At 35.4% G+C, this 72,089-nt stretch overlaps 2 protein-coding genes across 4 annotated transcripts; both read right to left on the bottom strand.

The window, feature by feature from the left end:
* Window positions 1–11,261: 11,261 nt before the first annotated feature.
* On the bottom strand, window positions 11,262–15,140 carry LOC131157508 (protein NRT1/ PTR FAMILY 1.2-like). 3 transcript variants are annotated; one of them, XM_058111717.1, is made up of 5 exons: window positions 14,501–15,140; window positions 14,162–14,379; window positions 12,767–13,317; window positions 11,957–12,672; window positions 11,262–11,868 (listed from the first exon to the last, which is right to left on the bottom strand). In XM_058111717.1, the coding sequence occupies exons 1-5, from the start codon at window positions 14,622–14,624 to the stop codon at window positions 11,780–11,782; spliced, it is 1,698 nt and encodes a 565-aa protein (XP_057967700.1). In that variant the 5' UTR covers window positions 14,625–15,140; the 3' UTR covers window positions 11,262–11,779. The 3 variants fall into 3 exon arrangements, with proteins under 3 accessions (XP_057967700.1, XP_057967701.1, XP_057967699.1); XM_058111718.1 differs by having other exon boundaries at window positions 11,969–12,672; XM_058111716.1 differs by having other exon boundaries at window positions 11,262–12,672; window positions 14,501–15,135.
* Window positions 15,141–28,059: 12,919 nt separating this feature from the next.
* LOC131157985 (probable inactive nicotinamidase At3g16190) lies at window positions 28,060–66,819 on the bottom strand. Its single transcript, XM_058112493.1, has 5 exons — window positions 66,638–66,819; window positions 66,451–66,564; window positions 64,032–64,266; window positions 63,797–63,913; window positions 28,060–28,327 (listed from the first exon to the last, which is right to left on the bottom strand). Exons 1-5 carry the CDS (start codon window positions 66,809–66,811, stop codon window positions 28,245–28,247), a joined length of 723 nt encoding a protein of 240 aa, XP_057968476.1. The 5' UTR covers window positions 66,812–66,819; the 3' UTR covers window positions 28,060–28,244.
* Between the last annotated feature and the right edge of the window lie 5,270 nt (window positions 66,820–72,089).

Genomic DNA, 72,089 nt, shown 5'->3' with positions numbered 1-72,089 from the left:
GAAGCATGTTTTTTATTGGAATTTCCCCATAAATTCTTGACAATGTAATTTTATATAGAAGTAGAGGAGGCACATATGAGGAGGTTTTGTTTTTTGTGGCTTTTCGGCGATCCTTGCTTTATGGCAGGGAATGAACCTTGAAGCATCAGCGTCCCACACCTCTCATACACTAAAACACATCTGATATGTGTCAAGCGCTTCTATAGCATGCTGTCCCCCCCTCCCCCTCCCCCTCTTTTTTATAAATAATTTCTGGACACATGTTGGACATGGAAAATCTATAAGTAAACGTTAGGGTGGAAACATAAAATCTTGGGGGGCCTATTGTCATTTTTACAATTTGAGAGATTTCTTATTTACTACAGAATTTTTTTTCATTAATTACTTTTTTGTAAGTTGTAACGTGCATTGATTCACCACACCACAAAAACATTGCATCACTAAACGAAGACGTTAAAAAAAACTATGAACTGTATTCATGACATTTGATGCAGATCAAGATGCTTGAATACTGTTTTTAATTTCTTTTTACAATGGTCCCTATTGTATAAAAAAAATGTTCTTATTCCATAAATACCTACATATATTATATTCTCACTCTGATGGGTCCTCGGCTTCATAAGAACTACCAGATCACAAGATTTCTTTTTTCTTTTTCTGTTTTTTCGACTACACTTGGAATCTGATGTGTAATGTGCTCTGTAAATGAATCACTTTTGTATCTCGTTTCAATTCCCATAATATGATATCTTGCCCTTGTTGTGAGCTGGCTTTTCAAGCACTAATAGTTGATCCGGTTCATATTATTGGTGACTATCATGGCGTGAATTCTTCATACAACCAAATTATCATATATATGAGTGATCATATCTGATTGAAGCTTCTTACAGCGTTTGATTCTACGATCGTGGCGGTAACAGTCTGATATTACTGAAGGTTGTTGATACCAGTTTCTGCTTTTAGAAATTGAAGCACAAACTCTTTTAGAGGTATTGTTCAGTTAATTCTTGTTCTACAAAGCCGTGCTTGGGTTCATCATGATAATGTTCTTTTTGTAGCATGAAGAAAATGTTGACAATTAAACCATCCTATTTCCTATAGCTCCTGTGTGCGGAGTGCTGTGGTCTTGGCTTACCGGACAGGACTATGGTGACGCTTGTTTCTGCAATATTGTGCCAGAACTATATGTAAAGGAGAGACAGCACAGAGTTGGAGCCTGCTATAAAGTTTGGTAGAACTTTGCAACTTGGCTAAAGATAACTTGCCCCTAACAAGGTATTGCTTTACATGCTTGTTTATTCCTTTTCCATTTTATGGGAAGAGCTTTCTTTGAATATTCAATATCAAATCATGCTCCTTCTCTTTGATAATTTCCGTATCAATGAAATTCTAAATTAAAACATCTGGTGGAGTTTGTTTTAAAAGTCTGACTAATCAGCCGTAGACACAGGCCTGACATGGTTTCGGACTTCCAAAACAACTTATTGCAGGGCCATATATTGGACCTCAAAACAAACAACTTTGCAAGCAGTTAATGTTTTTCAGGAAGGGCCCAAGCCATTTTGGCTGTGAAACTATTTATTTGGCACCCTCGCCCCCTTTTCATACACAACACAAGCGGGGAAAAAAACATTATTTTTCCCCATTCTCTTTAAATTGAAACTGCCCTGCCCAATATCCTGGACTTCTACAGCTTCTACTTTACTTTTTTCTCTCCTTTCTTTATCAAATTTTTGTTCCATGTGGTTGTAAGCTGCTGGTTTGCATTGATCTAACTAAGCCTTCTGAAGAAGGCCCGTCTTTTATTTTTTTCTCTCTTTCTCTTTCTAACTAGCGTCATAGCCATGTGTGAACAACTGTTCCTTTCTAAAATATTGTTTTAACCACTGCAAATCTGTTTGGTGGCCATTTATCTGACATTAGGTTGATGTTTCCTCTTATATATTGCCCGTTTACATAGGCTTCTAGAATACTCAACTTATTCTAGGTCAATGATTGGATTATCCATACTAAATATGGAAGTGTTTTGGATAATAGTTGTAGTTATATTTGAGCATTCATTTCATTCAGCTAGTATACAAATTGTAACGTTCTTTCTATCTTCCCTTACCTACCAACTCAATTGTTCTCCTGTGGGACCCACTGCCCCTCAATGCTATGGGAAAGTAAGCTATTTAACCTTAACTCTGTGTTTTTGTTCGCCAAAGAGGAGAGTTGTTTTATTATTCTTACCCTGAAATTGTCTATCTCGTGTAGGTTGTCTCATTGGAATGTTATGCGTCATAAGGGTGGTGTCATAATCTAAATTTCAGGTCAAATAAAAAAAAGGAGTTGAAAGAACAAGCTTGCTGCTTGAGGGGGCATTGACCTTTTTTGCTTTTGCAAGAAGGTCCCTACTTTAATAACTTGGAATGTTTCTCTTCTTCTAGCACTCTTCAATTGTGCCAATGTGCCATTTTTTGTTTGTTAAATCTCGTAAGAAGTTCAACTATCTTAAGCGCCAGAATATTAGTTTACTGGAAGGAAATCAAACATTTAAATGTGGGGTACGGATCCTAAAGTTGATTGTATAATATCTTAGATGTGTCGAATATTTAATCCCTTTTCCATTGTGAACATTTGAATAAAACATGGTTTAAGACGTAAATTGTGGTATCCTTGGCAACTTATACGTTCAGATCTTAGATTTAGTTTGAGTGAATGTAAACAGATTTTAATACAAATTTATATTCCATTTTATTCAAATTTGATATAAATCAAAATCCAAAACCCTAATAGCCACGAGTTAGTGTATGTTTCAAGTGACTTTTTCATGTTTGCTTGCCCAATGGATATGGCATGGACTCTGTCCCACTTGTAATACTGCAGTGAAGTTAAAAACTATGAAGTAATATATATATATATATATATATATATATATATATATATATATATATATATATATATATATATATATTTGTTGGCTAGTTAAAACTACTGTTGAAAATTCATGTTGAACACACTACTGTTAGTGACAACCACTTGGTAAAAAAACACAAACTTTTGTGGATAATTAAAGTGCTGTCTCTGATTAATATTAGATGTGTTAATATTGCCTTTTATTCTTAACTGAAAAAAAATCAGTATAATGTTGATAGTTTCTTAAAGTTTAATACGTTTAATGCAGAGGGGGAGGTTGTCGTTTCAAATCAACTCAGAGGGGGATGAATTGGATCTGATTAGATTAAGTGTTTGATTATGAATTTAAAATAAACTTTGGTAATGTTTGGAAGCATAATTGGATTTGAAATAAAATTAAAAAATTTTGGTAATATGTTTTTACTTAAATTCACACAAATTCAACTTCATGACCCTAATTTTATGTTCGGAAGGTCAAAATATTCAAATAAAATAACACAAGTTAAAAAAAATAGAGTGAAGGAAAAGAATTAGAAGTTGCAACTACGTATGAATAGCATTAAAAAAGAATAATGGAATTCTTTAAAAAAAAAAAAAAAATCAAGTTAGTACTACTTTTGCATAACACTCCTTAAAAAAATTTAGTCGTGTCAAAAACATTTTAAATTCATAAAACACTAATAGCCACGAGATAAATATATATTTTTAATTTGTCATCACCGTGTAGTTTTTTAAAAAGTGAGCAGAAGCATTTCCTTCTAAAATAATTCCTAAGTTGTAGAAATAAAATGTATTAGCAATTATGATTTTTAAAAGAAAAAAATTTAAAATTAAAATTAAAATAATTCTTTAAAAAATATGAAAGATTTTAAATATATATATATATATATATATATATATATATATATTTAAAAAAGAGGGCGGCACCTCTTATTTTTATTAGAAAACCCATCACTTATGGCGGATGAATACCGTGGTTCCAATTTTGAGACTTTGGGACATCAAAAACAAACTCCACGATCCTAAAACTAACTTAACCAACATAATCAAAACTAATAAACCAAAGACCAGCAACCAATCAAAAACTAAACAACTATAAAGTGGAAAACAAACAAAACTCCGAAAGATAAACACAAAACATTATGAGCGCAAAGAAGGAAATCCTAACAAATCCAATTGAATCATTCCCCTAACTCGTTGTGGAAGATCATCCTGACAACTATATGATCGAGAAATACCAGATTTACCCTGTTTGGCAAAGAAATTTGCACTTTTATTTGCCTCTTGGTAAACATGATCCACTTTAAATTGTATGCCTCTCAATGCTAGCATAAGCTCTTCCCACAAATCCCATAATTTCCAAACCAAGCACTTGCCAAAATTTATCCACTGAACCAATAAAGCAGAGTCACATGCAATCTCCACTTGATCAAATTCAAGTTCTTTACATAAATTAATGCCTAAAATAATCGGCTTCAATTCAGCCATGTTATTTGTTCCATAACCCAATAATGAGGAAAAAACTGCTTTAACTAAACCTTTTTCATCTCTTATTACGCCTCCACCACCACAATTACCTGAGTTACCTCTTCAGCTCTCATCCACATTCAACTTAACCCAACCTATCCCAAGTTTAGACCATCTGACTACATGAGGAAGATGAACCCCCACATTTTTCACTTGAATATCCAAATCATGAAGGACTGCAATATCCGTGCAAGAAGCAAGTGCACATTTATTTAACTTGTCTAAAATGGATCTCAACTAATATTTAATATCAAGCCACACAGTTCTCACCAAATCATGAATTAATTCTATCCTGGCTCTACATCGACGAGTCCAGAGTCTCCAAATGATGAGACTAAGTATGAGACCTACCAAAATGCCTAACTATGAGGTCCGTTTTGCACAACTAAACCAGACATTAACTCTACCTTTCCAAGTACTCGTTGTGATACAACTAACACCCAACGCCACTGCTGCTTGTTTCCATACCTCTTGGGCAAAAGATCTAGTGCAAAACACATGGTCTAGAGATTCAATCTTGGCATTTGAACAACAATCACATCGAGAGGCCATTTGAACACCTACTTCTTTAATACGAGTATCAACCAGAAGACAAGCGAACCAAGACTTCCACATACAAATTGACACCCTTTTGGGCAACATAGGATGCTAGATCCATTTTGCAACTGAGAATTCCCCTTTACGCTTCCTTATAATTTCCCAAGCACTTGCCGTGGTGAATTTCCAATCTGTTGAAGGTTCCCAAATTACTGTATCTGGACCCTCCTTGCAAGAAATAGCAGAGTTCATTACCGCCTCATCCTAATCTTCACCCAACAAATCCACTAATAAATCAACATTCTACCCATCTCTATCCCAACAATCTTGTGTTCAAAGCTTATGGTTAATGATTTCCTGAACCTTAGCACAAAGAGGACCGGAGGCTAACCATTGATCAAACCAGAAAGAAGTCGACCCTTCTTTAATTTGAGCACGGACATGCTTTAAAACTTTAAGAATCACACGAACAATCGATCTCCAAAATCTGGTTCCTTTATCTAGTTTCATTTCTCTCAAGTGGTGTTTCTTATACAAATACTTGGCTTTAAAGAATTGAGTCCACATATTATCCATAGTTAACAATCTCTACACAAACTTCATATGCAATGATTTTTTTTACCTTCTTCAAATCCCTAATGCCCAAACCACCCTCACCAACAAGCTTACATATATTAGACCAAGAACACCAATTCCTCTTCCTTTTGTCATTTACTCCATTCCAAAAAAAAATTCGATAACATAGAATTTATCTTTGTGAAGATAGTATTTGGAATGTCCAATATCGCCAATTGATGAACCGCCATTGATGACAATACATGCTTAATTAAAATTAGGCGACCCCCTTGAGATAAAAGCTTAAATTTCCAACCCACTATTTTTTCCTCAATTTATCAACTAGAGGCTCTAAAATACAGGCTGTAAGACGACATGATACCAAAGGAATACCCAAATATGTAGCAGGGAAACCTCCTTCCGCAAAGCTAGTCGTCCTTAACAAAGATCTCTTCCGAGCATAATCAATTCTCTTTGACAAAAAAATACTTAACTTTTCTTTATTTATCAATTGACCAGACCAATCCTCATATTTCTTCAGAGTCTTAATAAGCATTCGAATGGAACTTTTCTTACCATTGGCAAAAATAAGAATGTCATCCGCATAGAGAAGGTGAGATACCAATGGTGCCCCACGAGGATGATAGTAAGCCCCTATCTTATTCTCCATGAAATTTTTCTTTAGAAGCCGAGAGAGAACTTCCTATAAAATAATAAATAGATAAGGAGATAGAGGATCTCCTTGGCGAAGCCCTCGAGAAGGTTTAAAGAAACCTTTATAAGTGTCATTCATCATAATGGAGAACCAAGGAGAGGAGACACATTCCGCCACTATATATATTAGTGAAAACAAGGCAAAAGATACTAATCTGCATGAAGTTTCTAGAAAAGATGTAGACCTTATAATGTAGGATAAGAAGTAAGAACTTGGTAAGATCCATATTGGAGAATAATTAAGAAGAGTTGAGTTAAGGGATTGTGGGGTTTAGTTAGTAGTTGTGTGTTTGGTTTAATTAGCATATAATTATGTGTATTAGCAGCATATTTGTAATATTTAACTATTTTAAGATTATTTTTCTAATTTTATGTTTTTTAAGGTTATATTTGTAATTTCATGTATTAGGGACTTTCTTATAAATAGTGTGTGAAAATCATGTTGTGTGTAGGTTTGTTGAATTTGAATTGATTTTTTTTTTTTGAGAAAGAGGGCGGCACCTCCTATCTTTATTAGAAAACCTCTTACTTATGGTGAAGGAATACCGTGATTCCAACCTTGAGACTTGAGGACAACAAAATCATACTCCAAGACTATAAAACTAACTTAACCAACTAATTCAAAACCAATAAACCAATGACCAACAACCAAACAAATAAATAAGAACTAAACAACTATAAATGGAAAACAAACAAAACTCCAGAAGATAGCACAAAGCATCACAAGTGCAAGAAATGAAATCCCAACAAATCCAATCGAATCATTCTCCTGACTTGCTGTAAAAAATCATCTTGACAACTATATGATTGAGATATACCAAATTCACCTTGCTTGGTAAAGAAATCCACACTTTTATTTGCCTCCTTTTAAACATGTTCCACTTTGTACTGTATGCTTCTCAATGCTAGCACAAGCTCTTCCCACAATTCCCATAAGTTCCAAGCCGAACACTTCCTAGAATTTATCCACCGAACCAACAAAACAGAGTCACATGCAATCTCCACTTGATCAAATTTGAGATCTTCGCACAAATTAATCCCTATAATAATCGCTTTCAATTCAACCATATTATTGGTTCCATAACCTAGTAATGAGGAAAAAATTGTTTTAAATAAACTTCTTTCATCTCTTATCATGCCTCCACCACCACAAATACCTGGGTTACCTCTACAACTTCCATCCACATTCAACTTAACCTAAACTATCCCAAGTTTACACCATCTGACTACACGAGGAAGACAAACCCTCAAATTTTTTACTTAAATATCCAAAGCACAAAGGATTGCAATATCCGTACAAGAAGCAGGTGCACATTTAGTTAACTTGCCCGAAATGGATCTCAACCAATATTTAATATCAAGCCACACAATTCTCACCGAATCATGAATTTATTCCATCCTGAATCTACATCGACGAGTCCAAAGTCTCCCAATAATGAAACTAGGTATGAGACCTACCAAAATGCCTAACTGTGAGGCCCGTTTTGCACAACTAAACTAGACATTAACTCTGGCTTTCCATGTATTCGTTGCCATACAACTAACACCCAACACCACTGCTGCTTGTTTCCATACCTCTTGAGAAAAAGATCTCGTACAAAAACACATGGTCTAGAGATTCAATTCTGGCATTTGAACAACAATCACACCGAAAGGCCATCTGAACACCTACTTCTTTAATACAAGTATCAACTGGAAGACAAGTGAACCAAGACTTCCATATACAAATTGTCACCCTTTTTGGCAACATTGGATGCCAGATCCATTTTGCAACTAAGAATTCCTCTTTACTCTCCTTTATAATTTCCCAAGCACTTGCCGTTATAAATTTCCCATCTATTGAAGGTTCCCAAATTACTATATCAGGACCCTCCTTGCAAGAAATAGCAGAATTCATTACTTCCTTAGCATGATCTTCACCCAACAGATCCACTAATAAATCAACATTCCACCCATCTCTATCCCAACAATCTTGTGTTCGTAACTTATGGTTTCTAATTTCCTGAACCTTAGCACAAAGGGGATCGAAGGCTAACCATCGATCAAACCAGAAAGAGGTCAACCCTTCTTTAATTTGAACACGAACATGCTTTAATACTTTAGGTATCACACGAACAATCGATCTCCAAAATCTAGTTCTTTTATCTGGTTTCATTTCTCTCAAGTGGTGTCTATTATACAAATACTTGGCTTTAAAGAATTGAGTCCACAGATTATCCATAGCTAGCAATCTCCACACAAACTTCATATGCAATTATTTTTTTACTTCCTTAAAATCCCTAATACCCAAACCACTCTCACAAATAGGCTTACATTTATTAGACCAGGAACACCAATTCCTCTTCCTTTTATTATTTACTCCACTCCAAAAGAAATTCGATAACATAGAATTTATCTTTGTGAAGACAATATTAGGAATGTCCATTACCACCAATTGATGAACCACCATTGATGATAATACATGCTTAATTAAAATTAAGCGGCCCCCTTGAGATAAAAGTTTAAATTTCCAACCCACTATCCTTTTCCCAATTTAGCAACTTGGGGCTCTAAAATACAGGCCGTAAGATGACCCGATACCAAAGGAACACCCAAGTATGTAGCAGGGAAACCTCCTTCCGCAAAGCCAGTCGTCCTTAACAAGGATCTCTTTCGAACATAAGCAATTCTCTTTGACAAAAAAATACTTGACTTGTCTTTATTTATCATTTGACTAGACCAATCCTCATATTTCTTAAGAGTCTTAATAAGAATTTGAATGGAACTTCTCTTACCATTGGCAAAAATAAGAATGTCATCCGCATAGAGAAGGTGAGATACCAAAGCCACCCCACGAGGATGATAGCAAGCCCCTATGTTATTGTCCATAAAATTTTTCTTTAGAAGCCGAGAAAGAACTTCCTGTAAAATAATAAATAGATAAGGAGATAGAGGGTCTCCTTGGCGAAGCCCTCAAGAAGGTTTAAAGAAGCCTTTATAAGTGTCATTCATCATAATGGAGAACCAAGGAGAGGAAACACATTCCGCCACTAAACCACAAAATTTCCGTGGAATCCAAAGTTTTTCAGAACCAAGTTTAAAAAATCCCAATCGACCCTATCATATGCCTTAGTCATGCCCACTTTGATCATTACATTTCCACCATTAGACTTCTTATCTAGAGAATGAACGATTTGAATTGAATTGAATAAGAGTTTTCCCCCTCCTATCTCCTCTCTCCTCCTCTCCCCTTCCTTCTTCTCTTTAGTTTCTTTTAATTTTTCCCATGATTGTAGATACTTGATGCTGTCTTGCATTGCCTCCCCTGAGATTTTAAAGATGTCACAACTCTAAATTTGGCAAAAGTCACAAGCCTTCTTGAGGTTGCAAATATCTAACAATCACCTTGCTCTGATACCAGGTGTCAAGGATCGAATATTTCATACCTTTGTGAAGGACCGTGTGGCACTAGCTAAAACATTCTTATTAAACTAGTCAACTTAAAGTTTACTATAGTTTACCAACATAACACTTTCATTGTTATCGAAAGAAATGTAAGTGGAAGCATTAAACAATTCATGAAAGCAATGACACGTGAGCGGTAAACATTGATGCAACATAATTTATAAAGCAACACCTCCATTAACAATGTGTGTCTAGCAAGAGAAACAAATAGACTAAACACATTTACAATGACTAGTGAGTTTACAGATTGATGAACGCTAATGTGATTGAGACATTATCGCCCTTCCTTGAGCTTGTTTTTTTGTATATATCAAGAGAGGTATATGTTTTTTCACCATAACTGAAGGAAAGTTTGTGAGATTTGTATAACTTGAAGATTCATGTTTATTTTTTTTTCAAGCTCAAGAGAGATTTAAGAAAATTTTGAAATATTAGGAGCATCTTTTCACCAATTAGGGGTGATCAGTGTCATTCACCCTAATTTTTTTTTTTTTTGTCAACATATATCCTGAATGTTATAATTATGTTTTAAAAATAAATGCATAATTAGTTAAATGATATAGTAGAAATATACAAACTCCTTATTTTAAAATAAGATACAAATTGTTTCTATGAGAAATGTTTATATGCCATGACAACAATGTCACTAACCAGTACATCGAATAAATTTTAAACTTAAGAATAAGCAAATGAATAGTGTAAATGGTTTTAAACCAATGATTTCAAGATATTCCATAATATATTTATTTATATTTTAAAGAAATGAGAGGGTGAACTAACATGGTCCACGATATTTGTTGCGTGTGTGTGTACATATTATATACTAAATGAAATGAAAGAAATTTTGTAGGGGCCCGTTATACAACTGTAAATCATGGAGAGAGAGAGAGAGAGAGAGAGAGAGATGGGACTGCGGAGAAAAGCTAAAAGAGGCTTGAAGATCTTTCAAAAATTTTAAGTGAAGTGTTGTTCTTGTCCCAATAATTTCTGTCAATTAACACTCCTTGGCACAAAAGTGCGCCAGTCAATTAATTGGAACCCATATCTAATGAGAATGACTTGTTTGATGAGATAATGGTCTCGCTTCTGCCTTGATAATGTTGTCAACGTCACTTCAAATCACTAAAATGATTCATTGAATCATCACCAACGACAAGTTATTGTCGCCAATTCACTTTTTTTTTTTGTTTTGTTTTTCGGTTAGGACCGAAAAAAGTCATGAATAAAGCACCTTCTCCATGGGGCCAAAAAAGATAAGGACCAATTCAATTGGATTAGCCAACAATAGTCTTAAACCATAGAAGCCCTTCCTTTAGCCTACATCACAAGGGCTGCAGGCGGGCCCTTCTGGTAGCTCTTGTGTTTGTGTCTTTCTATTTTCCCTTTTTGGTGCTTTGTCCAACCAACTTGCAAATGTTTCTGTTCCTTCCTGTTTCTGTCAAGATAGAGGTAAACCATTACACATCACCACCTTGGCAATTACTCCGTGTCCCTATCCTGAGCTACTCAGAATATGCAGGATTTGCACACAAAGCTAGTCTGAAATTTAAGCCGAATCGAAGTAAAAATAGCCAACACTCTGTAACTTCCGGAAGTTTCCCATTTTAGCCAACATTTTTTAATCAACAGATCAGCAAACTCCCTTGTTAAATTCATAAAATAAAATGCCCCACTCTAATTTTTTTTCACTAATTTTTGAGTAGACAGTAGAAATTGATCAAAGCAAAGTCTTTACCCCTATACTAGAATGAGCATGCAGCTTTTGTTTCACTTCACACAACACAACTACAATTTTGACATGACTATCCCAGTGGGAGGAGAAAAACCCACATAAAGCTCGATAATTATGTCGTAAATGGTGGTGCATAAGAGAGTTGAGCAGCAACCATGCATTATCTGCAGGGAGTGTACGAGACTGATGGCTATTTGAATTCCTCTAATTCCAAACTTACAATCGTATCTTCATTTGCTCAAACCATGTAGTTCTATATATTTAGTACAACAATCTGGCTAACACTCGGCACAAATTATGCTGGCAATTCTCTTAATTTATACAACCCCTCTTCCTCCTTTGGGCCTTCCTTTTCATCCAACACTGCATTCTTTAGCTCAGAAAGCTCTTCTTCCTGCTTAAAACCTCTTCCCTCATCCCCAACCTTTGTGCCTTGTTCAACACAAGGTCCGTAGGCCCAACTGCAGAGAAGGAAATACCCTAAATTAATGAAGCTCATTATGGCAAGAAGCCAATAGTAATTTTCATAATGACCCCTGTTAATGTTACTTGAAACCCAACTCTCCTTTCCTCCTCTTTTTGTAGCATTATCCACAGTGTTCAGTATGACACTGGCCAACAGATTTGCCACAGCCATTCCCAATCCGAAAAGAGATGAAGCAATGCTGGACATATTCTTGGGAAACTCCGAATAGTAGAATTCTGTCTGGCCTATCGCATTAAAAGCTTCAGCTAGACCGCTCAAGCAATGTTGTGGTACGAGCCACATAGCCGACATACCCACTAGTCCATGAGGATTAGTCAGAAATCCTTCATGAATTGCTCTTCTCCGGCGAATATGCTCAACAAGTCCTGAAACTACCATGGCCATGCAAGAAAAAAATAGCCCAATTCCCATTCTTTCTTTTGTGCTAAGCCGCACAGGTTTTCCTCTGAGTTTTGATGCTAAGGGAAGGAGCACACGATCATAGATAGCAATCCATATTGTTAAAGCAATGATTGTAAACATTCCAAATGAACCTGCAGGAATTTGGAAGTTTGAAGTGATGTGTCTATCCATAGAATTAGCTTGCAGTAGGGGAAATGAGCTTTGGCTTATGTTTATTGACATCATGATCCCAGTTGACCACAGTGGAATGACCTTGATGAGTGCTTTGAGCTCTTCTACTTGCTCTACAGTGCAGAGTCTCCATGGATTTGAGGCTAATCCATCTGGGTCTATATCTTTTTCAGGACTTCTAATTATGCAAGCTTTATTTAAAAACCTGGGCAGAAATTGAAAAAAAACTCAATGAACATTCCTGCATGAACTTTAAATTGACCAAGAAGGCAATGAAAATGATTTCAATCAAATGGTACCTTAGTTTATCAGTTGGCACAACAAGCTTTGAGTCCTTGTCATGGTAGTACCATCCATCCGAGTTTGAAGGTGGGAATGCAAGTTTTCTGTTCTTGTAAGCAACAGCGAGTACTCGGGCAAAGCCAGTGAACAAACTTGTGCTGGGATTGTGCTTAATATAAAATGGAGAAGCCAGGAAGAAAAGGAAGGCCGATAAAAACATAAGAACTGCTGGAACTCCAAAACCAACTTTCCATCCCACGTGATCTTGAATATAAACGATGCCCGTCAAAGCAACCACAACAGAAAGAGCCGCAGAAGCATAGTACCAGCTGAAGAAGGTCTCCAAGACCCTCTCATTTTTTGGGTTCTCTTTTTTATCCAACTGTTCTGCACCAAATGCTAAAGAACATGGCCTAATCCCACCAGCTCCAATGGACATGAGAGCAAATGAAGAAACTAGCAGACCAAATTGGGCAGATGTCGGGGACTTGCAGTTATGGGCTAATTGGTTGCATGGAGGCGGCCTTGCTTGGGGAAGCATGGCTGTCAGCCAGAGGAGGGTCATACCCTATAAACAGTGAATATTTAGGGTCATTTATTTCAATTAATCCATTGGCAAGAACAGGTTTTTTCAAAAATTATTTTTTTTAAGTCCAATTCAAATTGCTTGTGATGAGTTTTCATTACAAAAAAAATAATTAATTCACTAATTTTACAGTTGACAAAATGCAGTAAAAAAACAAAGTCTTGCATTATTGTTTGTATGAAGGGTATAGTAAACAAATGAAGAAAAAACAGGAAAACTCCAAGCGCATGGCATTAATTAATGAAATTAGTAGATCCCACAGTCCACCATTTTCAAAAGAGGCTTTCTCTTAATTCACTTTAATGTGGGCTTATTAATAACAATATTAATAACTAATAATAATAATAATAAGCAGAAGTCATCACTCACTTTTAATTAAAGATCAGTATCTTGGACAAATCTCATTTATTAGTTTATAATGAAGGCCTCTGAAGACCATGTTGGGGGGTTAACGCCTGTTTTGAGAGGAGCTACAAAGAATCCGACCCCTGTGGCGCGTGTCCTACACGCTCCGGCCAGATCACAAAGACATGGGACCTTTCAGTGCCCACAATAAAGGTGTTCACAATTTACAAATGCAGAAGGCCGGGGGAAGAGACTCTGAACTTCTGCCATCTACAATAAAGAAGAGAATATCCATGTGCAGACCTCGTGGGTCTTGCTTTTCTGTCTCTCTCTCTCTCTCTCTCTCTCTCTCTCTCTCTCTCTCTCTCTCTCTCTCTCTCTCTGTATATATATATATATATATATATATATAAATTTAAGGAGCAAAATCAAAGAAATAATGAGGCATAAATTAAAATCCTAGAAAGGTGAAATTAATTACCAGGAGACTAGAGATGGAACCAAAACCAATGGTGAGGAATCGACCCAGGTAAGAGTCTGAGAGGAAAGCTCCAACAAGAGGCAAGAAATTGGTAGCTGCAGACCAGAAGAATAGCAAGTTGGTCCCCTTGGCTATGCCCATGTTGTAATCTCTCATCAGATATAGGATCATGTTGGGAAGCAGCCCATAGCTTGCCACCTTCTCAAATGCTTCATTTGCTGTTTAATTTCATTTCGCAGAACCAAAAAAAAAAAAAAATTGATTCAGAAACTAAAAACACACAGTACTTCTGAAGTCAAAGCGCTTAAATCTCACAGACCCAGTTGCAGTAATGTGTACCTATGATGAATGGCATGGTTATCAGGCCACCTTTCCTTCTTCCCGGAGCCTGGGGCTGCTCATTTTTGCTCTGATCTGAAGAAATCTCCATCTCAAGCTTCTCCATTGCAGAGTCTTCTGGCATCTCTTCTTAGTTCTTGCAGAGAGAGAGAGAGAGAGAGAGAGAGAGAGAGAGAGAGAGAGAGAGGGAGAGAGAGGTTTGCAAATTCAGGCGCAGGCAAGCTTGGCCCAAGACCAAGTGCATTGATAAATAAATAAGGAGGCTGTTAACAAAATTAAAAAAAAAAAAAAAAGGAACAGGGAAGAGACATGGAGGCGCGTAGACTGAAAAATGAAAAAAAAAAAAAAAAAGAAAGGGAAAAGGGATGAAAGGGAGCAGGCAAACAACCTTTTGTATAGCCTTTTTTTTTTCGTTAGAAAGGCATCACCTTCTCATCTCTGGATTACAATCATTGCAGCCCTTTGGAGGTTGGGTGGTATAGTCTGGCATGTCTATTTATATATTTCAGTTCTAAGGAAAGGTTGTCAATAGAATCTCTTTCTTTATAATTTATGTGAGCTCACTTCAAAATCAAGAAAAGACTTTCAACGCCTAATGCTTGTGTTAGTGCAGTCTAATATAGTAATATTGTTCAATATGAGTAGACCTCTCTCTCTCTCTCCCTCCCTCTCTCTCTCTCTCTCTCTCTCTCTCTCTCCCTCTCTCACCAAGTTGAGTACACACTAGTTAAAATATGATGCAATTGGTTAGTTTGGTCAATATGGTACATAATTAAAAGCAGTTATTTTTTTTTTTTTAGAGACCCAAAAAATATGGAAAACAAGAAAAGTAATGCTTTGATGGATTTTGAAAAGTACTTTTAAAAATGTGAAACAATATATTGTTGTTTTTAACAAATTATAACAAATTGGAAATAGTTATAAAAAATAGTTGCTTGAGTAATTATACATCTATATGTCAAAGGTCTCAATTTCGATTCTTAAAAGAGTGGAAAAGATTATTGATATAAGATATATCTTCATCTTCTATGGTCCTTTGACAAAGTCAACAAAAAAAAAAAAAAAACACGAATGTGTTACTTGTGTTCCTAAAATTTAGAGATCGATACTCCTATAGTATTTGAGATAAAACTTAATTAGTTTTTCAAAGTCATGTTTTAAATAAAGTGATTATATAAAAGAATAACTCTATAGCATCCATTTCCATACATAATTTCGGTATTAACTATGGAGAAGGAAAGGTGACCATTTCTTTCAATGATAAAATGATGATTGACCACAATAGGTTGAATTTATTAGTTGTGAAATTCTAACACCCTTGAGTGCCAAAAAAAAAAATATCATTTAAAAATTTTTTTATCAAAAGTTGTGTTATTTGGAATGAAATTGTAGCACCAACACATTTTAGGATATTTAGTAAGAAATTTAATACAATCTCAAATATTATTGATATTTTTTAGGTGTATTACAATTTTTTATTTATTTTCTTCTCTATACTTTTGAAGGGAGAAACTGTGAGAGTTACTTCAAACAATATCAAAATTTGTATACAGTAACTTTTGAAGGGAGAAGCTGTGAGAGTTACTTCAAACAATATCAAAATTTGTATACAATAATGTGTGTTTAAAAGTGCTCATTGGTCCTTTTGAACTGTAAATGTCTAATAATCATCTCAACATAATTGCCCAAGTTGCACGTCCCTAAATATTGAATAACTTTTACTTAGCCCAATGTTGACTCATTCAATTTAAATGCAATTTAGATAGCGAGTGTTAGATTATATGCTAAGTTAGCAACATCAAGCCTTTTCACATTAGTAAGATTCTCAAAGTTGAGTCGAAAATAATCAATGAGGAAATGGTATGCAACATATATTGTGCCTCAACATTTATAGACTAAAATATCATAATCAATTAGTTCTAGAAAATGAAAAACACTCTTAATAGCCTTATTAAAAGGTTTTTGTAGGTCTATCTAGTGGAATGATATTTATACTTCAATTTGAACTAGTTTTCTATAGTGATCAACAAATAAATTCAACCTTGTCTAACAACTTGTTTGCTTTTTATACTCTTAATCCAAATATGGAGAAGATAAGCTATCAAGTCATCTATACTCATAAAAGTACTGATAAAATTATGTTTGCTTTATATTCTCAATCCAACAATTGGAAAAATGAGCAATCGTGGCATCTATATTCACTAAATTACTTAGAAAATTATCATATGAGGTTTCCTTCTTTTTCTCAATGTGATCACAAGTAAGCAATACCCTCTTCTACTAGCTCTAAAACTTTTGTTTGCACCACACATTTAATAATTTTGGCATTTAGTTTCTTAGTTTACCCTCTTGAGAATGATTTCTTCCCTACCATTTAACTTTTAATTTTGCACACTCGAGCTTATACCTTATGCTTGCCTACTTGTTTAGACAATGTATTTAGTAGTTCAATTTGGTGCTAACACAATGCATTGAAGAATATGACCAAATATTTTATTTTTTTGAATTAGTAGAAGCTACCATAAGATCTAATTAATATTATAAATAAATAAATAAATCATTTTGAGAATTTATTACTAATGATTAAGTTGCGTTAATCATTTGGTGACCAAGATGCTTAGCCATAAATGTATTTTCAACTTTTAAGTCTTGTAAGGCAGGTAGTTCTACTACTAACTAAATATGCTTTTAAATTGGATACAGAACTAAAGTTGGAGAACTTTTTGTCTCACTAAATACGTCATATGTGTGAAATGATCCCTTTAATAAAATTAATTTTTGCTACAATCAACTAAGTCATGGGATAAACAATAAGCATAAACTATGACATCATGAATCAATTTGATTTTTCATATTTCATTCTACATTATGGGGTCAAAATTGTGTTAGAATAACAATCTTCACGATAAAATCAAATAAAAACTAGTTATTTTTAGTCTCATTACTTGGTCTGTGTGGATGGGTGGGTGTCACTCACTACTTGAGTGAGTTTATCATAGTAAAAAAAAATAACAAATGAAATTTTAAGATGCCATAGCACTACATTCTAGTTATTAATTAACTTGGGCAAACCAAATCCCTAATCCATGACAGTAAAGAGAAGTAAACTCTTCAAATAATATCCAAAGGGGTCCAAGAATCACTTATTCATGCATTAAAACTAAAAAAAATTACTTGTAAAAGAGAAATGATAGTTAGAACTTTCTAAAAAAATTTTCTAATGCTTTAGTCAATGATAGAGGAAAACAGGGAAAAAAAAAAAGGGAAGTAACTCAGTTGTTGATCAAACCTTTCCTAAAATTTTTTTTCCCTTTTAATTGAGGTAAGCTAGTGGTGAGATTGCAACTGCTATATCAAACTATTCTACATTAGACTTCTCAAAATAGTTTATGTCACAATTAGCGAGAATAGTGCTCTATGACGACAAGTTCATGTCACGATTAATAAGAATTGTACTGTATGTCAGAAATATAATAGTAAGCCCTACTTTCCTCAAATATTGGACAATTATTTTCTTGCCATTAGGTTGTATGGAACTATTTAGCCTTGATGCTTGCTCACTCTTTTTAGCTATGCATGCAACACTTGAAAAAGTACTATTTTCAACTTTGTATGCACATTCAATACTTCTTATACATATTTTTTACTACTTTTCAAACTCAGGGTGAATAAAAAAATTAACTTTTTTAAAGCATAAATTAACAATAAATATATATATAAAAGCACAAAGCCACAAACAAACAACATCCTACAATATTTAGCTAAATGTTGAAATGAAATAACATTTTGAAGTTATAACTAATTTATGATTTAATTAAAAAGTAGTTCCTTAATTAGGAAATATAATTAATTAACTATAGGATATATATATAGAAATGTCAAGTTCAAATTTTCTGATAATCTAAGAAAATTTTTAAGATGAGAGTAGGACTAATTTTATATAAACTAACCTTCACATTTTAACTAGGATAATCTTGAACTTACTTGCCACCCTTGGGGGGCTTAGGGGTGTTCATGGGTCGGGTTGGGCCTAAAATTCCAGCAGATTCAATCTTGTTTGTTTGGCAAGCAGTCAATCCGAAATTGAACATTTAAGAATGCAATTTGGGTTAGTTGGGGTCGGCTTAAATATCGGATGGTTTGGTTTAGGTTGCTTAAAATAAGGTGAAGTAGGAAAGGAAAAAACAAAAAAATAAAGGAATATGTGTGAGAATTCTTGTCAAATATAATAACATATGTTACATTACTAGTGCATGTCATTCAAGTTAAATATATCAAATTAATAGATTTCTTATTGAAAAAAAAATAGTATCTATCAATGTAACAGTATAAATAACATACTAAGTATAATCAATTTTTCACTAATAATACAAAATAAAGGACTTTGATATTAATCGAAAATATATTATGTCTATTTCCTAACATGCATACCATTAACAATATAAAATAAAAAATACAACATATTTCTATTGTGACTAAAACATCATATTCATAAACATTATTACAATAAATAAAATTAAAAACATAAAACTAAAATATTCCAAAATACATGTGCCCATCCCAGAATCCATCCTATGCATTTTTTTTTTTTATAAGTCTTGAGTAATAATAGGCATATATGTGTACAAAAAGAGGCAGTTTGGGTTAGGTTGGGTGGATTTAACGTTAAACCCGCAACTCGAACCATATGATCAGGTTATACAAAATGAAACCACCGACCAACCCATAAACCATTCCAAACTAATTTTTTGAGTTGGTTCGATTTGGATTGGTTGGATTAGACAGATTGGTCGGGTTGTTGAACACCCCTAAGGGGGGCCTATAAGAAAGATCAAAGAAGAGCTAATCTTATGTAACCTAATCATGATGAGCTTATGTCTTACATATCAACTCATTATTAATCCGAAATTGAAAAATAAAAATTGAATATTAAGAGAGGATTGCTAAGCTCAATGGCTGACACCCCCCCCCCCCCCTCCATTGAAGTTTTGAAGATTAAAAGAAGATTTTTGATAAACTAAGAGATTGTCCCCATTAAGAATACTATTTCACGCCAACTCTTAACAGCAATAGATAGGAAAAAAAAACTTAAGAATTTTATACAAAATAGGGAAATTAATTGTAATAAAATGTTTGGAATCATTTCTTTTGAAAGTATTTTAAAGTAAATCACTGTTATGTGAAACAATTATTATTTGTGTGAATTGAATGTATCATGCTTTGAAAAATATAAAAAAATTATTTATATTTTGTAATTATGTATCTATAGTATTATTTTTGGAATTGAATAGTTTGCTGTGGGTCAATTTATTGATTGTTTTCCAAAAATTCTTAGTTGATTTTTATATACATAGATCAATAGCCAACTAAGTAGCTAGGTAGTAACATATGCAAATCAAGCAAGCTATATTTGTAGGGTAATGCCCTTTATATATATATATATCCTAAATGCTGAAAGTTAGCTGTGCTCATTGTACAAGCTCTCAAGGAAGGCTTAAAACTCATATCCTCATAATGGCATATTTTGGCTTGAAGCTATAGCTAGCAAGTGCTTTGATATACATGCTGCCTCCAATCATGAAAAGCAGCTGATCCTGCAAAGAAGGTCCAATGAGGGAAAATGTACCAAAAACCATTTGCAATACCATTTACCAAAACAAACATCACCCTGCAGTCTGACACTTTATAAGATATGGTGCATGCCTGGCAGGGGCCTTAGTTGACCCTCCTTCCTCTGAAAAGATTTATATATATATATATTTTAGAAAAGCATTTATGATTGTATCCTTAGATGGTGTTTGTTTCGATGGTTGGATTAAGTTAGGGTTAAACTACTCCCTTCTTTGTTTGGATGCTTGGTATTCAAGCCTTTGATTTGGGTTTATATAGATTTGGATAAAATATTATAGAAAATTGTGCTTCAAATTCAAATTCAAAATATGAATATTATAATTTCGAGCAGATATTAGTCTATGTTTACTATGATATAGGTATGAGATATGACTAATCAAGAGAGGGAGAGTCTTAGACTATTTACATGTTAGGAGGCTGCCCCCACTGGCAACGGTTAGATTGATTGAAAGAATGTTGAACTCTTTTATTTCTTTTGCTATTATATTATTCTTTTCATTAAGGATATTTTAGACTTTTGAATTATTAATTTGCATTTTAAACATGGTAATTTCATACAAGGGATACAATAACTATAACTATCATATATAATACTTCAAGCTAAACTAGCTAGCTATAGTCCAATCAAGTAAACCCTAGTTATCATTTAAAGCAGCTTTTTTCTCATTATTGGGTTATGGAACAAATAACATGGCTGAATTGAAGGCGATTATTTTAGGGATTAACTTGTGCAAAGATCTCGGATTTGATCAGGTAGAGATTACATATGACTCTGCTTTATTGGTTCAGTGGATAAATTATAGGAAGTGCTCGGTTTGGAACTTATGAGATTTGTGGGAAGAAGTTATGCTAGCATTAAGAGACATATAGTTCAAAGTGGAACATGTTTAGAGGGAGGCGAATAAAAGTGCAGATTGCTTTGTCAAACAGGGTGAATCTAGTATTTCTCGATCATATAGTTGCCAAGATGATCTTCCTCAGCAAGTCAGGGGAATGATTTGATTGGACTTGTTGGGTTTTCCTTCTTTGCGCTCATGATGTTTTGTGTTAATTCATTTTTAGTGGTTTAGTTTCTTAGTTTTTTTGTTGCTGGTGTTTGGTTTTTTGGTTTGGTTTATGTTGGTTAAGTTAGTTTTAGGGTCTTGGAATTTTGTTTTTATTGTCTCAAAGTCTCAAAATTATAACCACGGTTTTCCTCCGCCATAAGTGAGGGGTTTTCTAATAAAATTTAGGAGGTGCCACCCTCTTTTACCAAAAAAAAAAAGTAAACTCTAGTTATCACCCCCAGGGTGTAGCTCAGGTGGTAAGGGCGGGCTGCGGGAGTGCCTCTCACGAGGTTAGCGATTATACACCTCCCGGGTTCGATTCCTTCCCCTGACTCTTCAACTTACCTCCCTGGCAGTGTGGGGTAGCTGCTCAAGGCGTGGGATTAGTCACGGACCGTAAAATGGACGTGGACACTCGGCGATACCCAAAAAAAAAAAAAAATGTAAACCCTAATTATCAAAATAAATTTGTTCTCATTAGTTTATTAGAAAAAGTGAATACAACTCTATCCTATGTAAGTATATATAAACATATCAAAGCAAAGAAACTCTTGGTAACATAAAATTTTTTCTCTTTAATGATTAATGTTTTTTGCTGTTCTAATATTTTTATTCCATCTTTCCTTTTCCAAAATATAATTACTTGTTCTATCTATATGAAAATTTCAAAGAACAAAGTCAATATAGAATATGTAAATTATTTGTTTTAATTTCATGTCTTTCACTTCTATTTTTATTAATATGGATTGAGCTTTATATTTTAATTGTATTTCTCTCTAATGGAGCTTAGCTCCTTAAATTATAAAATTTTGACTTTTGCGTAGTTAATTAGGTAAATATGGTGAAAAGTCTTCCCACTCCAATACAAGTAAATTATATATGTACAAATTTAAATGGTGTAGAGCGACAAAAGAAAATGTAAGACTCTCTTGCTTCTTCTGCATGTGAATATTCTTTTTTTGTTGGTTTTTTATTGGATTGGGACTCGTAACTTTCTATATGAACTTCATTATACAATTCACAACTATCTAAATCTCTGCACCATCTACTCATATCTTGAACACCTAATACATTTTTATTTTGTTTTCTGATTTTAATTTTTTTCTCAACAAGTGTTAGGTAGTTAAATAGGAAATGAACAAGTGGCAATTTGGTGATCACTTTTCATTTAACCTCTTGATTCTTTGGCACAACTTTTCTCTATTTATAAGCTGACATTTTAGATTTATACTTCTAGTCTCCTATGAACTTATTGGCTTTTCTACCTTACTTGTGCTTCATATATTTGCTTAGAAATTAGTGTAAGAGTTGCAATTTTCTCCCAAAATCATATATTTATTTGTATGCTCTACCTCAAGTAATTGTATGTTTTTCTTTCTTTTTTTTCTTTCCCTTTATTTTTTTAACTTTAATAATGATAGAAGGTTACTGATCCACTATTATAAAAATTAGTAAGCAAAGCAAGCCTTATCTTAGGCTTAAGCGCTTAGTAATGAAGGCTTTACCCTAATAGTAGGGTAGGGCTTCTATCAATTTTCAAAAGGGACTTGATCAATCAAGTAAATCTCTTAGTTAAAGGAATTTTCTCCTTTTTCTTTTTAGGTGAATTTTTTATATGATAATGAAAGAAACAATGATAAAGATTTATCAAATGATTTTTTTAATAAAAAAAGGTATAGTAGAAAAGAAGAGAAGAAGACTCACACATATGTTAATCTAATTCCCGTTTCACGAATATACTAACTGTAAGCACACAATATGCGTGATACACAATTCTAAATTTAAGGAATTAATGAGACACTATGGTAAATAATGGGAGAGTTATGGGTTTGTAGGTAGTTAACAAATTACTCCTTAATTGAGAATTTTATTTTAATTTTAAATTTGTTACACACACATCAATTGGGCAAATGGGCGACAACACAAATAATTTATTTTCTTGTTTTTCTCTCATTTTACATTTTTTAATTCTTTCTTTTTCTTTTTTTTTTTCTATAATAAAATTATTAGTTCCATCTACTTGAAAATTTCAAAAAATAAAGTCAATAATAATAAATAAATCTTCTTTAAATGCTTTATATCACTTTTATCTTCTTCTTTTTTTTTAATTTCTATTACTATTATCATGAGTATCGTTTTTTAATATTTTTTTTCTTTTATTCTATCTTTTCTCTGATTCCCACAAGCCATAAAATTTTGGACTTTGTCCATTGGTAAAAAGGTTGCTAATAGACCTAGTAAAGCGTATCAGGTCAGATAATCCGTGGCGGATCAGACGGATTATTGGGTAAGGATATTACGATTCATATCCAACTCATTTAAGTTTCGAATTTATGATGATTCGGATGGGATAATCCGTGACGTATGGCGGATAATCCGTCTTTCTCATCCCTAATATAACTTTTTTTTATCATCCAATGAATAATTTATTTTGTAACACAATAACTGAAGTTATTTTTAAAATTATACTTGGGTTATATATTAAAATTTTAATAACTAACCACAAAATTATAATTTTTTTATTTTTCAAAATATGAATTTGGAGACTTTTATTTTGATCATAAGAAAACTAAGTATTGGGCTTGAGTTTGAATGTGGGCATAGGGTAGATGTGCAAGAGTTGGGAGTTTGGGACTAGTCATTGGCCAATAAAGCTTATGCTAATTGATATGATGCCTAATAAGCATGAACATATGATATTATCAATGAGTTTAAACATTAGTTGTTAGCGAAAAAAAAAAAAAAAAAGTTTAAACCATATTTGACTAATTTAATGTGTGGGCTGGTTATGAGTCAATTTAACTGGATCGGATTCTGTTCGGATTGATGGATTTTTATCTATTTTGCCAATTCTAGTTGCTAAGAAACATTCAACCATAACTTGTCAATTCCTATTGGCATCAAATTGTTAGGTTTTGATGGTACAATGTAAGAGGATATATTTGAATATTCTTTCCTTTAATGGAGAAATTAATTTATTAACATTATAACTATTTATTTATAATTTTTAAAAAGTTGATTGCTCATGCGGGTACTAAAAATATCAAAGTTGCTCACTACTAACTACATGATTAAGATATATATATAAAAGAGAAGTTGAGTGGATGATTTGATGTCCAATAACAGTATCTAAGTTTAATTATAATTTCTTTTTTCGTTTTCTTCTCTTTCATAATCACTTAGAGGCTATCATTCTATCAAAATACTAAAAATGTTAATGTCAGCATATAAATATATAGTGCTCGTCATCATTGTTATTATCGTTATTATCATTATTATAGGTATAGCCTTTTTTTTAATACACTAAATGATGCACTAGCAATAATTAAAAACTAAGAACATTGTTCTAGAATGGGTTTGTGAAATTTTAAAATTTATAAAATCAAGACTAAAAATATTAAGGGTTCACATTTGCTCTCTCTCTCTAAGACACAAACACACGTATTATACATGGTAAGAAATGTTGGACTTTTGTAGAGTCTAGTTTGTGTTAAATTTGGATGATGACCCGACCTTTATTTAATGAGAGATTTCTATCCTAAGACTTAATCCATGGAGTGAAGACTTGAACCGTAAAGATTGTATCACCCATTCGGAACGGAATCCTAAGCGCAACATATAAAATGATTGCTTTTGGGTGATTAGCTTTTTTGTGGTCATACTTGCGAGAGAGCGATAGGGAGAGCATTGTATGGCCGCACTCTTTGTGTTTTTTCTTCCTGATAATATTGAAATCCCTACAACTCTGTGAACGTAGGCAAAATTACCGAACCACGTAAATATTATCTTGTGCGTGTGGTTGAATTTTTCTTTGACGTGTATTCTTTCTCTATTTTGTTTCTCACAAGTTTCGGGAATTTGTTCTTAATTCCCAACAAGAAACACCAATGCCTCTTACACTATAGTAAAAAGACACCCTCCCTTAAAATTTCAAACATTTAATTGACCTCCTGATATTTCAAAAAAATTTATAGATCTCTTCTAATATTTGATTTTTTGATACTTCTATCTTTCTCTAAATTTGTATTTTCTCAGATATTAAGAAATATTTATTTTCTTCATCAAATTCTAGTGCAATTCATTAAAAAAAAATTTGAAATTTCAAGAAAAATATGTATCTTCATTAAATTTTCAAGAAAGTTGATATTTGATGCACGTGTGTCGTGAAAAATTTTAAAATTGATAAAATCAAGACCGAAAAATTAAGGGTTCACATTTGCTCTCTCTCTCTCTCTCTCTAACACAAACACACATATTATATATGGTAAAAACACACAAATGCCTCTTGCACTACAGCAAAAACACACACCCTCCTTTAAAATTTCAAACATCTAACCCACATATTAAGACATGCTTGTGCTGCATTCATACATGGCGCACTCACACACACACACACTATATATATATATAAAGGAAGCATGAAGATTCATCCCCTATCATGCCAAAAGGCAAAAGAAAGAAAAAAAAAAAAAAAAAAAAGGATAGGCATTCATTCAGCTTAGCTTTCGTGTCTTTGAAGCAAGCACATGACTTATGGTGTGAACCCGAAGGAAGAAAGTTGGGCTTCATTTGTGGGCCCCCATGAATCTCATCTATTGACATAAAGACATGCCCCATACCAACAAAAATTGACCCATCAGTCTCAATCAGGCTTATGGTGTTGCAATTGTGGGCCTATTGGCTTCTTTAAAAAATTTGAGTTTTGGTAGGTCAAGTTTTGCATGCTGGATTTGGATTGATGGGTCACTCCTGGCTGATGTATGTGGGTGCAGGCCCACATGCTATGCAGCCCCATTGTGAACAGTTGACCACAATGTGAAGTCAAGAAAAGTTAACCATTATGATGCTGCCTTCTTCTTTTATAATAAATAAATAAATAAACAAATGAATGATCCGCTTGTTTTAGGTGTTCCAATAACCGTGTATGGTATGGCAGGAGAGTTGACTGACAAACAGACAAGGAATGAAAAAAGCAATCACCTTAGGTAAAAATTAAGAGATAAAAAAGTAAGAAAATGAAATGGGTAGGTCCAAAAGTATTTAAAATATATATATATATATATATATTACCCATGCTTGACGAAAGAGAAAGGAAGAAAGAAAGTAGAGAGAGAGAGAGAGAACCATGTTCCTTGTCAACTTACCTAGCCAAAAAGTTATTTTTTATTTGAGTTCATAAAAATTGTTCAACTTGAAAGAAAAACATTTTCCCTCTTCCTTCACTTTATATCTTTCTTATGTCTCCAAACTTTACACCCCTCTAATATTTCAACTTACTAGAAAGCAGAGACTAGTGATTCCATCTGAGCTTGTCTCTACATTGAATGTGAACATGTCTCCTCAGTTTTTGCCCCTAAATTTCAGCTCAAGCTCAACACCATTAGGTGAAAATCGGAAGAAAAAAAAGTTATGTAATAATATCACGCAGCTGTTTACATATTAGCTAGCATCTGGTTTTGCACCGCATTAAAATTTCTATTTGAATTTACAGGTGTCGTTTTTGTTATAACTATATGTAATAATACCATTTTATGAGAAACTAGGCTTTGAGAATATGTTATGCCATTTTGTATCACAAGTCATAAGTATCGCATGAATATGTTTGTAGAAGATAATTATTTTTTGGACCGCTGTCAAAAGAGGACCCTTTACATTAAGTAGGTTAAAAACTGCTATTGTGCAAATGACAATTTAAAATCAACAGAAAAATGACTAACCTAACAATCTCTACCATTCTACCTTTGGATCAACATCACGGCCGTGCCAGTCACTTCCTTCCCCCCACCACTTCACCTCTTATCACTTTTCGCCTCCGCCTGCAACACCCCCACCCACACCCCCATTACTTTTCATCTCCACCGCCACAGCTGCCACTGCCACAATTTCCATTGTGACGAGCATTGTCACTACCACCACCACAAGGGTAACCCATATTTATCCATACTAATACATATATATGAGAAAAGAATTAAAAAAAATAAAAAGGAAAAAAGAGAACAAGTTAAGAAAGGCATGGTTTAAAAACACCCTGCTGATTGCTTTATGCATTCCACCCTTTGGTATGAATTGGAGTACATGCAGCTATTTTGTGCTTTTACGCTAAAAGCACTGGTGTTTTCTTCATGGTTTATATAGTCAAACCATTAAAATTTTACCAAAGTTAAGACAGCTGAATCCATTTCCATATTGCAGTCGAAAGGCAATTTAAGAATCATGGCAAGCAGAACAACAAAGACGGCATTCAAATGACACATGTCCACGACAATGAGCCAAGGCAGGATCTAATATCAATGGAAAATCATTTAAAATGCAACACTTGGTGCACAAGGCTGTGACACCATGGGGAACTGGGAAGGACATGAAATATGCAGCTCCAAAATGACCTCTGCCACTAACACTAGCCTGCCTCTTCATATAGAAGAACAGAGAGACACTATAGCCCTCTGTTTCTGCTATTTACTGGTATTTCCAAGCAGTTTCTCATGTATGGCGTATGATGAGTGCAACTGAATTTGATCATTTTCCCCAAGAAAAAGATACTTGCCCATTACCCCCAAAATGGTCCCACATTACATCATTGGTGATGGGTCAATACATTCAGAGATTGCTGAACGTGATCGGATGGACACTTGTAGGACCCTATCCGTTCGGCAGTTTTGGACACTAACTGAGTTCTTTTGTCAACCCTTATTGATAAAATAAAGCCATAACAGACACAGGGAAAAAGAGAAAAGATAGAGAAAAAAAAAATGACACTCGACTCAGTAGTGCAAATTGCTGAAACCCAGATCATATCACCCCAAAAGCTGACTCTGTTGGTTCCATTCAATGTAAATGGATGAACTGAGTTTACTAATCATGGGAAAGGGCAATGGGCCATCCTTGAGCACATGAAAAAACCTTATGGCAATTATCAATTGAAATGTATACAAAAGCAGTTTTCGTACAGCTAGCAGTTTGAGGCAGGAACCAACCACATATTCCATTTATTCAAAGCAGGAAGAAAGAAGCGGCTCTTATGTCATCCTGACAGCACAAGACAGCTGGCGAAGTAATCACTCAACTTGTCAAGCAGAGGATATGTCCGACTCGCACCATTCCTGTAACGTCGGGGTTGCAACTCCAACATTTTTCATGTCAAAAATATTGGCTGGTTCAGCAGAAGCAGTAGCATTCCATGTTAATCATGGGTTTTCTATGGATTAAACCACCTTGCAATAAGATCCTTTTTGAAGCAAATAAATATGATATGGTGAGAATGGAGGGGGCATAAAATTTGTTTGCCATGGAAATAAGCAATAAAAACAGAAAAAATACAGCATCTAAACTTGATCTGAAGTACAAGATCAATGCCAATAGTTACTGTGCAGATTTGCAGTTGCAGATGATGGATCTTCATTAAGAAGATTGTCTAGCCAATAATGGGAAAGATCATGACATCTGATTTGAGGTCTTACTGTACCAAACTGGTTAATATATGCTAATAATGAACTCAACCATAAGGGCTCATTTGGTTCACAAAAACGTTTACATCATTACTACACATTATGGGAATGTAAAAATATGCCCATGTTTTGGTTTATAGTTAAAAATTACGACTCCAGGTATGACCAATTACCACCTACGCCACTTCCCACATCTAGTGGCAATATGGTTACAATGAAAATGGGTGGCATTTTAGTATTCCAAACATAAGATGTAGCACTACAATGAAAACCTTTTTGAAAAAGCAAAGTGTCACGAGCCAAACTTGTTCAGGGTATTATGTTGTTTGTCTGTGACAGCTTGCCTTGTGTGCAAGGAAAGGGTAACCGACGTGCAAATTATAGGTTTTGTTCATTGAGTGTGTTTATGCCTTAGTGTAAAGTGGGAGTACGGCTCCTCAGTCAATTTGATCTTTCCTAGTGCCAAAGCTAGAATTGCATATAAAGCTCTTTGGAGGAGGGTGAGTGTTCATCAATCATTGTAAAACTCACTAGCATTTGTAAATGTGCTTATCTTAGTTTTCTCCCTTGCTAAATACACATTGCCTACAAAGGTGGTGTTAATGAATTGTGTTGCTTCAATGTAAACCGCACAACTGTCATTTGCTTACAAATTGCTTATTGCTTCCACTTACCTTTCATTCAGCAATTGTGAATGTGTTCTTGCGGTAAATCATGGTATACTCGGCTGACTAGTTAAGCAAGGGTGCTTTAATTAATGCCGCATGACCTTTTATATGGTATAAGTGTTCGACCCATGACAATGTCAAAGCTTGGTTAATTGATACGTAAATTTGGTTGCCTTAGTATTGTGGGATCGTGTGAAGCATCAGCAAAGACCATGTCAACCAATTCTAAGAGAATTAAGGTGCTAGAGGCACAAGCTAATTTAGCCAACCATTTGGCCATGGAGTGGCCAAAACTTCTTGAACGTATTGATGTATTGGACAAATCACAAAAACATCAACAATGTTCCATTGAGGAAATGTTAGAGGCCTTTCGTGCTACTATAGAAGCTTTACAAATCTAGTTGGGAGACTAGAATGCCAAGATGAACTTGATAGTTCATGCTCTGAGAATTCCAACACTACAAGGCATGTATGGAAGAACAAAGTTCCTAGAATCCAAAGCATATGGGGGTGCCAGCGATGCTTAAGAGTTGGAGAATTTTTTATTTGAGAACATTACTTTTGTCAGGCTAGGATTGAATTAAAGGCGACAAAAGCATTTGTGGCACCAATGTTCTTAAGTGGGGCGCTAAGCTGCAGAGGCACACCAAGTACGATGAGATACAGAATGGAAGGTGTGTAATTAATTGTTGGGCAAACTTGAACACACAACTCAAAGACCAATTCTTTCCTCAAAATGTTGAGTATAATGCTCAGTGCAAATTGCAAGACCTTAAGCACACTAGTACAATTAGGGAGTATGTGAAACAATTCTTTACTTTGATGTTTGATATCTAAGACATGTTAGAGAAAAACAAGTTGTTCTATTTTCTTGAGGGGTTGAAACCATGGGCTAGGGTAGAACTTCATCAACAAAGAGCTTAAGACTTGCCTGCTGCACAAGCTATCACAGAATGCTGGATTGACTATGCTAGAGAGAAGGTTCCATGATGTCCAAAGAGAGTGGCATGGGTGGAAATAGGGGAAAGTCTTTCAAGAAGCACAAACCCAATGGTAAGGGTAGGATGACATGCTTCTTATGTCGAGGCTCCAATAGTTGTTGACTGCCCTCACAAGTTATCACTTAATGCTTTGCAAGATTCCATTGTGAGAGAGGCACTAGGAGATGATGTGGAGGAAACCTTGAGGATGGATGCAATGTGGTCACTCAACACATTGGAGAGGCAAACAAAATAACCAAAAGTTACCCAAGCAAAAGTGTTCATGTTTGTAGATCTGAAGATTAATGGGAAGAAGACCCGTGCTAGGTGGACAATGGGGCTACCCATAGGAAAAAGCTCAACTTGAACTTGGGGAATGACTCAAGACGCATGAAAGCAGTTAACTCCGCAGCTCAACCTCATTTGGGAGTAACCAAGCAAATGATTGTGAAGCTTGGACAATGATGGAACATGCAAATTTCATAATTTTGCCAACGGATGATTTCGATTGGGAATTTTTAAATTTGGTTCTAGAAAGCTTTGGTTTCTCACGAAGATTCTGTGGTTTAGTGGCGGAATGTATTTCCTCTCCTTAGTTCTCCATTATGATGAATGACACTTATAAAGGTTTCTTTAAATCTTCTCGAGGGCTTCGCTAAGGAGATCCTTTATCTCTTTATCTATTTATTATTTTACAGGAAGTTCTCTCTCAGCTTCTAAAGAAAAATTTTATGAAGAACAAGATAGGGGCTTACTATCATCCTCGTGGGGCGCCTTTGGTATCTCACCTTCTCTATGCGAATGACATTCTTATTTTTGCCAATGGCAAGAGAAGTTCCATTCGAATGCTTATTAAGACTTTGAAGAAGTATGAGGATTGGTCTGGTCAATTGATAAATAAAGAAAAGTCAAGTATTTTTTTGTCAAAGAGAATTGCTTTTGCTCGGAAGAGATCTCTGTTAAGGACGACTGGCTTTGCAGAAGGAGGTTTTCCCACTACATATTTGGGTGTTCCTTTGGTATCAGGTCGTCTCCCTAGTTAATAAATTGAGGAAAAAGATAGCGGGTTGGAAATTTAAGCTTTTATCTCAAGGGGGCCGCCTAATTTTAATTAAGCATGAATTATCATCAATTGGCGGTATTGGACATTCCTACTACTGTCTTCAAAAAGATAAATTCTATGTTATCGAAATTTTTTTTGGAGTGGAGTAAATGACAAAAGGAAAAGGAATTGGTGATCCTAGTCTAATATATGTAAGCGTGTTTGTGAGGGTGGTTTGAGTATTAGGGATTTGGAGGAGGTAAAAAAATCATTGCATATGAAGTTTGTGTGGAGATGGTTAACTATGGATAATCTGTGGACTCAATTCTTTAAAGCCAAGTATTTGTATAAGAAACACCACTTGAGAGAAATGAAACTAGAGAAAGAAACCAGATTTTGGAGATCAATTGTTCGTGTGATTCCTGAAGTTTTAGAGCATGTCCGTGTTCGAATTAAAGAAGGGTCAGCTTCTTTCTGGTTTGATCGTTGGTTAGCCTCCGGCTCCCTTTGTGCTAAGGTTTAGGATATCAATAACCATAAGCTTCGAACTCGAGATTGTTGGGATAGAGATGGGTGAAATGTTGATTTATTAGTGGATCTGTTGGGTGAAGATCAGGCTGAGGAAGTAATGAACTCGGCTATTTCTTGCAAGGAGGGTCCAGACACAGTAATTTGGGAACCTTCAATAGATGGGAAATTCACCACGGCAAGTGCTTGGGAAATTATAAGGAAGCATAAAGAGGAATTCTCAGTTGCAAAATGGATCTGGCATCCTATATTACCAAAAAGGGTGTCAATTTGTATGTAGAAGTCTTGGTTTGCTTGTCTTCTCGTTGATACTCATATTAAAGAAGTAGGTGTCCAGATGGCCTCTCAATGTGATTGTTGTTCAAATGCCAAAATTGAATCTCTAGACCATGTGTTTTGCACCGGATCTTTTGCTCAGGAGGTATGGAAAAAAGCAGCAGTGGCGTTGGGTGTTAGTTGTATGGCAACGAGTACTTGAAAAGGCAGAGTTAATGTCTAGTTTAGTTGTGTGCAAGATGGGCCTCACAGTTAGGCATTTTGGTAGGTCTTATACCTAGTCTCATCATCTGGAGACTCTGGACTCATCGATGTAGAGCCAGGATGGAATCAATTCATGATTCAGTTAGAACTGTGTGGCTGGATATTAAATATTGGCCGAGACCCATTTCATATAAGTTAAATAAATGTGCACCTGCTTCTTGCACGAATATTGCAGTCCTTCGTGCTTTGGATATTCAAGTAATAAATGTGGGGGTTCGTCTTCCTCGTGTAGTCAGATGGTGTAAACATGAGATTGGTTGGGTTAAATTGAATGTGGATAGGAGCTGTAAAGGTAACCCAAGGAATTGTGGTGGTGGAGGCGTGATAAGAGATGAAAAAGGTTTATTTAAAGCAATTTTTTCCTCACTATTGGGTTATGGAACAAATAGCATGGCTGAATTGAAGGCGATTATTTTAGGGATTAATCTGTGCAAAGATCTCGAATTTGATCAAGTGGAGATTGCATGTGACTCTGCTTTGTTGGATCAATGGATAAATTCTGAGAAGTGCTCGGTTTGGAACTTATGGGATTTGTGGGAAGAACTTATGTTAGCATTAAGAGGCATATAGTTCAAAATGGAACATATTTATAGGGAGGCGTATAAAAGTGCAGATTTCTTTGCCAAACAGGGTGAATCTAGTATTTCTCGATCATATAGTTGTCAAGATGATCTTCCTCAACAAGTTAGGGGAATGATTCGATTGGACTTGTTGGGTTTTCCTTCTTTGCGCTCATGATGTTTTGTGTTATTACACTTTTAGTGGTTTATTTTCTTAGGTTTTTTGGTTGCTGGTGTTTGGTTTTTTGCTTTGGTTTATGTTGGTTAAGTTAGTTTTAGGGTTTTGGAATTTGCTTTTGTTCTCCCAAAGTCTCAAAATTATAACCACGGTTTTCCTCCACCATAAGTGAGGGGTTTTCTAATAAAATTTAGGAGGTGCCGCTTTTTTACAAATATATATATATATAAAAGAAAAAAGAAAAAAAGATCAAGGCGGTATTGATGTCATTTTCTAGTTTCCTCTATCTGATGGAGACTATCCTTACATGGTACAAGCCATTGAGAAGAAAGGGGCTGATGAAACATTTCTCTTAGCCATGTAACTCAAGAAAGGGTTGAGAGGGGGTGAATAGGCATCTAGCCACGGTGGTGAATGAAGAAGTAGGCCAAGAGCGGGTTCATATGGTCATCCAAGTTGACTAAATATGAATATAAAGTTGTGATGCTAGACAAGCTACCTCATAACTCACCACCATGACAAGGTGTGGAGCATGAGATCGAGTTATTACTAAGGATGAAGCCTCTTGCTAAAGGGCAATATTGGGTGGTGCCTCGAGAGTTAGCAGAGTTAAGGAAGCAACTTAAAGAGTTATTGGAAGCAGAATATATATGTCCTTCCAAAACACCGTGAGAATAGAGGGGGTGCAATTTTTACGCTATGGAAATAAGCCATAAAAAATAGAAGAATACAACTTCCACTCTTAACCTAAAGTACAAGATCAATGCCAATAGTTACAGTGCAGATGATGACATTCACCAAGAAGATTGTCTAGCCAATAATGGGAAAGATTGTGACATTTGATTTAAGGTTTCACTATATCGAACTTCTTAGTGTATGCTAACAATGAGCTTAGTTATAAGGAGTCATTAGGTTCACAAAAATTTTTGCATCATTACCACACATTCTAGGAATTTAAAAATATGCCCATGTTTTGGTACACTCCAGGCATAATCAATTACCACCTACATCACTTACCTACATCTAGTGGCAAAATGGTTACAATTAAAGTATGTGGTATTTTAATATTCCAGACATGGGATGTAGCACTACATTTAAAAACATTTTATTAGCCGAAGGCACAAGCTAAGGCATTTGAACCATTGTAAAGAAAGCTGTTAAGACTTGAGCATGTGGGCATAAGCCTTTTGAGAATTTATTTTTAGAATGAAAAAAAGTGAATAAATTTCATATATTTTCAAAACTAAAATAAAAATTAACAAAATTGCCAAAAAATAAAAATACAATTCCTAAACTAGTTGTAGGCTATTCAAGAAATACTAACTTGGAATTATTAGGTAAATCATGCCAAGAGATGGCTCCAAAATTACAAAGTTCAAATTATTTTCATGATCTAAGATGCAACTCTTAGCATTTCCAATCATAGTAGGTGTACATCAAGGTTCTACTTTGAGTTCATATCTTTTTGCATTAGTGATTGATGAACTCACTAAGAATATCCAAAACAAGATCCCTTGGTGTATGTTGTTTGTAGAGACCCGGAAATAGTAATTAATGAAATAATAAAGAAAAAAGGAAATTTGATTTGACACAGGCCAAACCGTCGACAATTTTGGTGGAGCTCAGAAAACCATCGACGGTTTTGAGTTACTGAGGGGAGGTAAGGGTAAAACGGTAGAAACAGGTTTGGTTAAAAACCAACCGTCGATGGTTTCAGGAACCGTCGACAGTTTTACTCCAAGTCTATGGCCTATATAAAGCATTCAAGTCATTTTGTGAGATAAAAATAAAACTCTCTCCTCTCTCTCTCTTAGGGTTGCGGCCTCAACTCTCTCTCTCTCTTCGATTTTTGGCCTTATTTCAGCCCGAATCAGCTAATAAACATCATTTCGGGATCTTGGTGACGATTCTCCGTAGTTTAACCGGAGCGGTTTCGCTGTTTAGGCTTTACAAGCACCACTCCAAAACTAGGGTAATTCAAGTTTAATTAGTTATTGGAAGAGTATGGGCTTAGGAGTATTTAAATGGTAAATATTCTGAGATTGAGCTGATTGAGTTAGGGTATATGGATACAGGATTTGTGCGAGCGTCGCAGGCACAGTTTTGGGAATCCTTGAAGACACATTTCTAGGAAGCAGGCAAGGGGAATAGATTATGTTAGGCGTTTTCATAAATTTTACTAATTAAATTATAATATGTGATTTCTGAGTAATATGTATGTTTTCCTGAGTATACAGATTTGTGAGAACGGGAAACTTGAAATGATATATGTATGTTTGAGAAAATTGGATTATTGAGTTGAGTAAAACCCTAGAGATAATTATACGAGTATTTTCAGCAGAATATTATAGTATAAGTTATCACTCAGTCTGTGTGGCATGAGTTTGAAAGTTATGTATAATTAAACTTGTCAGTTTTTATGGTAAAACATATATAGACAGAAGCATGGTTTTCTACAGTATTATAGTAAAATAGTGTTTTATACAAAGCTACAGTATGATAGAGTTTTATACAAATTTTATACAGTATTAGAGCATCCTTTATAGGACTACAATACAGATTTTATACAATATTACAGTGTCCTCTGTAGGACTACAGTACAGATTTTATACAGTATTACAGCATCCTCTATAAGACTACAGTACAAATTTTATACCGAGTTACAGCATTCTATATAGAACTACTAGTACAACATTTGATACAGAATTACAGAATGATAGCATTCTATATAGAACTAAAGTACAGCATTTGATACAAAATCACAGAATGATAGCGTTCTATATAGAACTACAGTATGATGGTATTTTATATAGAGTTACAGTATTTTAATTATTTTATACAGATTTATAGTATGACAGTCTATACTGATTTGTGAAATGAAATCATGATATTATATTGTTTTAGAAATCGCATAATATGGTTTAAGAACCCTGATGGACCATAGCTAAGCACGGTACCGTAACTTCACAGATACTAGTGTAGTCACACTTCTCAAATAGAGTGTTGGTGGTATACAGTCGATTTTGTCATTGAAGTGTAGAGTTACTCCCTGTAGGGGTGAGCATAATTCGGGGAAACCCGAATTAACCGACCAATTTCGATTGGTTCGGTTCGATCAAGAAATAGGGTCGGTTTGGTTCGGTTACGATTTTACCAATTTTCGGTTAATTAGTTATCGGTTCGGTTAATATGAATTTTAATTCGGTTAACCGAATTAATAATTAGTGATTCTAATCTAATTGCATATCCACAATCAAGATTACTGAGAAGATGAAAATTATTAAAGGAGAGAATATTGCAATTTGTGGTTCAATTTGCTCAGGTAAATCAAGCTTACTTTGTAGTATTCTGGGTGAAATACCCAAAATTTATGGGCAACATTACAAGGTTTATGGATCAGAGGGCTTGGATTCAAACAGGAACTATTAGAGAGAATGTTTTGTTTGGCAAGGAAATGAACAAAGCCTTCTATTGGGATGTTCTAGAAGCATGTGCTTTGAACTAGGACATTGAGACATGGGCAGACGGAGATTTAAGGGCAGTGGGAGAGAGAGGGATGAATTCAAGTGGAGGGCAAAAGCAAAGGGTTCAACTGGATTGATGCCACATCACCTTGAATTTTGTTAGCCATATTTAAATGGAACTAAATTGTATTTGTCTTGCAGAAATGTCTAATGCAACTTTTGTCTCAAAAGACTGTCCTTTATAGTTTATACCACCCATTAGTTGGAATTCCTACATGCTTCAGAATTAGGAACCTCTGAGCCATGGTTTCAATATGGATTTTTTTTTTTCTTAAAAATTAGGAGCTACTTAATTAAGCTAAAATGGGGCATACTGAGCATATTTTTAAGAGTTGGTGAGAATTAGGAGCTGCTTGTTGGTAACGGTATAAATTCTACTCTTATAGTTTAATACCAAAATATCCTTTTTATTAATAAAATAAATAGATGAAATGCTTAATTAAGCTAGAATTGGTAAAAAAAAGTTATAATTATATTTTGTTTTTAATAATTAATTTTAAATTATTTCGGTTAAATTCGGTTAACCGAATTACCTGAAAAGGTAATTCGGTTGGGTTCGGTTCGGTGAGCTTCCTTTGTTCGGTCGGTTCGGTTATCAGAAATCATTAACCGAAAATTTCGGTTAATTCAGTTAATTAACAAAATTTGGCCGAACCGACCGTCTGCTCACCCCTAACTCCCTGGAATCTGGACCAGTTGGGTAGGCTAATCGTACTCATAGTTACAAATACAGATACAGATACAGTTGACTTAGTCTGGTTAGGCCAACAATGGCTAGGTCCAGCCTACGGGCTACACAACCCGGATAATGCAGGGTTAATACATGACGTTATTGTTTATCCATCTACGGCAATTCTTCTATGCATATATGCGTATTTACTTGTACAGAGATATTATCTTATACAGAGTATGATGTGAAAGGAAAGTATGTATTTTGAGATATACTTATATATACGTGTATACAGTTTTACATGACTTCATAGTGAAAGGAAAGGTAAATTATGGTTGCATATTTAAAACACTAAAACTCATATTGCTACATACTATCAATAATCTATTCCTACTTACTGAGAGGTGTCTCACCCTAAAATTTAAACATTTCAGGAAATCCAGACAGATGAACAGAGCAAGCTCCGAGGTAGAGGAAGTTGTGGTACTGTCCTAGTTTCAAGGTAAGTATTTGAACTGGGGAATATGTTTTTGTGTAATCCCTAGGATGTTTTATAGATTTTGGGGATGTACATATATAATTATGTAGATAGTAGAACTTTGGCATTGTATATAAGGTTCAGGTATATTATGTTTTTCATTGCATAGATAGTATGCACTTATGGACAGGTATATCCCCGGTACCCCACTTTGGGTCCAGGTTGACTTTGTTGATATTTTGTGGTATTAGAGTTTAATATGTGGGAAAAAAAAATATAGCAAAATTTTCGGGTCGTTACAGCTTGGTATCAGAGCCTAGGTTGTTAGGTTCTGTAGACTTTAGTGCACAACGGAAAGCAATACCAGAGCATAGGAATGGATCTTGATGAGGCTAGATCAGGATTTTAGTAAGCCAACGTTAGAGGTTAAGATGAGAATTTAGGGTTTTGTCTCATGGCCTGGAGGTAGGAATTCCAAAACGATTTCTGTGATTTTCCTGGAATAACAATTTCAGGAAAGCCATGGTAAACTATCGTCAGTTTTTGTTTCTGAGTGTTAATATTGAACCTTAAATTGGGAAAAGGATATTTTGTGGTTCTTAGTTAGATTAATGCATTAGTTGTGTTATGAAGTTAGGATTCTCAGACTATTTTCGTTCTATTTCATGATAGACCTTGGTCATAGCGATGCACACGCTGGTGGTGGTAATGATGCAAGACCTTCCAGTATGGGCGGCAGTAATTCTAAAGCAGTATTGCGCAATGTCGCCCAACAAATAATGGCGGAGATAGCAAGAAATTCAGGAGAATAGGGCTACCCTCTAGCTTACCAGGGCTGCACGATCGAGCAGTTCACTCGTATGAATCCCCCTTCGTTCTTAGGAGGAGTCGACCCGTTCGTGGTAGAGAACTAGGTCCAGGAGATTAAGGAGACGACGTCAGTTCTCCCTTGCACCGAAGAGCAGAAAGTATCATTTGCCACTTTTAAGATAACAGAGGAGGCTAAACACTGGTGGAGGGCAGTGTGGTTGCTGGAGGAGCAGAGACCGGTGCCTATAGCTTTGACCTGGAGCCGCTTTAAGGAGATATTATTCAAGCGGTTCTTCCCCGCTACTACTAGAAATGCTAAAGCGGTGGAATTTCTGAATTTGACTCAGGGACACTTGACGGTCCAGCAGTACGCAGCTAGATTCGTTAACCTGTCCCGATTTGCCCCATACATGATGCTAGACGAGGAGAAGAAGGTGAGGAGATTTGAGGAGGGCCTGAGACAGAGTATCTATGAACAAGTGGGGGCATTCCAGGTCCAGACTTTTTTAGAATTAGTAGATAAAGCCACAATGATAGAGACCAGCCTGCAGAGAGGTGCTGGAGTACAGAGTCAGAGGAAGAGACCTATGCCTCCTGAATTCCGAAAGGTACCAGTCAGAGTCAGCGGAGGAGATATGATGGGGGCCAGCGCCAGGTAGTGGGACGCCGAGCCCCTCAAGGTGATCCAGCACCCCTTATTTGTACTAGGTGTGATTGGAGGCACTGGGGGGAGTGCCGAATTAGGTCGAATGCCTGCTATCAGTGTGGTCGATCTAGCTATATTGCGAGAGACTATCGTGCGCCGCTAGCTAATGCACCTGCTCTTAATCGTTATCGGGGAAACAGCCAAGCACCTCGAGGCAACCAGTAGAGGAACGCAGCTCTGGCGCGGGTCTATACACTAAGACCGGGAAATGCAAAGGCGGCTGGTGACGTGGTGACAGGTTTCATTTCTATGTTTTCAAAAAAAGTTGTTGTTTTGTTTGATTCAGGGGCCACACATTCTTTTGTATCTTTGGGGTACATCAAGTTGTGTGTGATAGAAACTTAGATGCTAGACACCGAATTATCAGTAGCCACATCGACAAGATCAGTAGTGATATGTAGAAGGGTGCTCAAAGACTATCTAGTGGATATTCAGGGAAAAATGCTACCAGCCAATCTAGTGGTATTAGATATGTATGGGTTTGACATGATTTTGGGAATGAACTTGGCTAGCCACTAACTATGCCAGTATCGATTGTCATAAGATGTAGTATTCAGACCTCCAGGAGAGTAGGAGTACAGATTTGTGGGGTCGTGTGTGCGCTCCCCACCAAAGATGTTATTAGCTATTCAGGCGAGGAAACTGCTTTTGGAGGGATGTCAGGGATATTTGGCTTATGTGAAGGAAGCACCCAAGGGTTAAAGTTTGAGAATATACCAATTGTGAGAGAATTCTCTTATGTGTTTCCAGAGGATTTACTTGGATTACCTCCTGATCGAGAAATTGAATTTGTCATTGACTTACTTCCATAGACAACACCGATATCTAAAGCTCTTTATAGAATGGCTCTAGCTGAGTAAAAAGAATTAAAGGAGCAAATGTAGGAATTACTAGATAAGGGGTTTATCAGACCTAGTGTATCACCCTAGGAAGCGCCAATTCTATTTGTAAAAAAGAAAGATAACACGATGAAGATGTGTATTGACTATAGGGAGATAAATAAAGTCACAGTTAAGAATAAGTATCCTCTTTCCCGTATTGATGATTTGTTCGATCAGCTCTAGGGAACACGGGTTTACTCAAAGATTGATCTTCGATCCAGGTACCATCAAGTGAAAGTCAAGGTAGAGGATGTTTCAAAGACGGCTTTCCGAATAAGGTATGGCCATTATGAATTTCAGGTTATGCCTTTCGGACTGACCAATGCTCCTGCAGCGTTTATGAATATAATGAACAGGGTTTTCCATGAATACCTAAACTAGCTTGTAGTGGTTTTTATTGATGATATTCTGATCTATTCAAAGAGTCCCGAAAAGCACGAAGATCATTTGAGGATGGTGTTACAAGTGTTGAGAGAAAGGAGGTTGTACGCTAAATTCAAGAAATGTGAAATCTGGCTGAAGAAAGTTACATTCCTTAAACATGTGGTATCCGGGGATGGTATCTCTGTGAATCCGAGCAAGATAGAGGCGGTAGTGAATTGGGCGAGACCATGGTATTAAATAACGGCCGTTACGTAGTCACCGATTCCGTTATAGGCCGCATTAGCGGCGAGCCAAATATTTACATGAGTAACGGCCGTTACAGAGACGTAACGGCTCGTAACGGCCGTTACACTAACGTTACGGAATGTAACATCCGTTACTCCATGTCACGGCCGAAAGCCCCTTACATCGTACTTTGTTTCCTCGAATCTGCTCCACTTTGTGCGTCTCTCCTTCGTCTGATATCGTCATTTGAATCCTCCAAAATCCGAAGAATCGAAAAACAGCTTCGAGCCTTCAAACCCTTACATCTGTCGTCTGCAAGCTGAGTTCAGTTCCCTCTTCACTTGAATTACTCTTCGATTCTTCGTCTCCTTCGTACGTACAACTTCAATCTATTGATCTGAAGCTTCGAAATCCCTAAAACCCCCAAAATCTACTTCGTACAGCTTCGTCTTCCTCGGTCCGTCATTCATCTTCTTCGTCCAAGAACACAAAAATCAGCAAGCCTTCGATTCCTCCATTCGAAGCTTTCGATTCCTCCAAAATTTGAAGGCTTGCAGGTTGCAGCTGCAGTAGGCCAGTAGTTCTCTCACAGCGCAAGCTCACAACTTCCATGGGAGTGGGTATTGGGTATTGGGTAAGTGGTAACTGGGTACCGGCTGGTGGCCAGTGGGTATGTAATTTATTATTTCAATATATGCTTTATTGCTTAATAATTTATTCTGTTTTATTATTTCAATTTATACTTTATTGCTTTATATAAATTGTAAATTTCAATTTATTTAATTAGTATATAAATTGTAAATTTCAGTTCATTTAATTAGTATATAAATTGTAAATTTCAATTTTAAATTTAGTTTGTTTTATAATTTCAATTTATAGTTTATATAAATTATACATTTCAGTTTATTTAATTACTAATTAGTATATAACTTGTAAATTTTGTTTTATAATTTCAGTTTATAAATATAATTAGTATATAAATTTAGTTTATTTATTATTTAATTAGAATACAAATTAACAATTGTAAATTAATAATGATTGTATAAGTAGAATTTATTAATTAAAATAAAAAAAAAAGTATAAAGTTTTTAAAATATAAAATTTATAGAGTTACTTAGACTCTTAGAGAGTTAGAACCTAGAACTTAGAACTTAAAAACTTAAGAGAACAAATTTAGTAAAAAAGATATTAACTAATATTCTATATATTTATTTTTTTTAATACCTTGAGATCCTTGACAATTAATAATTTAATATTAGATCTACAATTTATAATAAATTCTATTAGTCAAGTCTCAACTCTTAAGTGACTCAAGTTCAAGTCTATTACCATTTAAATAATTAAATTGTAAGATTTACAATTCCATATTTATTTTGTTAAATTGTAAATTTTAAAGTAATGTAAATTATAAAAAAATATTTTTTTTTTTGTAAACAACGCACTAAAATTAATCTAAAAATCATAATGCCTATTAAAAAACATTTGTAGGTTGAATGAAGACCTTTAAAATTCATTAAAAATCATGTATTAATGGATGACATGCTTATTTTTCGATTTTGGCATGGTTGTGCATGCATGAAAAAAATTCACGACCGTTACACAAGCTTCCCGTTACGTAACACCCGCATCTCCTGCATCCTGTGACACCCGTGACCGTTACGCGACGTTACCTGCGATCGCGATTTCGAACCATGCATTAAACTAATGCAAACTTTAAAAAAATATGCCTTTTTTTGTAAGCAGCGCACTAAAATTACTATAAAAATCATAATGCCTATTAAAAAGCATTTGTAGGTTGAATGAAGGTTGTCCAAATTCATTAAAAATCATGCATTAATGAATTTCATGCTTATTTTTCGATTTTGGCATGGTTGTGCATGCATGAAAAAAATTCACAGCCATTACGCCAGCTTCCTGTTACATAACACCCGCGTCTCTCGCGTCCCGCGACCATTACGCGATGTTACCCGCTACTGCGATTTCGAACCATAGGCGAGACTGAGGAATGTTCAGGAGATCAAAAGTTTCTTAAGTCTGGCAGGATACTACCGGCGGTTTGGGGAGGGTTTTTCCAAACTATCAGGTCCTCTAACACGGTTAACGAGGAAAAATATGAAGTTCGAGTGGACCGATGATTGCGAACAGAGTTTCCGGGAATTGAAGCAGCAACTCGTCACTGCACCATTTTTGTCTATTCCATCAGGAGATGGTGGATTTGTGATATACAATGACGCGTTTCAGAAAGGACTTGGGTGTGTCATGATGTAGCAAGAGAAGGTCATTGCATACGCTTCTCGACAAGTTAAAGAATATGAAAAGAATTATCCTACGCATGATTAGGAGTTGGTTGCAGTGGTGTATGCATTGAAAATCTAGAAACATTATCTGTATGGTGGGAAGTGTGAAATATTTACAGATCATAAGAGTTTGAAGTATTTCTTTATGCAAAAGGAGTTGAATATGAGGTAAAGGAGGTCGCAGGAATTGATAACGGATTACGACTGTACCATCAGTTACCACCCAGGAAAGGCTAATGTGGTAACTGATGCCTTGAGCCGGAAATCAAGGAGTGCCTTAGTGACAACAATGGTGACACAACATCATATCAGAATAGATTTGGAAAGACTTGGTTTGGAGCTGGTAGAGGGAAATCACCGGCCATTTATTGCTAATCTGGTACTTCAGCCGACTTTGCTGGAGAGAATTAATATTGCACAGATGCAAGATGCAGAATTGGTAAAGATTAGAGATAGAATGTAGAGTGGATAGGGAGCCGATTTTAATATTTCAGATGACTGAGCTTTGAGGTTTCGTAGCAAGTTGTATATACCTGATGACGCTGAAATTAAAAAAACCATTTTGGAAGAGGCGCACCGTTCCCTGTATATGGCATATCCAGGAAGCACAAAAATGTACAAGGATTTGAGGGTATTCTTCTGGTGGAGCAATATGAAAAGAGAGACTGCCCGATATGTAGAGCAGTGTTTGACCTGTCAGCAGGTGAAGGCTAAGAAATCAGAAATCAGCAGGATTGTTGCAACCACTTCACATCCCCGAATGGAAATGGGAGCATATTTCTATGGATTTTGTCACAGGGTTACCCCCGGTACTTCATGGGCAGGACGCTATTTGGATAGTCGTTGACTGGTTGACGAAGATTGTTCATTTTCTTCCCATCAGAGTTAACTACTCCATGGGTAGATTGGCGGAACTGTATATACAGGAGATAGTCAAACTACATGGCATGGCGTGCTAGTGTCCATCGTTTCTGACCAGGACCCACGGTTCACATCTCAATTCTGGAAGAGTCTACAAGGAGCCTTGGGATTTCAACTGACATTCAGTACAACATTTCACCCTCAGACCGATGGACAGACAAAGAGGACCATACAAATACTAGAAGATATGTTAAGGGCTTGCGTGCTAGATTTTGGAGGCAGCTAGATTCAGTATCTGCCACTGGTGGAGTTTGCTTATAATAATAGCTACCAGACTAGTATTGAAATGGCACCGTATGAAGCATTATATGGTCAAAGGTGCTGAACTCCACTATGATGGGATGAAGTGGGTGAAACACAGATTTTGGGGTCGGAGATTGTACAACAGACTTTAAAGAAAATCAAGTTTATCCAGGAAAGAATTAAAATAGCTCAGAGTCGACAGAAAATCTATGCAGATACCCGCCGACAAGCGCTGGAATTTGGTGTAGGGGATAACGTATTTTTGAAAATTGCACCAATGAAAGGAGTGATGAGATTTGGGAAGAAGTGTAAGCTAAGCTCTAGGTATTTTGGGTCGTTTGAGATACTGAAAAGAATCGGTCCAGTTGCCTACAAGATAATGTTACTCCTAGCGTTGTCCAAAATCCACGACATATTTCATGTGTCTATGTTGAAGAAATACATCACAAAGTCGTCACATGTAATAAGTTATGAGGCACTGGAGCATGGTGATACCTTATCCTATGATGAAGTGCCAGTTTAGATCTTAGATCATAAAGAATAGGACTTATGCACTTAGAAAATTTCACTGGTAAAAGTATTCTGGTGTAATCACACAATCGAGGAAGCCTCATGGGAACTAGAAAAGAAAATGCGCAGGAGGTACCCACATTTGTTTAGCGGGACTTAGAGTTAGACAAATATTATAATAGTTCAAGTAAGAATTCAGTGGTAAGTATGCTATGTGTAAGTTCAAATGCATTTAATTGTAGATTTACATATAATGGTTTTTATGTTTGAATGGGTTTTGGGAGAGTTTTGATTTGGTTATTGTAATCTCCCAGAGCCGTTTATGCGGTATTTCTCTGCCATAAGTGAAGGTGATTAATAAAATTTCAATGGTTTCTTTTAAATGAGGACAAAAGTACTGCATAACAAATTTCGAGGACGAAATTTTTTTTAAGGATGGAAGGATGTAGAGACCCAGAAAAGAGTAATTAATGAAATAATAAAGAAATGAGGAAATTTGGTTTGGCACAGGTCAAACCGTCAACAGTTTTGGTGGAGCTCAAAAATCCGTCGACAATTTCAAGTTACTAAGGGGAGTTAAGGGTAAAACGGTAGAAACTGATTTGGTTAAAAACCAAATCATCGACGATTTTGCTCCAGGTTTGTGGCCTATATAAAGCATTCAAGTCATCTTGTGAGATAAAAATAAAACTCTCTCTTCTCACTCTCTCTTAGGGCTGCGGCCTCAACTCTCTCTTTCTTCAATTTTTGGCCCGATTTCAGCCCAAATCAACTGATAAACATCATTTCAGGATCCTAGCGATGATTCTCCGCAGTTTAATCGGAGCGGTTCGCTGTTTAGGCTTTTCAAGCACCACTCCAAAACTGGGGTAAGGAAGAAGTTTTTTAAGTTTAATTAGTTATTGGAAGAGTATGGGCTTAGGAGCATTTAAATGGTAAATATTATGGGATTGAATTGATTGAGTTAGGATATATGGATATAGGGTTTGTGCGAGCGCCGCAAGCACAGTTTTGGGAATCCCTGCAGACACATTTTCAGAAAGCAAGTAAGGGGAATAGATTATGTCAAACGTTTTCAGAAATTTTACTAATTAAATTATAATATATGATTTCTGAGTAATATATATGTTTTCCTGAGTATACAGATTTGTGAGGATGGAAAACTTGAAATGATATGTGTATGCATGAGAAAATTGGATTATTGAGTTGAGTAAAACCCTAGAGATAATTATACCTGTATTTTCAGCAGAATATTATAGTATAAGTTATCACTCAGTCTGTGTGGCATGAGTTTGAAAGTTAAGTATAATTAAACTTGTCAGTTTTTATGGTAAAACATATATAGACAGAAGCATGGTTTTTTACAGTATTATAGTAGAATCGTGCTTTATACAAAGCTACAGTATGACAGAGTTTTATACCGATTTTATACAGTATTACAGCGTCCTCTATAGGACTATAGTACAAATTTTATACAGTATTACAGCATCCTCTATCGGACTACAGTACATATTTTATACAGTATTACAGCGTCCTCTATAGGACTACAGTACATATTTTATACAGAGTAACAGCGTTCTATATAGAACTACAGTACAACATTTGATATAGAATTAAAGAATGATAGCGTTCTATATACAAATACAGATACAGATACAAATACAGTTGACTTAGTCTGGTTAGGCCCAACCATGGCTAGGTCCAGCCTACGAGCCGCACATCCCAGATCATGCAGGGTTAATACATGACTGTTGACCTAACAGGGTCTTTCAATTGGTTTTGGTGATAACAAACAAAGGATGATTTAACTTAAAAAGGTTGAGTTTTGGTGTTTTAGGAAATATGGATCAAGTGTGGTTCAAAGCAAACTTCAAATATAACTCAAGTATGGTGTAAGAGAAGATCAAGTATAAGTCAAGTATGGAGACAATTTTTCAATGATCCAAAGAGAGTCTAACATATTTGAAGCTCAAGCAAATTATTCAAAGAATCTCAAGGGCAATGAGAACTCAAGCATGATGGCTTAGGAAACATATTTGTAAGTATTTCAAAAGCCAAAATATCATTTGAAATATGTTTTGAAGCTTTTTTAAGAGTTTATAAAGATTTAAGGACCTATTTAAGAGTATTGAATTAAGTTTTATAAAGATAATAAGAGAGCAAATTAGTTTTTAAAAGAAAGATATTTATAAAACAGGATTTTTAATAGCTCAGATGACTGAACTTTTCAGTTCAGATGACTGAAGTAGAGACTTCAGATGACTGAACTTTAAGTTCAGACATCTGAAGAATTACTTCAGACATCTGAAGATTAAGTGCAAACGTCTGAAGAATTACTTCAGACGTCTGAAGATTAAGTGCAGACGTCTGAAGAATTAATGGAACAAGACAGAAAGTTGCAGTAGCAATTCAGACGTCTGAACTTGCGATTTCAGACATCTGAACCCAGACTTCAGACATCTGACCCTGTATTTAGTTTTGTTTTAAAGGGGTTTCAGGAACTTCAGATGTCTAACCTCGAATCCTCAGACATCTGAACACTGTTTAACGGGCAAAAATTTTAAAACTCTTATTTTTTTAAATTATAGCCATTTGAACCCCAAATTTTCTAACAACTTGGGAAACTCTTTAAGGAAACTCTTGCAACAAGGAAACCTACTTGGAAGCCTATAAATACATGGTTCTTGTGAATCAAAAAAAACTATCTCAAGCATTTAAAATCTCTCAAAGCTTTCTTGCTCTCAAAATCTCTTTTGATCAATCTCTTGCAAAGCTGAAAGTATTGTTGTTCTAACATTTTTGTTCATCAAATCCTGAAGAATTACTGATTTCTCATCTGGAGAAAAGGATTTTGGTGAATTCTTTGAAAAGCTTCAAAAGTTTATTTCATTCTTGATATTTTATCTTTTGAAGTACATAGTTTTGTTTTGTACTAATCTGCTCTTTGTGTGAGTTTCTCTTGTACACCAGATTTTGATATTTCTCTTGTAGATTTTGGACGATTCCAGGTTGTTGGAACGTTGACCAAACAAGGGCATATTGTTTGGAGAAGGCAGGCTCTAGCCTTGATCAAAGGAGTGGTTGAAAACAGATGTTGTTCCACTTGGTAACGGAACTGTTATAGTAGAACCCTTCGGTGTTTTGCCAAGGGTGAGGACGTAGGCTGTGTTGAAGCCGAACCTTGTAAAAAATCTTGTGTCTTTCTCTCTAGTTTACATACTATACTTGCTGTGCTGTATGATTTAAAAGTGCAGGTCACAGGTTCCAAAGAGAAAGAAACAAAGACTCTTGGTATTTAGAAAGTACGTTTCGATTAACTGTTTGCGGAAACCAAAAAGGGAGTACGTTGGTTAATCTGCGGAAATCTTGATCAAGAGAAGCACATACTAAAAGCTTATTCAAAGAAGGTGATAAACATTCACAGGGAAATCAACAAAAGCAAAATTATTCTTGATTGAGTGATTGAATTATTTTAGCTTTATTGATTGTCTTGTTCATTTAAATTACAAGTATTCTAAAGTGTGATTATCAGTTATTTGTTGTGCTTTCTTTAGTATCTAAAGAAAAAGATTATAAATTATCAAAATTAAAAGATTCCACTTCACCTCCCCTCTTGGGAAGTTATTCCTAATTTCAATGATGTTATTGTTTATCCATCCAGGGCAGTTCTTCTATGCATATATGCGTATTTACTTATACAGAGATATTATCTTATACAAAGTATGATGTGAAAGGAAAGTATGTAGTTTGAGATATACTTATATATACGTATATACAGTTTTACACAACTTCACAATGAAAGGAAAGGTAAATTATGGTTGCATATTTGAAACACTAAAACTCATATTGCCACACACTGTCAATAATCTATTCCCACTTACTGAGAGGTGTTTCACCCCAGAATTTAAACATTTCAGGAAATCCAGACAGGCGAACGGAGCGAGCTTAGAGGTAGAGGAGGTTGTGGTACTGTCCTAATTTCAAGGTAAGTGCTTGAGCTGGGGGATATGTTTTTGTATAATCCCTATGATGTTTTATAGATTTTGGGGATGTACATGTATAATTATGGAGATAGTAAAAATCTGGTATTGTATATATGGTTTAGGTATATTATGTTTTCCGTTGCATAGATAGTATGTACTTATGGACAGGTATATCCCTGGTATCCCACTTTGGGTCCGAGTTGACTGTGTTGATATTTTGTGGTATCAAAGTTTAATATGTGGAAAATATATATATATAGCAGAATATTCGGGTCGTCACATTGTTTGTAGGTGATACTCTTGGCTAATGAAAGTAGGAGAAGAGTGGAATCAAAGTTAGAACTTTGGAGAACCGCTTTAAAGTCTAAATATATAATGATAAGTAGAAATAAGAAAGAATATATGAAATATAATTTCAGTAACGTAAGGAGTATTGGAGATAAGATTAATCTTGCTAATCAAGAAATTAATAGACTTATTTGAGAACAATACTTTTTTCGGGCAAGGACTGACTTAAAGGAGGCAAAAGTATCCATCGAAACATTGTACTTAAGTGGTGATGCTAAGTTGCAGTGGCGTACCAAGTACGACGAGATATAGAATGGGAAGTGTGTAATTAATTGTTGGGCAACATGAAGAGATAGCTCAAAGACCAATTATTTCCTCAGAATGTTGAGTATAATGCTTGGCGCAAATTGCAAGACATTAAGCACACTAGTACAATGAGGGAGAATGTGAAACAATTCCCTACTTTGATGTTGGATATCTAATACATGTTAGATAAATACAAGATGTTCTATTTTCTTGAGGGGTTGAAACCATTGGCAAGAGTAGAACTTCATCAACAAAGAGTTTAAGACTTGTCTTCCGCACAAGCTGTCACGGAATGCTTAACTGACTATGCTAGAGAGAGAGTTCCATGATGTCCAAAGAGAGTGACATGGGTGGAAATAGGGGAAAGTCTTTCAAGAAGCACAAACTCAAACGCGAGGGAGCTGACACCAAGGCATCAACTTCAAAGGAATCTACATCATCTCAATCTTTCAACACATCCAATGGTAAAGGTAGGATGATATGCTTCTTATGTCGAGGTCCACATAGTTGCTAACTGCCCTCATAAGTCATCACTCAATGCTTTGCAAGATTCCATTGTGGGAGAGGCACTAGGAGATGATGATGTGAAGGAGGAAACCTCGAGGATGGGTGCAATGTAGTTACTTAGCACATTGGAGAGGCGGACAAAAGAACCAAAAATTACGCAAGCAAAAGGATTAATGTTTGTGGATCTACAGATTAATGGGAAGAACACTCGGGCTAAGTGGGCACCATGGCAACCCATAATTTTGTCTCACGATCAAAAGCGCAAAGGCTCAACTTGAACTTGGGGAAAGACTCAAGACACATGAAAGCAGTTAACTCCACAACTCAACCTACTCTTGGAGTAACCAAGCAAGTGATTGTAAAGCTTGGACAGGAATGGGACATGAAAATTTCATAATTGTGCCAATGGATGATTTCCAAGTGATACTTGAGATAGAATTCTAGAAGGAGACTAAAGCGGTACTAATGTCGTTTTCTAGTTTCCACTATTTCAAGGAAGACTACCCTTACATGGTGCAAGTCATAGAGAAGAAAGGGGATGGCGAAAAGTTTCTCTTAGCCATGCAAATCAAGAAAGAATTGAGACATGTTGAATAGATTTTTTTTTGGAAAAAGAGGGCAGCACCTCCTATCTTTACTAGAAAACCCCTCACTGAAAGAATAGACATATCTTGCCATGGTGGTGAATGAAGAAGCAAGCCAAGAGCGGTTCCCTACTGCCTCCAAGTTGAGTAAATATGAATATAAAGTTGTGTTGCCAAACAAGCTACCTCATAACTTACCTGAACAATAGGGCGTGGAGCATGAGATCAAGTTGCTACCAAGGATGAAGCCTCTTGCTAAAGGGAATATTCGATGGCACCTTTTGCTAAAGGGCAATATTGGATGGCGCCTCCAAAGTTAGCAGAGTTGATGAAGCAACTTAATGAGTTATTGGAAGCGGACAATAAACGTCCTTCCAAAGCACCATGAGAGTGGAGGGGACATAAAATTTGTTTTCTATGAAAATAAGCAATAAAAGGAGTCATTTGGTTCACAAAAATGTTTACATCATTACCACACATTCTGGGACTGTAAAAATATGCCCATGTTTTGGTTCACTCCAAGTACGATTGATTACCACCTCCATCACTTTCCTACATCTAGTTGCAATATGGTTACAACGAAAATAATTTGCATTTTAATATTCCAGACATGGGATGTAGCAGTACAATTAAAAACATTTTAAAAGGTGAAGGCACAAGCTGAGGCATTTTAACCCTTGTAAAGAAAGCTATTTAAGACTTTGAGCATTGAAGCATAAGCCCTTTGGGAACTTATTTTTTAGAAAAAAAAAATGAATAAATTTCATATATTTTTAAAAATAAAAGAAAAATTAAGAAATTTACCGAAAAAAATATACAATTCCTAAGCTAGTTGTAGGCCATTCAAGAAATACTAACTTGGAATCATTAGGTAAATCATGCCAAGAGATGGTTCCAACATCACAAAGTTCAAATTATTTTCATGATCTAAGATGCAACTTTTAGCATTTCCAATAACAAGTACAGTGGGTGTACATCAAGGTTCTACTTTGAGCCCTTATCTTTTTGTGTTAGTGATTGATGAACTCACTAAGAACATCGAAAAAAAGATCACTTGGTGTATGTTGTTTGCAAGTGATACTATCATGGCTGATGAAAGTAAGAGAGGAGTGGAATCTAAGTTAGAACTTTGGAGGACCGTGTTATAGTCTAAAGGTTTAATGATAAGTAGAAATAAGACAGAATATATGAAATATAGTTTCAATAACGTAAGGAGGAGTATTGGAGATAAGATTAATCTTGCTAATCAAGAAATTAATAGTGCTAGTAGATTTCAACATCTTATGCAAGCAGAAGGAGAAATTGAAGAGGGTGTGATACATAGTCATAGAGTTAAAGCAGGTTGTGTAAAATGGAGTGCGTCAAGCATGTTCGCTGATCATAGGATATCCTTAAAATTAATAAGATTCTATAAGATAGCTATAAGGCCAGTCATGCTCTATGGATCAAAATGTGGGGCAACTAAGAAACAACATGTACAAAAATTAAAAGTTACTGAAATTCAAATGTTAAGGTGGATGAGTGATATAACATTGAAAGACAAATTAAGGAATGAACATATTTGCAATAAAATAGGCATAGCACTAGTCGAAGACAAGATAAGGGAGGGGCAGATTAGATGGTTTGTATACTTAAAACGCAGGCTAAGCAGCGCACTTGGGAGGAGTGAGTTAGTTATTATTTTGGGTATTAAAAAAGGTAGAGATAGACCTAAAATAACTTGCAATGAGATAGTGAGAAAAGACATAATAGCTCTTAAGTTAGCGGAGGAAAATTCCCTCGAATGGATGAATTGGCAGAAAAGGATTCATGTAGACTCCAACTAGTGGGACAGTGGAACCTAAGGCTTTCTATTATTGTATTTGTGTTGTTATTGTAAGATGCCACTCTCAATAATTTTGTAAAGACTGAGGCTCGAGGCTCATATTAGGACATTCCTTTTCATATAAACAAGTGGTTGAAATTTTCTAATCAAATCTAACTTGATATTCTTCACACACCCATCAAGTATAAGCCTTGACTAAAAACATACAAAAGGGCATACCCTTTAAGTGTATGTGCATATGCTTTTTAAGTGTATGCATGCATTCTATATGCTGAGGTGTTTAAAATCAAATTTATGAATTATGACCAACATCATCCATATCCTTATCCTAGTGGTAGTTCTAGTGCTGGTCACTACCCAAAGCCAACCCCAGGACCAATCTATTGGTACGAATATTATCTAAGATAAGGTCAAAGAGGAGGTTTTGCACCTCCTTTATCAATTGGATTTTTGCTGCAAGTGGAAGAGGTAGCAGAGAAAAATATAGGCACAAGGGTTTAGCTATGTATTACCACAAGGGTTGGGAAAAGATTCTCATTCTCAAACCAAAGTGACAGCAAACGTGGAGATTATGAAGTGCCTCCACATTAATGACTTGTGATACCACATTCACTGCTCCAGTATTACTACATAATATTGTAATGAATTTCATATACACATATACACACACACACACACACTCATTTTGTCTTTGTTTTATGTCTATAATTTTTTGGTTTCAGTTTTAATTATATTTCTAAATTTTTTAATCACTAAAATAGTGAAAAGTAGAATTTTTTTTTATTTTTAATTTTTTTTGCAATCAACTCACTGAAATTAATATAAATCATGTTGCCTGTAAAAAAGTGTTTGTTGGTTGAATAAAAATCAACCAAAACATGTTAAAAGTCGTGTTTTAAAAGATTCCAAGATTATCCTTGAATCTAGGCATGGTTGTGTCTTGTGTGTGCAAGAAAAAAATTCAGGGTGGCTGACTCTGCAACACCCGCTTCTCTCATGTCCCGCAACACATGACTGTTATGTGACACTACTCAAACGCATTTTGAAACCATGCTTTAGACTTATTTTCTTAAAATACATTAGGCATTTTAGCTCATGCATCTTATGAGAATAATTCAATAAACACTTTGTTCCTTGAAACCAGTTAAATGAGTGAATATAAAAACACAAAATAATGGAAGGTCTAGGGTTCTAGCCATAAGCAGAAGAGAAGGAACATGGGATGGATATGGACTACCTCCAGTTGTGTAGCCTGTGCCCACCAAGCCTCCAATGGACTAAAATAAAACACACAAACACACACACATATAAAGAGGTATGACGAAATATGAAATAAGAAAACAGACAGACATAATTTCTTCAAATTGTTTGAAAGGATTAAGTTCTTGAACAAAATAAAGGTGAAGCAAAATTGAGAATAAACAAGACTCTGGCTCTAGCCTTCCATTCTATGTACTGGTGAAATAGCTTCCTTTGGTTCAAATGCCCAGATTGAAATCATACATGACTACCTCATCACAACAACCCCCTTCACCCACCCCTCACACAAAAGAAAGGGGGGAAAATCCTAACAAAGGGTGTCACATTTTCCATCACTTTTTTAAAATCGTCATGTAATGTGTTGTTCTTTTCCATAGCACAGCAGACTTCAGTATTCAACCATAGTCAAGAATCTTTCAAAAAAAAAACAAAACAAAAATTAACATTTTCAAAACTCACTCTTCGATGCACTCATTAGGATTGCACTATATAAAATAATTGGTGAGGAAAAGAAATGGAGGGAAAGTAAAACCCCTTGTAGCCCTCTTTTTCTCTTTAAAAGTGGAGAGATTGAGGAAAGAAACAAACTTTCTAACATGATTTCCAAAAAATACCAAAAATACCTCAAGAGAAACAAAGTTACTATCATAGTTAACACATAAAATGACAATTTATTAAAATAGTATTATATCCTTTCTTTTCTCTTCAATTATCCAAACATCAAAGAGAAATCACCTTCTTTTCTTGTCATTTCTCCAAGCTCTCTTTAGTTATCCAAACCATATGCGAAAGAAATCACTCCCCTTTTTTCTTTTATTTTCTCTCACTAAAAGAGAATATCGTCATTTCTTTTCTTTTCTTCCTAGTTATCCAAAAATAGTGTAAAACAAATTAGAAACCTAATTGAATGCATATTCTTTTTTGTCCTTGGATCAAGTGACAATTAAAAAATATGATTAGAGTAATGAAGAATACAAAATAGAGAATATTTTATTAGAGTAATGAAAGTGCAAAAGAATAAAAAATAGAGAATACTATAAAAAATAAAAAATATAATTAAAATAATTTTACCGAATTATTATATTTTTTAAACACAATTTTTAGAGCTTCAAGAACAATCCTATCGTATATGAAGGTTGAAAAATGGTGAAAACATTTCATGGATGACTTTATTATTTTCAAAATTTTAGAAATTTATAGATATTTTTATTGTAGTTTATTTTAAATTTGCATCAAAATTTTATTTTAATTTTTTCAATAGCGAATTGCGTACACAATGATTTAATCTACAAAAGTGAATTCTAGAACTAAGGCAATAAGTTGCCACAATAATTGAAAACCACAAAATAAGGTTTTCATTTTTTTTTACTCATTGGTGGTCTGCACAACAGTAATGGTTGATAATTGATATGGCATAGTAGCAGTCACAGTTTGGATGTTACGTAATGCATAATAGATACTACACGTGAATTCATTTATAAAATTAGCAAACTTGTTAATTATAGATTCACATGTTTTGACTCCAAAATCTTGCTTACTCAAGTCTATAGAAATTATTACCAAAATTTTAAATCAAGCTATATATAGCATATGCTAAATATGTGAATGTTGAGAAAATCCTTGTGGTTGTTACTAGTCACTATTTTATTGAGCATAAATCTAATATACACTAAGAAATAATACAATAATGAAACATAGACAATTGATCATATTAATACCTCAAATTTCATATCATAAACACATAAAAGCATAAACATCTAATCAAAGAATAAGGGGCATAGAGCAAAGACTAAAGACTACCTTGGTTCAATTTTAGTTTTTTATCTGATTTTTTTAGCAATTGAAGGATGTAAATGTATGTTACAAATGTAGTTTCAAACCAAAAGAAGAAAAAACTTTTAAAATATTATTTTTACTCTCCTACATAACAGAAGCTTTGTTCTTCTTCAATTAATTTGAGTTAAATTATTGCCTATTTGATAGTAAATATGATTGATATAGTTTAAAAACTCTCTTCCAAGTTCTCAAAGCTTGAAATATTTTTAAGAAGTACAAAATTACTGTAAAATATTGTTAGAGTTCGCAATTGGTCTAAAGGCATAACAGCATATAGCATGGACGGTAACAACATGTAATGGACAATAATAGCCATTACTATACCACAGTGGTGTTGGGCGGTGTTGTTGGAGATTGGGGATGGTCCAGAACACAATCACAAGCAAGCAATCACAAGGAACACAAGAGTAAAGTGGTTTAGCCAAACTCAGCCTACGTCCATGGGAGAGACGGAGTCTCACTATATCAATAGGAAATACAATAGAGGAAGAGTAACACACTCAAACTCAACTCTTAGCTCAACCTCTCTGCCTCTCAAATACAACACAGCTCACTTGCTATTTACACTGCTAATTACACTTGTATAGAACTCTACAACACACAACCTATTTTATAGGGGGGAGAGGAGACATGGATATAGAGCAGCATTTATTGAGCCAACAAATGCAGGATGTAAATCTTGACTATGGAGGAGTTGGTGCCAAAAATTAATCACGCTGGATCATGCGTGATTCATGGAGAGCATGCAATTTTTGACTTCCTCTCTTAACATTTATTGCACCCGCATATGTGGGCCAACAAATCACCCCGTCCAAAAATGTGGGGGCAACCAAGTGTCCGCTACTCTAGTGCTGCAATACTATGTCCTCACTCTAATCTCTAAGCGACCGCACCCCCTTGCGAGAGTGCCCACACCCCTTTGCTGGGGTGCTAGTGTAGTGATCATCTTCTGGATGATTTTGGTAGATCTAAGAGACCCACTGAATCTGAGCATAACTCCAATTTCTCTGTAGTCACCGTCTTTGTTAACATGTCTGCCAGGTTTTTGCTGTCAAGGATCTTCTCAACTGCTAACACCCCTTCATCTAAAAGAGTTCTGATGAAGTGATAGCGGAGTCCGATGCGTTTGGCCTTTGAGTGGAATGCTGAAGTCTTCGCCAAGTGTATGGCGCTCTAACTGTCACTATGCAAAACACTCTTCGCCTGCTTGAAACCTAACTCCGTCAACAAACCTTGTAGCCAAATCATCTCTTTGCTGGCTTCTGTCATGGCTACATACTCTGCCTCTATAGTGGATAGTGCAACAATCTTCTATATCTGTGATACCCAACTAACAGCAGTAGCATCTATTGTGAAGACATATCTAGTAGTGCTTCTTCGGTGATCTATCTCGCCGACAAAGTCTGCATCTACGTATCCCTGCAATGTCAAATCACTTTTGCCAACGCATAAATATTTGTTAATTGTACTTCGGAGATATCTTAATATCCATTTGACCACTTCCCAATGGATTTTTCTTGGATTTGACATTAATCTGCTGATGGTTCCCACTGCATGACCGAGATCTGGTCTCATGCAAACCACGGCATACATCAAACTTCCTACAATTGAAGCATATGGGATGTTGTCCATTTATTTCTTCTCTTCTTCTGACTCTAGAGACTGAGTCTTTGATAATTTAAAATGGCCGGCTAACAGTGTGCTAACTACCTTAGCATCACTCATGCTGAACCTCTTAAGAATCCACCTAATGTACTTGGCCTAAGATAACTACAGGGTTTCCTCCTTTCTGTCTTTAGTGATTCTCATTCCAAGCATCTTCTTTGCTGGACCCAAGTCTTTCATTTCAAGTTCAGTAGACAACTGATTTCTTAATTTTCTGATCTCGTCCATATTTGGTCCTGCAACTAGCATGTCATCAACATAAAACAAAAGAATTATGTAACTTAATTTATACCTCTTGAAATAGCAACAATGATCAGCGTTGCATTTGTGGTAGTCATTCTTTTGCATGAAACCGTTAAATTTCTTATATCACTGCCTTGGAGCCTATTTCAAACCATACAGACTCTTATTCAACCTGCAAACAAGTTTTTCTTTGCCTTTCTCTGCAAAACCTTCAGGTTGGTGCATGTATATCTCCTCCTCAAGAACACCATGGAGGAAAGCAATTTTTACATCTAACTACTCGAGGTGTAGATTCTATGCTGCAATAATGCTCAAAACCGACGAAATGGTCGTATGTTTCACAACTGGTGAGAAGATTTATGAGTAGTCAACGCGTTCTATCTGTTGGAAGCCTTTGACCACGAGTCTTGCTTTCTATCTTCTCGAACCATCATGCTTTTCTTTTATGTTGTACACCCATTTGTTTTGAAGAGCTTCTTTTCCCCTGGGTAACCTAGCTAGCTCCCAAGTACTGTTTTTGGTGAGGGATTTCATCTCATCTTTCAAGGCAAGTTCCCACTTGCTAGCCTTATCCACTTGACATGCTTCATCATAGCACTTTGGTTCACCTGCATCAGTTAGTAACAAGTAATTCAAATATCTCCTATTTGGTATATGAGGTTGGGAAGACCTCCTCAGTACCGGAGTAGGGGTCAAAGTTGGAGTCTGTGGTGCTTCAGTGCACCACAAGATTTGTCATCACCAAGATAAACATTGCCAAGGTTACCAGGTATATACCTATCAAGAGGAAACTATCATAGAGGGGTGCACCAAAGCACCACAGACTCCAACTCCGACAGAAGCAGGGATACGTAGATGCAGACTTTGCAGGCGAGATAGATCACCGAAGAAGCACTACAAGATATGTCTTCACAATAAGTGTCACTGCTATTAGTTGGGTATCACAGATACAAAAGACTGTTGCACTATCCACTATAGAGGCAGAGTATGTAGCCATGACAGAAGCCAGTAAAGAGATGATTTGGCTACAGGGTTTGTCGACAGAGTTGGGTTTCAAGCAGGCGAAGAGTGTTTTTCATAGTGACAATCAGAGCGTCATACACTTGGCGAAGAATTCAGCATTTCACTCAAATACCAAGCACATCGAACTCCGCTATCACTTCATCATAACTCTTCTAGATGAAAGGATGTTAGCAGTTGAGAAGATCCTTGGTAACAAAAAATCGGCAGACATGTTAACAAAGACGGTGAATACAAAGAAATTGGGGCTATGCTCAGATTCAGTGGGTCTCCTAGATCTACTGAAATCATCCAGAAGATGATCACTGCACGAGCACCCCAGCAAGGGGGTGTGGGCACTCTCACAAGAGGGTGCGGTCGCCTAGAGACTAGGGCGAGGACACAGTGTTGCAGCACTAGAGCAGCGGACACTTGGCTGCCCCCACATGTTTGGAGGGGGTGATTTGTTGGCCCACACATGTGGGTGCAATACATGTTAAGAGAGGAAGTCAAAAATTGCATCCTCTCCTTGAATCACGCATGATCCAGCGTGATTATTTTTCGGCACCGACTCCTCCATAGTCAAGATTTACAGCCTGCAATTGTCAGCTTAATAAATGTTGCTCTATATCTATGTCTCCTCTCCCCCCCTATAAAACAAGTTGTGTGTTGTAGAGGTATATACAAGTGTAATTAGCAGTGTAAATAGCAAGTGAGTTGTGTTGTATTTGAGAGGCTGAGAGGCTGAGCCGAGAATTGAGTTTGAGTGTGTTACTCCTCCTCCACTGTATTTCCTATTAATATAGTGAGACTCCCTCTCTCCTATGGACATAGGCCGAGTTTGGCTGAACCACATAACTCTTGTGTTCCTTGTGATTGCTTGCTTGTGATTGTGTTTTGGACCATCCCCAATCTCCAACAAGTGGAACATATCGGGTGATATGAACGTGAATCAGGACATTTATGAGATATCGTCCTCAGTATTGGAAGTCACTGATACCATACAACTACATAGAGCCAACAGTAACAGCAACAGAAAAAGAAAACTAGCAATGCAAACAAACATGTTGTTGCCACTTGTTTCTTTACCATACTGCAACAAAAGCAAAAAACCGAAAATAGAAATGATAGCAAACAACCCTCTAGTTTTCTTCTTTTGTATAGGGGCTAATCAATTGGTTTTAACCAATAGTGAAAACCAAACTGAACAAGTTAATTTTCTAAAATAAAGAATGATACTGAACCAGAACTGTTGGTTTTTCCAAATAATAATAATTTAATGGTCCGATTTGGTTTTTAAATTGGCTTCCAGAATGTCTCTAAGCTTTCACATTTAATTCTATTTTAAAGATTAGTTAGTAGCTTAGTATAAAAGACTTTGGGAAAGCCCATGGAGGGGCCCACACATAAGTAATCCCAAACGTCTCAGAATGTAGTGTGAAGAGAATGATATGGGGGCAAGAGTTTTTTATAAGAACATGGCAAGCTGGCATTCCTATCTATTTCTGATATAGGATGGTGTTCTCTCCCATGTGTGTACCTCACTACCTCATATGTTTCCCCACCAACAAATAACAATCCCAAATCGAACAAGGAGGAGGGATTTGTTCTCACCTCTTTTTATATAACACCCCCTTCCCCATGTCGTTGGAGTTCAAAAGCTGCCCAAGAAAGTAATATAAAAAGCTAATTAATAAAATGATTGATAAAAAATTTTAAAATTCCTATGCAAGATTCATGGAGCCATAAAAATTTTATTTGTTAATTAATAGATATATATAATTTGGTTCTTTGGTTTGGTTTATTGATAAAACCAAAACCATAACCGAAAACAGATTTAAAAAAGAAAAACGGAATTCAAAACCAAAAACTGAACCAAAGCTTAATTGAGTCCAGTTTCAGTGCAGTTTTTGGTTTTTCAGTAATTTGTACAGCCCTACATAGGTATAAATACAAGATTGCACATATTTTCCCCACTTCAATGCAACAAAGATCAGCAGACAAATCACACTGCAGTGAGTTCTTGCACAGCTTCCTCTAAGCATCATGGTACAAAATATTATTTCCGGTTTCTTCTAAAACCTTTAAACAAGAAACATTACATCAACTTGAATCTCTAAGTTCACCATTTTGATTTTTTGAATGAGAGAATAGTGATTACCCTCTAACTTCTGCTCTTAATATATTGGTCAGTGTCGCTATGTCTCATGGATATTGACTGAGTCAACTTTATCTTCCTCTGCAAAGATGTGTGAAGGATGTACAGAGAGAAAGTGTGCTAGTAGATTCAAAGGCAAGGGAGTGTGCAATTATTGTCATCTAGGATTTCATAGATCTATTATATACGCATTAAGATATAGTGGCATTGAACTTCAATTTAGATTCCACTTAAGGACCACACTGGCCACAGCTTGCCTCCATCAAGAGGAAGCACAAGAATCATCCCCATAACCAACATAGGGATCCCACTATCCCAGAGTCAAATTAAAAACATGTAACTAGGTGTTTTCAATTTTATTGTAATTGTTTCGATATATAATGATTCCTGGATCCAGGATCCAGACACGGTGACACCACCCAATCCAGCTGCCAACTCATTCCTATGCACTGAGAGAAAGCCTAAACATTGACAGATGAGTGTCTTTGCAAGGAGAGAATTCCCAAGCTTCTTCAGAAGAAAAGTGCCCACTGCCCAATCATCTAAGCTCAAGTCTGCTTATAGAAATATCAGTCTCCAACTACTGTGAATCTTAATATACTAACAAAGATTAATTCATCCCCTGCAGCATTTTGATAAAAAAGAAGTTTAAATTTTGGCTTACTTTTAAATTTCTTTTTAATCCCCATAATTTGTTATGTGTTGACCATAATTCCATATATGCGTGTTTGTGTAGGCGTGCTCCTTACTTTGAGATAAACATTATTTACTTAACTACAAAATTTTATATAGAGATGCATAAGAAGTCCAAACCATGAGACCATCAATCAAAAGTACTTAAAACTGTTGATATATTTTAGATTGATAGTTATGTATTTCATGATATACCTTAGAATGGTAGTTTCTGCTTAATAATTTCTTTTGATGTTTTTTCCAGATTTCCCATGTGTTCTTGTTGAGGTGTAACTCTAATTTAGGTGAGTTTGAAGACTTTAAAAAGGAGATGTGAAGAATTTACAGAACTTTGATGAATGAAGATAATCCCCTGTTTAGTTTAAGATAAAGTGTTAAGGAGGATTTGACAAGAATAGCAGTCACAATGCAACCTGTCAGGCTGGATGTCCTGCCACATCTTGATAGAATGTCCGTACTAGTGTGCATTGGCCATCCAATCCAGACAAAAAACAAGGTATTTTCTGGTCCAGAACTTGACACAGAGCTGAATGGGACTGCATGTCTGGTGCATGATAGACTCATTTTCCTATTTTGTATTGAGCTTGTGCTTTGGCAAGTTTCTCAATGCAACTAAACCAACATGTGGATGTGAAAAAATTGGAGAGCAATACAGGGTTTCCCAAGTTGGGAAATCAGATACTAGGAAAGCAAGGGTAACAAAGGCTATAAATAAAAGAGGCATCAAAGGGATGCCACCCAAATACAAGGAAAACAAGAGCAGAGAAACATCTTTTAAATGCATATTTTGCCTACTAACATTTTTTCACTTAAATTTTACAATTTAATGGAATTCCTTATATTCCCAAATCTACCACAAATTATTTCCACTTTCAGATGGAAGAAAATATCTACCACAGCCTTTTGATATAGAAAAGGGCAGCTTATTAGAGCAAAAGGAAGAAAAAAGTAAAATAAAGAGAGCAAGGAGTCCTCAAACCAAAAATGCCAATAGAAGAATAAAACACTCAGCTCAAAGCTGCCTAATCTCAAAGCAACAGATCTTGAAACAAACTGCACTAGAAGCCCAAGGAGATGCTCAATAACTTACCATCCCAAAGTAAAGATAGAGAAAATCACTAGCCCGAAAAGATACAACCATTCTATTCCAAACCAAAACCCCCCACAAACGGCTAAAAGAGCACAGCTCCACAACCTTCCAGCATCCTTACCCTTCCCAAAACCTACAAAAATGAAACTCAAAAGCTCCTCCACTGACTTTGGACTCACACAAACCTCACAAGTACTCCAAATAATCTACTCCACAGACCTCAAGCAAAAGAACATTGCAAAAACAAGTAAGGAACATTCTGAACTACACACAAAGCAGATATATGAAGATAAAGCCTTAGAAGTAGCAGCACATTATCAGTATTATCTATACTAAGGGCCAGGGGCCACCAGCCATATAAACATCTCTCTCTTAGAAGGGACTTTAGCCACCCATATGCATGGTTCAACCAAAATTTCAACAAACATATACTGTAACATTAACATTTGCAGAGTTGCAAAAACGACTAGCAATGTCAAAGAAGAAATTAACTGAGAAACATTTACAATCTCAAGTTTTTCTAAGGTTCCATTTGGAAGTCCAAAAGCATCAGGAAAAGGAACGGAAAATACAAAGAAATCCACCTTTTCATGCTTGGTCATCAAGGAAATTGAAATGGGGAAAAAAATGCCAAGTCAGTGAACAAAAATTTGATTTTGCACATTATATACATTTAACTTTTCCTAATTCAACCACAAAAGGGAAAATATTGGAGATATAAGATTAAACTTGATAATCAAGAAATTAATAGCACCAATAGATTTCAATACCTTGAATCTATTATGCAAGCAAAAGAAGAGATTGAAGAGGATGTAAAACATAAAGTTAAAGAAGGTTGGGTAAAATGGAGGAGTGCTTTGGGCATGCTGCGTGATCGTAGAATACCCTTAAATTAAAAGGAAAGTTCAATAGGATAGCTATAAGACAAGCCATGCTATATGGATCAAAATGTCAAGCAATGAAGAAACAATATATTCAAAAATTAAAAGTTGTTAAATGTGTATACTAAAGTGGATGGGCAGTATAACATTAAATGATAAATTAAGGAACAAACATATTCGCAATAAGTTAGGCATCACACTGGAAGAAAATAAGATAAGAGCGGGGCGGCTTAGATGGTTTGGGCATTTAAAATGCAAGCCAAGTAGTGCACCTGAGGAGTGAGTTAGTTATTGTTATTGGTGGTAGACAGGGTAAAGGTAGACTTAAAATAACTTGGAATGAGATAATGAAGAAGGATGTAATAGCTCTAAAAGCTAGTCAAGGAAAATGCCCTTGATCATGTTAATTGGTGGAAAAGGATTCATGTAGCCAACCCCACCTAGTGGGACTTAAGGCTTGTTGTTATTGTTGTATTAGAATAAATTTCATTTGTAATAGTGTTTGATATTGAGAAAATACAAAGGAAAGTGAATTTCCTATTTATTTTCCTTTCTTTTCCTTTCCTCAAATAAAATCCTCGATCCAAATTAGACCCTAGTCCTCATGAAGGAGTTCAACTGATTGTTGACAAACCAAAACATGTTTTTTCTTCCATAACACATGAAATGATGCATTTTGGAATTATTCGTAACAGATAAAAGGTAACATACCAATATGTATATTAGGTGTTGCAGCGGCTGTGGCATCAACAATAACAGTAACTGACTGATAGTCCAACGCTACTGCATCAAAGACAGTCTGCCTGATGCAATTTGGAGTTTGAACACCTATAGATGGACATTCAAGTGGATTGTAAACCATATATACAACAACTTATATTTGTTAAGAAAGTATCCTGTACTCATCAACAAAAAACATCAGTTCCAAGCTTTGGTTTTCACTTGCCAATAACAACTAAATTATTAATTCCAGAACTCTGAAGATATGAATGAAGGTGTGTGGCAAAGAAGGCACTAAAACGCGTCTTTACTAATTTATAATCCCCTTCCATTATCACTAGGCCATCAACAAGTTCTGCACCCAAACTTCCCTTAGAGGTTGGTCCTGGCTTCTCAGCCGAGTACAAGTGCTGACGGAAGAGTTCAACATCTCTTCCCAGTGGGTCATGTTCACGAACAACCTAAACCCATCATCCCAATGATAATTGTCAAGGCAAGAAAAAGCGCAAGTTCTATAAGCAAAATATGTTATTTTCTCAATTCAACTAAGATTTGAAAGTCTAGATAGAATACAGTAATAAAGGGAACTCATGTCCATGCTCTTCAAAAGGTGGTTGTGATAAATTTATTAATTTATCAATTACTTTACTTACTGAAAGAGTATATTCAGTGTAGAAGGATGTGTAGAAGCAATGCCAAAATTTTTTACTTCACTGCGACATATCTAAAATATATTGACATTGCATTGAAATGCAAAGCATGTAAACTCTAATCGTCAAATTACCCACCAATTTAATTTATTTCCTTTCATTAGTATTACTGAGGAATCAATTATCAAAAACTTAAGCCTTAGGATAATACCACAGCAAGATCTAAAAATTATAATAAAAAAAAATCAAACATAGCCCCTCAAACATAAGCTCATTGGACAAGAAAACATGCTAAAAGTACAGGCCCATCATTTTACCTTGACCTAAAATTTAGGTGAGGACTCAATAATAGATTTTATCAATGTTTTAAAAGGCTTAATCGAGACTCACCTCAAGGCAAGGCATGCCTAAAATGCCTTGAGGCTTAATTTAAAATACCAAATCCCAAAAAGGCTAACGCATTACACACTGAGGCTTACGCATTTGCACAAAAGGCATGCCTTTTGCGTCTCTTTACTTGAGGCTTATGCATTTTGAGTGTGTGATTCCAAAGTAAGATTTGGTTAGAATAACTCCATGTTTATGTAAAAGGAATGTCATAATATGAGTTGATTTCTAAAACTCTTGAACCTCAACCTTTCCAAAACAATTTAGTTGTATCTTAGATCTTGAAAAATAATTTGAACTTTGTAATGTTATAGCTATTTCTTGTCATGATTTACGCAAAGAATTTATGTTAGCAATTTTTTTGAATGGCCAACAAGTAGTTTGCAAATTATATTTGATTTTTTTTTTTTTTACATTATATTTGTGATTTTCTTAATTTTTTCTTTATTTTTAAAATCTGTAATTTATTTACAAATTTTATCTAAAAATAAAATCTCAAAAGGCTTACGTCCCAACGCCTTAAGGCTTACGCCTTGCCTTACGAATTCGCCTTTTAAAATGTTCAATGTTACTATCAAATAGGTAACAGTACTTGCCTATATCATTGTTCTAGATTCCATCGAACTCCCAGTTTGCATCAGCTGCCTATTTACAGAGAAGCAGGAAGTACTGTGGACACAAATGTCAGTAAGCATATAGGCACCATGGGTTGTTATGTCTGATAATGGCAGAAAGAAATTACTAAAAAAAAAAAAAAAGGTGGTGTAATTTGTAGACACAGAACAAACTAATGAGGTTATCAAATCCCCTACATTTTTTAATGTCTATCATGCCAAATTTCAAGTTTTTTTCTTTTCTAAAACTCCACCAACTTTAAGCAAAGACAGATCCAAGGGGGAGTTTTGTGCATAAAATGTGAAGCAACATGCTTATGATTAGAAATCATCTAAAGCAAAGGAAATGAAGGGTGCTTTCTCTCCCCCACCCATAAATCTATTAATACAGTTCAATTTAATAATTAAATTGCTTGTGCAATTACAAATTAAAATTGCATTTGCAATATTAAAAATTATCAAAGTAAACATGTGCCCTGGCCTTCCAAGAATAACATTCTATGTCTGCCACTGGCTTTAAGGCTGTGATTTGTTGCATGAAGTGGAAGACTTGGATTCAAAACTGGAGATTCTATCTCCAAATCTACAGTTGGTTTAAACACAATCAAATTTGGATTTTGCTCCAGAAAACCAGTTCCCCAGCTGAAATTAGACTTTCAAAACAAAATCATTGCTCTAAATTAAATCCAGTGACGCACAAGACAAAGCAGCCTAAGGATACCAAGTAAAACTACTTCATTAGCCAATAACCTACTACTAAGCTTCACTCCACATCCATAAAATAAATAGTGACTACTTGATATTCTGCAGTAGAAGCAGACTAATGAAGATATTAAGGCAAAAATTACGCAAGAAACAAATTTAAAAACAAAAAAAACAAAGAATTAAATTCTTGCCTACTAACTGATAAAAAATGCAAACCCAATTTGTTGAATTGCAAAAACAAACAAAGGGAAGGCAAGAAAAGAGTGACTAGGGAGTAGAGGCCCAGTACCCAAACAACAAGAATACCACGCTGTCTAGCAACTTCAACGGCCTTAATAACAGAAGGGACAATAGCTTTGCCTCCATCTACGCGCAACAAACCATCCTCAAGTATGAAATCTTTCTGCAAAAAAGGACTGCGTCAGGAAGAAGAAGCGGTGGAAGAGAAGCAGAGCCGGGCAGAGGGACAGAGAGACCTGCATGTCAATGACAAGGAGAGCAGTGTTCTTCCATTTTTCAGCCATCGAATTAGCAAAATCAGATGATGTGCAGTGGCGCCCTTCTGATTCCGAATAGAATGCTGTAGTTTGGTTGGATTTTTTGACCCAAAAACGAAGACTCCAATAAAGTGTTTGTAAAAATTGCATCATGTCTGAAAAAATATATAAGATATTTTAAAGAAAATATAATTAATACGAAGATAAGTTTATAATATTGAAGAAAATAAAGTTGTTCAAATATTATAATTTGTTTTAAAATTTTAGTTTTTAGTTTTTAAAAATTTTTAAATTTTTTTATCAAATATCTTTTATTTAACTTTTACAAAATTTTCATCTTAAAAAAGAGGTCAAAATGGAAATGGGATCCCATGCTTGAATCTCTTTATTTTTTAAAAAAAATAGAAATTAAAATTAAATTCCAATTGAGTAAATTTCTTTAAGGAATGTTGCAAAATGTTAATTTTATGTTCAGGAGGTGAAAAGAGACATGAGATGAAAGATTTACCACCACTCGTTATGTAGCCAAAGCCTAACATGAAATTCCAATTAATTGAAAAAGTCATAACAAATCATATTATTAGCCTTTAGAAAAAGTGGGATATTTACCTTTACACTTGCTTGCCAAACATAAAAGGGTTACGTACTTTTCTTTTCTTTTTTTAATTACATAGGAATTCCAGCCACCAACAAGCCCTTCGGATCCCTTGGTGTGGCACCAAACCTATGGATCAGCATCTTTTGTCCCAAAGTCTCGCTGATCAGGGCAAAATCCGGATACGGACATGGCTTCCGTACATCAATTTGACGTTCGACCAATCCGACCCCCGGGACACATCTCCTTTATACTAATGTATCATGCATAGGACTCTAACTCGCTGAATTTAATGGTAATTTATAAATGAATTGACCTTCATAGCTAGAAGATAATTTAAGGAGTTTAATTTTATTTTAAAAGTTTCGTGGGACGTTTATCATAGGAAGTATAGTTCAGGAAGTATAATAATATTTTCTCTCCAAAAAAATATATTATACTAGGAGTCCCTAAAAATTTATTAAATTACAACTCTTTAAATTAGGTATAGCCCTAGTTCTTATATTTGGAAATTTTAGTAATTATTTTGAATAGATGTAATTTTATTGACTTCGTAATATAGTGATTTTTTACTTGATGTAACAAGTGTCAAGGTTGTTGGCTTTTTTAGCCTAATTCCGTTTTGATAAATGACAAATCACAACATCTTATTTGTGATTTAAGCATGTTCACAGGATTAACCTTGAGAAAGTACAATGATCGATGCAAAATGGAAGCCATGAAACATTCAATGGCACAATACTTTGCAAACTCCATAGAGTACTCAAAGAGCAAGAGTTGAAGACTTAGAAATTTTTGTATGTATTGCATTTAGGATTGAATGTATGTATACATCTTAATGAATTTGAAGTGAAATTCTTAACCTGACCTTAGATGGGCTTTAGGGACTTAAGTTTTTCATGAAAAATCACTTTATTAAAGTAATAAACTATTTCAAAGGTTTTAAAAGAGTTTGAACATGAAAAGGCCCAAGAACTCAAAATTATAAGGCAGTTGGGCAACCGGATGCTTAGTCCGAGTGACCGAAGTTCTTGAAGTATGATCTAGACGACCGAAGCACAAGGTCGGGTGACCAAAAATCGCTATTCTGGAAATCACCTGCAGTTCGGGCGACCAAACCTTAGTCCAATCAATCGAAACTCTCAGGAAAAGTCAAGAATGGCTATTAAACAGTTATATTTTTCAAAATAAAATATATATTAAACTCTCCAATAGCCATAAAACTTATATATTCTTAGTTTGCCTATAAATACTAGGCTTAGAGAGTTAGAGAACACTTTTTGAACATCTTTGAATCTTTAAGCAATATTGATAAACATCATTCACTTCATTTGCAAGTTCGATCACCTTTATTTTTCAAAATACCCTAGAGAATATCAATTTGCTCTACTGAACTTCAAATCTTATACATTGAGAGTGTGCTAGTTTTTGTTCTTTCATTGTACACATAAACTCTTTAAGGAGCATTCTTACACAAACCCTTATATTTTCTTTCTTCATTCACAATTCGGGTTGGAATCGTGCCAAGCAAGGAGATATTGCTTGGAGAGGTATCTCCACCTATAAGGAGGGATTGTAAGAGGTAGCTCTGCCTTATTGAAGGAGTGAATAGTGGAAATCCTCAAGTGGTTGTCTTGAAGCAAGGATGTAGGTGGGTATAGCTGAACCTTGTAAAATCGCAATTTTGTTTTCTCAATCCTTAGACTCTTTAAATTTTTGCACTTGTTTGTGTGAGTATTGGTGTAATCCTAAAAGCAGGTTGAATTGGATATTTAAAAATCTAGGTCAACTTTTTAGCCTACTTTTAAAACACAACTCTTATGTCTAGTGTTAATTAAACAATCATAAGACTATAAGTATTTAAACATACAAGTGCGGAAAATTAAATGAAAGTAGGGATAGAGAAAAAAACACAGAGATTTTTACGAAATTCTGTTATTCCTGCTTACGTCCTCACCTTAAGACAATCGCTTGAGAATTTCCACTAACCACTCCTTCAACCAAGGCAGAGCCACCTTATACAACACTCTTTTACTCTGGCGAAGATACCCGTTACAACACTCCTTAAAAGTGGAGCGACCTCTCCAAGAGATATGCTCTCACTTGGCACGGTTCAAAACCTGAACCGCAAAAATACAAGTAAGTATAAGATTTTTCTATACAATGAAATGCTTTTACAAAAGCTAGTTAGTACAATGAAAAACTTAATGCACTCTCACAAGATAAGAATGAAGTTCAATAGAGTTTGGGTATTTCTCTCAAAAATATTTTTGAAATAAATAAGAGTAGATGAGAGTAGTTGATCTTTGATTTGAAAAAGAATGTATAATAAATGCTTCAAAGATTCAAGAGTAATAAATGATTTCTCCAAAAGTATTTTCAAAACAATAGTTGGAGAAGTTAGGGTTTTTCTCTCAAAATAATTTTTACAAATAAAGAGAGTAGGAGATATTTGATTTGAGAAAATGAGTATAATAAATGCCCAACAATGTAAGTGTAACGACCTGCTAATCTAATCATATAATAAAACATATTTAATAATAAGGTCAACCCGAACCCGAGGGTAACAGGGACTCATCTGACATTTACAGCGGAAACCTAAGCAACAGTAAATATAAATCACATTCTTATAACCACAAATACATAATACCATAGTTAACTATAATCCAAAACACTATGTTTATATACAATCTCCCAAAATACAAAAATAACTCTAGGATCCCACATCAAAATCTCTTGATCCTAGTTCAAACTTACCCTCCTAATGGGGTAGCACAACAAACTCAACGGAGGCCTTGATTCGTTGGTTCTTCTGGGTTTCCTAAAAATTATTTAAGTTCGGGGGTGAGACACTTCTCAGTAAGGGAAAATAAACTAAATACAATTGTGTGGTAACATGAATATTTGATGCAATTATACATATACAGTACATTTCATATACCTGAAAACACTCATCATATCATGTTGAATAATCATATACTTTCGTATTTTCTAATAAATCATACAATTCATAAAATGTATGATATAACTGATAATACTGAAAATTCACTCAGGATGTATAGTTAGCTAATGTCATGTATTACCCTCCATGATAGGTTGTGCAACCTAAAGGCGGCACCCAACAATTGCTGGCCAACTACTGCTGAGTCAAAAATATCTATAAGTATGATGGACCCGCCACACCTTGGTTCGGACTGCCAGGTGGACGTCTACTACTCTACACCGAAAGTCACATCGACTATCCATCTCCCACCCCCTTGTGGGGCGCTTAGCATAATTCTGAACATAATATCTGATCTGTATAGCAACGGTACTGTGCTCCTGTAACTAAACTAAACTAACATCCGCATTCTGATAATATATAATACATGATAATATACAGTTTAACGTAAATAGATTGATAGCATTTTCTGTGATAACAAAATACACACGGTCTTATGCCGATTACTTTCACATCTGTGGCCTTACGCCAAAATCATACATATACATACGACCTTGCGACGAAATTATACATCATACACAGCCTTGCGCCGACTATCAATCACGGCCTTACGCCGAATATACATATCATTCTGAATAAATAAGTCATTTATCATGTATTTTGAAACTATAATACACTGCAATATTTCATAACTTCTGAAAATCATACTTCATCCATAAAATTGTCATAACATAATACTTATTATGTAAAATAATATTCATACCACACAATGCTGAGTAAAATCATACATTTCATTTTAAAATTATATTTCCTGTATAATAGCGGTATTTTAAAAATATGCATTTTCTCAATAATATTCAAATATAATACATGTTTTCTTGAAAATTAATTTGCTAATAAATATTAATAATTTGCATGAAAAATAACTATTTTAGTTTATTCTCTTACCAGAAACTGAAAAGAAACCCCCTAAAATGTACTTGTCCTGCACCCTCAGGGTTCCCCTTTTAACACCGTGAAACGACAACTCCCAAAACTAAATTTCATTATTTTTCCGTGAATAACATTTCCTATAACTATGACAAGATCAAATTTTGCATAAAAAGTCTTACCTTAAACTGGGGATGAATTTCAACTCAGTCCCACCAACGATCCACTTCGGCAGACTTGGAGAGAACTTTCCCAGGAGCGTCGTGGTGGCCTCAGATCTTTGATTTAGCGAACGACAGAACCGAAATCGAAGAGAGAAGAGAGCGAGAAACCGTAGAGGAGAGAGAGAGGGTATTTTTTCCTATTTTTCTTGCTTAAAAACCGAGTTTCAAGCTATTTATACTATGAGATTCGTCGACGAGCCACGTCACCTCATCGACGAGGTCAAGAGGCAATTCATCGACGAACTCTCCCCTTCATCGACGAAATTCAGAGTTGCCCAAAACCCCCTTTCGGTATCTTCTCGTCGACGAAGCGCACTCTCGTCGACGAGCCTAAAGTGCAACATTGTCGACGAACGCTTCGCAGTCTACTACCGCCTCTTTATTATTCCCATTTTCCTCTCTCTTAATTATTATTTAAATACCATTATTCCTTGGATCATTACAGTAAGAGTATTAAATGATATTGGAAAAAGTGTCTCCAAGTGTTTTGGGCTCGATATTTATAGGCAAATACACAATATGACCGTTTGACATTAAAATAATAATTTATTTCAAATTTTATAGTCGTTTCTCTGCTCAAAATAGCCTTAACCCGTGAGTTCCGGTCGACTGACCAGTGGTTTGGTCGACCGACCCAAAGATAATTTCCCTTTTCATGTGATTCGATCTTCTAGGCTGATGATCCGATCTGTCGGATCATCCTTGCATGAATATTGGTCGACTGGGCTTATGAACCCTTTA

The sequence above is a fragment of the Malania oleifera genome, chromosome 6 (genome assembly GCF_029873635.1).
Source record: "Malania oleifera isolate guangnan ecotype guangnan chromosome 6, ASM2987363v1, whole genome shotgun sequence".
NCBI lineage: Eukaryota > Viridiplantae > Streptophyta > Magnoliopsida > Santalales > Ximeniaceae > Malania > Malania oleifera.
The sequence above is the reverse complement of the archived record's forward strand: the minus strand, read 5'-3'. Positions and strand labels throughout refer to the sequence as shown.

Bases quoted from the DNA above. Each gene is read 5' to 3' on its own strand.
- LOC131157985 (XM_058112493.1), bottom strand. From the start codon at position 66,811: ATGATGCAATTTTTACAAACACTTTATTGGAGTCTTCGTTTTTGGGTC. The intron at 64,267-66,450 runs GTACTGGGCCTC...TGATGGGTTTAG, and splicing joins GTGGTATTCTTGTTGTTTGG to GTTGTTCGTGAACATGACCC. The intron at 63,914-64,031 runs GCAAGTGAAAAC...GTCCATCTATAG, and splicing joins TAATAATTTAGTTGTTATTG to GTGTTCAAACTCCAAATTGC.
- LOC131157508 (XM_058111716.1), bottom strand. From the start codon at position 14,624: ATGCCAGAAGACTCTGCAATGGAGAAGCTTGAGATGGAGATTTCTTCA. The intron at 13,318-14,161 runs GTAATTAATTTC...CACTGTTTATAG, and splicing joins GTTCCATCTCTAGTCTCCTG to GGTATGACCCTCCTCTGGCT. The intron at 12,673-12,766 runs GTACCATTTGAT...ATTTCTGCCCAG, and splicing joins GTGCCAACTGATAAACTAAG to GTTTTTAAATAAAGCTTGCA.